The following is a 72089-nucleotide window of genomic DNA, read 5'->3' as shown; positions in this document are numbered from 1 at the left end:
CTACTTCTATATTTTTTTGTAGCATTCTTTAGTGTCTCCTAAAATTTTCTTCCATGTTGCATCACTATCAATAGGCGATGAAACATTAAACACCTTGATCATGTCTCTAGTTGGAGTAAACCAACCTTCAACTCTTTGTTATTATCTTCTATGCTCAATCTCATCTTAAATGTTGTCATTCTTCTCAAGTAATATATAATCGACAACAAACATTGATTAATACAATCATTCTATAATCCAGCATCCAAACAAAAGCTGAAAAGTTTCACTCCAAAATCAAGAAAAAGTTAGGCTGGACTGCATGATGTGTGTATATTGGAAACAATCATGCAAGCACTTAAAACTCAAGAATCCTTAGAGTGAAAAAAAAAGGAGTGAAATGACAAGCAATTCCCACATAAAAGGGAGAAAGGAAAGACTAATAAGAAGAAGCACCATGGGAAATAAGATTCAAAGCAAAGTTGGACAGCACTAAGTTGATTGAACCTCACCTTCCCAAATTTGCAGGGAATAGGTGGGCATCTCATTCAAATACATGTCGAAATCTCGGTTAAAAATAGTCAAAAGAATGATGTAGTACATATTAAGAGTGGCATAGCGTCTATTGAGAAGAAATGATCAACAATAATAGAAATGTGTATAAGATTCATGTTACTCATTACCATCCATTATATTTTAGATATTACAAGATAAATTCATTCATCTATCAAGATAAGTTTCATACCAAGAAGGCCCAAAGGAAATGAGATCATAAAATATGTTCAAGAAAAACAAATCTCCATTACTATTACAACATATCAAAGTAGAGACACCAATATATCATCTTTAAAGATTTCATAGAAAATGAAAAAAAAAAAACAGTCAAATGGACAACCTCCAACTTCTATCATAAAAAAAATGTTCATGCAATTTTGGTTTCAAAAGGTTGGAGCAATCAAAGTCCCATTCATGAATAACCTTCTGGATTAATCTATTAGCATTGCGAAAAATAGATAGGTAGAGGAAATATTTTTTTAAGTTGATGTAATATGATATAAATTATAGTCGTTTATGGCCTAACGATAAAAACAATATAAAAATACGAGTGTTTACCTTGTCACCAAACACACTTGAAATACAATGAAATTAACTATTTGAGAGCAACAATAAAAACATAAGTCAAAAGTTATCATCAACGAACAAGCATAACATAAAAATTTTAACGTTAACGAGCTCGGAGATCCTCAAGAAGATCAATAAATTCACCGACCGTCTCCACCAATTTTTCAGAAGAGATCTCCCATATCGTCATAATAATAACATTGTGGAGTAAATGCATTGGTCGATTACGATCACTAAACGTCTTACGTTTCCTTTCGAGTCAAATAGTACACAAAAAAATAATCGGGATAAAGACATATTGACTCAAAAAATAATGAGTATTCACATATTTTTGAATAAACTTAAATTAATAATTTTTTGTTTTTGATGTTTAGTATTCTAAGAGTGATAATAATGGTTTTTAGGAGTGAGTATGATAACCAAGAGATTTGGCTGGGAGACTTATTTAATATGCATCATAACTTATTTTGGTTTTGAAGAGTCAAGCATTTGAAGAGTCAATGTTTTCATATGAAGATTTATAAGAATCCATTGTAGATGAATAAGAAGAAATATTTTAAACTCTTGTTAACAACAAAATGGTATCAGAGCCATTGTGTGTGAGGTGACCTGTCAGCCTCAAAAGAGAACGTCGCAGTGTGCGCTGCCCGAGAGAGATAGAGGAGCGATTGAGAAATTTGTGATTTGTGTGTATGTTGAGTGTAAACACTTTAGATTAATGGAAGTTCTAACAAATGGCATCCCACAACCCAATTTAACAAAAGGCGTCAACTATGACAACTGAAATGTACAGATGAAGGCCCTTTTTGTCTCCCAAGATAACTGGGATGTGGTCGAGACAGGGTATGAGGAACCGACGAGCACAGATGGGTATTCAAATGCCCAGTTGAATGTGTTGAAGGTCATTCGAGCTAAAGACAGGGCGACTATATATCTACTTTATCGATCTGACGACAATCTAGCTTTGAGAAGATAACTAACGCAAAATCTTCCAAAGTAGCATGGGACACACTCAAAATAGAAAACAAAGGAGACGAACGGGTGAATCAAGTCCACCTTCAAACTTTAAGGAGCGATCTGGAAAACATGAGGATGAAAGAATTTGAAAGCGTTTTTGAGTTCATTACTCGGGTGGAGACCGTGGTGAACAAACTAAATCGGAATGGTAAGACTCTTTCATCAAACTGAGTTTTTGAAAATATTATGAGGTCATTGACAAATAGTTTCGAAAATATTGTGTGCGCAATAGAGGAATCCAATGATCTATTAACGCTCACCATTGAAGAGCTTGTTAGGTCCCTAGAAGCGCATGGGTAGAGAAGGAAAAATAAGAAGGGGAAGTCCCTTGAACAGACTCTCCAGACGAATGTGATAATAAAAGAGGAAAATGTGCTCTATGCTCAATGTACTAGAAGTAGAGGCCTAGGTGGTAGATGAAGAGGAGGACGAGGAAATGAGCAAGTCGACCAACAGAACTAGCATGGCCGAGGTCAAGACCGGGCTGGCCGGACAAACACAAATAACAATATTGAGTGTTATAACTGTGGAAAGTATGGGCATATTTCCAATGATTGTTACTCGATAACTTCTACAACTGCGAAAAATTGGGTCATATTTTCAAAGATTGTAGATCCGAGAAGAAAAATGACGAACCAACAAACTTCTTTGATGAGAAACGAGATGAAGAATTGTTGTTGGTGACAAAAGTTTAAAAAACCGAGATCAAACTGAGATGTTCTGATAACTACTTTGGTACTTGGACACTAGAACAAGTAACCAAATGTGTGGTGACGAGAGGTTATTTAAAATACTCTAAAAGGTGGAATCCAGATCTATTTCTTTCGGTGATGCTTCAAAATTAGTTGTCAAAGGTCGAGGAATGATCAAGTATCAATAGAGAAATGGGGGAATCGGAGAGTTCAAAGATGTTTACTACGTACATGATCTCAAAAGCAACATACTGAGCATGTGATAGTTGATAGAGAAAGGGTACTCGACTCTAATGAAGGACCAAAAACTAAAACGAAAGGATAAACTCGGGAGACTCATTTTCATGTAGAAATGAAGAAAAATAGCATGTACAAACTTGAGCTTAATATAGTTCAAGATAATTGTATGCAACTTGATCTAGAGGATGAGGCCATGAAGTGGCATTATCGGTTTGGTCATCTTCACTTCGGGAGGTTGAACGAGCCAATGAAAAAGGAGATGGTGTTTGGACTGTCTACTAATATATTCGAAAAGAGGTTCTGTGAAAATGTGTGATCGGGAAGCAAGCGAGGAATTCTTTCCCAATAAAGAACATTTTATACTCAGTTATGTATCTAGCTGATGTGGCAGGGAAACCTGTAACGACACCATCAATTTGACCACCCAAGACGTATGAGTTGATCTCGATTGTCGCATCGGACATAAAATCTCAGGCTTGAGATTAGAACTCATTCCTGAAGGTTTGTACATAGACCTTCAAGTTAAATGCATGCATCTTTTCGACAACATTCGTTATGGAACTAATGTACAGAGACCTTGAACGGAAAACAGATAATTTGGATATGGTGACAGCATTTGCAAAGTCCTTAATATCCTCTATAGAGGAATTATCAGCAGTACTAATAGTCAATTTTAATCCTTAGACTCTTAAAAAATTTCCTTTTCAACAAATATTATTGTTCTTCCTAGTTTTTCTTAAATTTCATTTTTCATCCTTGTGCTTAGAAGATCCGATAATCGAAACCAAATATGAGGGGTTTGGCTAGAAGTTTGTGGTTATGTTGGTGCTTGGCCAGATCGATTTAACATCGGTTGGCTTGGACAGCAATGGTGATTCAACATTGTACAAGTGTCCGTTGCTCAACAGGGCCATGTATGTCGTTTCTTGGACCTTGTCCATCGACATGGCATCATTTAAAGATCCGGAAATTCGTAACCTGATCACATTTACAATTTTCGTCCTCAATTTAGATATGTAGCCGTTTATAACATATTCCCTAGGCATGTTATTTTGTTTTTGGGAAATTGTCATGTATCAAAGATTATATTCTTGGACAGAACTCACAATTTTGGTGATTCAATTGTCTCAGGTGGGTATCATGTATGGAAGGACCGAACTGCAACAAGAGGTCTTTCTTGAACACGTTTCACGTCATGGCTTTTTTATTAATTACAACGGCTCATTAGAGAATTGAGATTTTAACATAAATTTATTTTGTGAATAACAAAAGAATAGATAAATAGAAAAATCCAACAATCAAATATCCAACTTATGTTCAATTTTGATATCAGTACCATCCTTAATGGGTTTATCATATGCCAAGTCAGTCGAAGGAGGATAGTCTGATACACACTTTTTTTCATTACAATCAACTAAAAATTCAATTAATTAAAAAAAATTATTAAGAAATAAAAATAGATATTAAATTATTAATTGGTTAAAAGAAATTAAACAGAATAAAAAGAATTTAAAAAAAAATAATTAGGTTTTTATTTTTAAAAACGGTCCGGATCAGGTCAGGTACTGGATCAAAACTAGTCAGATTCGGGTCAATCGTGAACTCGGTTTTTCGAGGCAGAATCGGGAGGTTCAAACACTCGAAACTCCCGACTCTTTGCTATGCCTAATGACCGGAGAATATTAGAATGTTAAAGATGGAAAAGAAGATAAAAAAAAAGGTTAATATAGATATGAAAAGAAAGAAAAATGAAAAAATAAAATAAATATAATTAATAATAATTTATATATTTAAAAATTGTCCGGTCATTCTCAGACCATTCACATAACTGCCAAGAAGTATAAGACAGCCCAAGAAATTAGAAAATTTTCTGGCACCATTTTGGTTTTGCCCATTTGAAATTGAACAGTTTCCCAAACTAACCTTGTTTGACGTTCACTTTCCCAAACTAACCTAGTTTGTTCATTTATTCCCAAACTAACCTAGTTTACTATTCAAACTCAGTTTTTTTATTTATATTTATTTTTTTTTATTTTTTTTACATTTCAAATTTATTATATATATATTTAAATTATTATTTATATAAACTAAATTATTTATATTTTAATATATATTTTAAATTATTATTTTTATAAATTTGATTATTTATATTTTAATATATATATATATATATATATATATATTTATATATATATATATATGGCAGCATGATTTTCATCCCTATAAATTTATTTTTTTTACTATTCAAATTATTATTTATATTTATTGGGTTGTCTTCTATTAAAATAATTTTGACAACTTTTCATTCAAATTATTATTTATATTTATTAGATTGTCTTTTATTAAAATAATTTTGACAACTTTTCATTTAAATTATTATTTATATTTATTAGGTTGTCTTTTATTAAAATAATTTTGACAACTTTTTATTGTGATATAATTTCACAATAAAAAATTTATCAATTTTTAAATTTTTAATGTGTTGTCTTCCTAACTTAAGGGTTGTAAAAAAATATGTTTTAAGTTAATGAACCATTAAAAATTTATATTAAAATATAAATAATTAAATTTATAAAAAAATAATTTAAATTATATATCAAAATATAAATAATTAAATTTATAAAAATAATAATTTAAAATATATATCAAAATATAAATAATTTAGTTTATATAAATAATAGTTAAAATATATATATAATAAATTTGAAATAAATAAAAAAAAACAAAAAAAACTGAGTTTAAATAGTAAACTAGGTTAGTTTGGGAATAAATGAACAAACTAGGTTAGTTTGGGAAAGTGAACGGCAAACAAGGTTAGTTTGGGAAACTGTTCTTTGAAATGTAGGTCCAGTTGTGACGGGTAGAAATAAATTGTGTCACGAGTAATAATTTTTATTCGAATTTTAATCTTTGTAAATTCGTATTATTTAACTTATAAAATTTTATTTAGTTTATTTATTTTTTTAATATTATTTGTAAATTAATGTTATATAGGTAACTTCTTATTTCATTTAATGATATAAAAAAATTATAAAAAAACTTTTCTTTTAAAGTTTATTGAAGATCAGTGATCATGCTTCTATGTACAAACATTACATTTGCCTATTCTTTTTTACTCATTTTAAGTGGACAAAAATAAAGTGGAGTAGAGTATATTTATTTATTTTATTTTGTAAACGATCGGTTCAAATTAAATAAAAAATCATTTAAATATGAAAATTTATAAACCAAAATAAAAAAAAATACAAAAATTATTTGACTAAAATAAAATCTTCGAAAATAACAATAAAGTGCCCAACCAATTAATTCAATTTCAATGGACTCTGAGGCCTGAGCCCATTCTAATTATAAGTTCAACTTCATCTAATGTCTTTGTTTTCTATGCCATATAAAATCCAGGGTCTTAATTAAATTTTGAACATATATATATATTTTCTTTATAACTTTTTTATTAATATTTTTAATCGGTTGTGACTAATCACGAGGGGCGATTCTTCTGCTAATCAAACTGGGTTAAGCACACATATAGCTTACAAACAAACTTAACCAACTAATATACGGTAAGTAACATGTTGTTAATGGGCTCGAACTCATGATCTAAGGGAGGTTTGGATAAATTGCTCTCTCTTGTTGCGCCAAGAACATTTTATTTTAATAAAAAACTTACTAAAAGTTCTCTAATAAACAAAATCAAACAAGTTGGAGAAGAAAGGAGTGCGAAAATGAAACCGCCAATTGGCGCGGTAATATATGGAGGTGTTGATTCTATTTGTGGCGAATTCAACCTCTAGGAGAGGATTCGTGCGATCAACTTTCCAATGGCGATGGCTGCGGAGGTGCCAAAGGTAGGTGTAGCGGTGTTCCTGTTGAAAGACACAAAGGTACTGCTGGGGCGGCGACTCTCCTCCATCGGCTATAACACTTACGTACTCCTCGGTGGTCATCTCAAGCACGGTCCGTCTCTCTTCATTTCTTCCTGGCTCTTTATCATATCTATATATGTCCTGACTGGGTGAATCTGAATCTAGTTAGTTGATTTTGATCAAAAACTGCCACAAACTCAAACGAATGTTATCTCTAAACTATTAATATTGTAATTTAGATATAGCATTGTGAGTATGAATTGTTGTTGTTGTTGTTCAGGGGAGACCTTTAAGGATTGTGCAATTAGAGAGGTAAAAGATGAAACAGGTCTAGACATTGAGAATTTAGAATTCATTACTGCGACCAACATCGAGTACTGTTCATCTGGTGTGCATTTTCATGCGTGCGTTCTTGGCAGATCCCAATCAAGTGCCTCAATACGGTTGGGATTGGTACGAGTGGAACAGTCTTCCAACTCCACTGTTTGAACCCTTGTTGGCTATGGTATGGCTTCAACCCTTTCATCAACTGATCACAAACAAGTATGTTCAAGTTATTTTGTTTGTGAATTTGAAATCTTGATTTAGACCCCCCTTTTAAACTTCATTTTCATGTATATTTTGGTGGCATGTATGATGTATCTTTCTTTCCATTCCATGTGAAGAAGGTGATGGGCTCTATAATGTTCTACATTAATGTAATGAACAATTGATGATATGAAAATAGATCCTTTTCTTCTATGTTTTATCAACTTCATTCAATAAAGACTTGTTCAGTCATTATTGTAGAGTTATTTGAATGAATAATAATACTTGATTCTATGGAACCCTTGATTCACACAAACATAATAATAATTTACACTTTGATCACTCTCCCCGAGCAAGAACATGGGAGCAGATGAGATTTGGGAGCAGATAACCGTGTATGCTATTATAGTCATAACTCATAATATTTTTGGATTTATCCGAGTATGGGGTATATTAGGAACTTTAAGAATTATAATTATGGTGAGTTTGAAAATAAAATTATGATAAACTTAAAAAATAAACGAAAAATTATAAATAAATAAATTCTACTATTATTTTTAGAATTAGAGAAGCAATAGTTAATTAAAAATTTAAAAATTTACTAAGAATTATTTGTTTTTTGTTTTTTTAAAGTTAGCTAAATCCTAACATAGATATTTCTATTATAACAAGTCATAATTTTATAAAATAATAAATTATCATAATATTTTTAATAAATTTCAACTTTATAGACAAAGTTACCAAGTCTCCAAAATCTGAGTCCAAACCTAACATGTCATGTCCAAAATCAAATCTACTAAATGTTGAGATCTAAATGACTATTACAAAATTCTTAATAAATGTCTCCAAAAAATCTTTATTTTTTAAATATATTAACAACCTATAAACTAAAACAAATAATTAATTAAGCAACTTTTCAATATATATAAAAACTAAAGACAACCAACAAAATAATTTATCATCATCCATTTAAGTGTGACAAAGCTCAATTCTTAATTTCAATCATTATTAAAAACAAATTTTACATTATGGTGGGACCCATATGACTTGCAGACCAAGAGAAAAACTTTGACAATGGCGGGAAAGAAACCGCCAAAAATATGGAATCGTTGCTTCTGATTTAAAGGTGCCAGGATTCGTGCGAGCAAATAACAATGGCGACGGCTTCTCAGGTTCCAAAGGTAGGCGTAGCGGTTTTCCTTTTGAAAGACACCAAGGTATTGCTGGGGCGACGACTCTCTTCCATCGGCTACAACACTTACGCACTCCCCGGTGGTCATCTCGAGTACGGTGCGTATCTAGATCATCCTTCTCTTTTTCTCCTGTTATAATCATAGTGTTTTCCCTGTATTAGGGTTTTGATTTGAAAAAAAAAGAAATTGGGTATTATGAACATGTTCAGGGGAGACATTTAAGGAATGTGCAATTAGAGAGGTGAAAGAAGAAACAGGTCTAGACATTGAAAATGTAGAATTCCTGACTGCAACAAACAACATCTTTGAATTGGAGGCAAAACAGAGTAGTGTTGTTCATCTTGTGTGCATTTTCATGCGTGGGTTCTTGACAGATCCTAATCAAGTGCCACAAACTATGGAGCCTGACAAATGTGTTGGATGGGATTGGTATGAGTGGAATGATCTTCCAAGTCCAATGTTTGAACCCTTGTTGAATATGGTGAACGATGGCTTCAATCCCTTTAGTAAATGATCAAACTTGTTTCACTTTGTCGGTTGTTTGAAGATTTCATTTCCCTTTTGTTTTGTTTGTAGAAGAAGAACTTGTGGTAAATTGGATGAAACTAAGAAATGTGTATTTAATGTTGAATTCTAAATTTTAAGTGTTCAATTAGTTTTAGTAAATTAATTTTGATAAATCAAATTAAAACTATTTGATATGGAAGTTGGTTTATAAAGTGTTAATTTAAATTAATTTAAATAAGAAATTAATATGGAATTTTAATTTGTAAATAATATTTAAAACAATTAAATAAGAATCTATATATTAAATAGTATTATAAATTTTAATAAATAGTAGGATAAATTGAAAAAAATAAAAAAAAATTAAAGTCGAAAATTTAACTATTTTAAAATTTGGGTTTACTCAAAATACAAAGTTTGGTTTCGTGAGTAAGTGGAAAAAAAAACTAATTATATGGTGTTAGGATAATTTTTTATAACTTATTTGAACAAAAATAAGATTTTAATTAAATTTATTAATTTTTTAAATAATAATAATTAATTATATTTTAAATTTTACAAAATAAAAACATGTTTTTAACTGAAATTAGGCCAGTCAAAAAATAATTTCATTCTTTTTTACGTGGGTTAGGTTAGTCCAAATGGGTTGCCTTGGGGATGTGCACATATTCTATAAAACATTTTTAAAACAATAATGATGACAAATGCTCCACTAAAAGTTTGGAGTATTATTCGAATTAAAATATTTGGACAAAAAATTTAATAGGAAGAATGTCAATTTTACCCACTAAGTTGTAAGAAGGTATCAAATTTACTTATTAAGTATCAAAATTCTATTTATATATATTAACTTGTCAAAAAGTGTCAAATTTATTTAAACTAACAAAAAAATTTAACGGAGTTAAAATTTTTGCCACATGTAATATCCACCTATTTTTTATTTGTTTTTAATTTACATTACTTTAATTCTTTTTTCATTTAAACAAAACATTTAAATTTTTTCTTATCCATTTTTTCTCTCTCTTTACCCAATTCTTTATTTTCTTCTCACTGTTTCTCTCCATCTCTAATATAAGTAATCTATTTTTTCTGAAATCTCTATTAATGAACTAGCTATGTCGACGTCAAATAATAATATTGTGATGGAAAAATAATCAGGTGGCCAAAAAACTGTGACGACGGTGAAGGTGGCGGAACAGCCGATGAAGTGTTCGAGATGCAATTCTCTAAACACGAAATTATGTTACTACAACAACTACAGTCTCGAGTAGCCGAGGTATTTCTGCAAGATATGTAGAAGGTACTGGACAAAAGGTGGGGCCCTCCGTAGTGTATCGATCGGCAGCGACTATCGGAAAAACAGGAAAATGAAATCCTGATCTAGGATTTCAAACGGAGTTGATTCCAAATATTTCGGCGGTTCTTCATCAGATATGATTAATGGTGGGGATAGAAGATGAACAATTAAAAGAAATGAATAGTTGGGGATAGAGAGAGAGAAAAAATGGATAAGAAAAAATTTAGATGTTTTGTTTGAATGAAAAAAATATTAAAGTAATTAATGTAAATTAAAAATAAATAAAAAATAGGTGGATATTAAATGTGGCAAAACTTTTAACTCCGTTTAACTTTTTTGTTATTTTAAATAAATTTGACATTTTTTGACAAGTTAGTATATATAAATAGAATTTTGATACTTAATGAGTAAATTTGACACCTTCTTACAACTTGGTGTTTAAAATTGGCATTTTTCTTAAAATTCAATTCAAATATGTGTTGTGAAAATAAGAATTAGATAACTATAATATTAACTAAACTTGGAATGATTTTGGTATGCTTAAACTATTAAATATCACAATTATCATTTGCGACATTCATCCCAAAATCTTCTCTGTATTGACTTTTTACCGTCTCACTTTGGGTAACCAATATATTCATTGTTATACATAACCGAACTATATCATATTATAGACCTTATTTCGGTCAATCAATATATCCTTACCCCAATCGAACTATTGTTTTGAACATTTTGCACTTACAACCAATTTCTTATTCCACAACATCGCAACTAGACTATTATTTCCAACATTTTGCACCACAACAATTTTACATCAACCCACGATCTGATCCAAATAGTTATTTATTCTTATTTACATATTTAAATTAATCATTTTCTCACTTCGACAATACAAACATTTGAAATTAAGCATTATTATATATAATATCTCTCATCGAAATTCAAAATGCCCTTCTCCACTCCAACCCAAAATCTATTTCTCATCATTTTCTCTATATTGAGAAAGTTGTTCAGAATTATTTTTTAATTTATAAATTGTTAATTTATATATTTAGTTTTTTTATATAATTTTTTATATGTATAATTTTTTATTAATAAACATATCATAATTTTTTAATAATGAACAAGATTGATAAAAAAAAGTATTAATATAACAATAAAAAAAACTTGTATTAAAATAAACACATAGGTAGAAATAATAATAATAATAATAGTCGTTACAAGTTAAGAACTACTTTTTTGTATGTAATTTATTTTGGTATAATATAATTTGTGTTTATTTAATGATGTTTAATTTGTTTTTTATATGTATAAATTATTAATCTATAATTAATTTTATCATAATTTTCTGTAATGAAATGAAAACAAATATTGGTTTCAATTTATAATGTTGATAATATATAAATAGTATCGAAAAAGTCACAAAATTAGTTGTGAAAAGAAATAATACAAAAATATTGTTTTGAGTTTAAAACGAATTTTTAAGGTTAAAATGAATTATCGATGTATTTTGAATTTAAGAATAAGTTTTTGAATTGGTATTAACTAATACCCAAAATTTCACTCTAATATAAGTTTGAGACTGAGAAAAGTTTGAGACAGAAAATAGTTTGTTTGTTTTTTTAATTCTGGATCCTATTTGTCTCTCTTAGGCTTGTTCCATTGGTTTTTCTAAGATTAATTTGTGTGATTTTATTATAAAAAAAATTACTACTGAAAAAATAAGTTATTTAAGTTTTTTATTTGTTAAATTATTATAATATCATTTTATATTTAACTTTTTTTTAATAATAAAGTAAATGTATTTTAGTTGATGAAAAGAGTATTTTAATTGTCCATTACAACCCATGAGTCAAGGATCTACCATCACGCCTAGTTTCCTTAGTTCCGAGCCTGCCGGTAGGAGAACTGATTTCAAGGCGGCGCTATTAGATTTAATAGTTCTGATCCAAGCAAACAAGATATCAATAGGTAGGGTTAACTAGGTACGACTGTGTTTTGTCAAGGTGTTATTTCTGTCTTTTTGATCTTTTAGACTCTGTTCTCTTTGTTATTTAAAAAATTCAAACCAAATTATTTTTTCAATCAATCACTTCTAAACAAATCACATCACTCATTTCATTAATCAAAATACTAAAATGCCTTCTATTTTAAATTATTATTATTTATATATATCAATACTCTTTAAGTTTTTTTATTAAAAATAATCACCACCTCTTCAAAATCATTATCAATCATTATTTTTTTATTTTTTTATTTCTCTAGATTTTTTATAAAATTCAATCCGAACAATACTTAAGTGTTTACTGTCTAAGGATCCTAGCTAGTTTTACTATTGGTGGTAGGTCACTCTTTTTTTGTGTGGATTTTCTCATGTTACAAAATTTGTTCCAATTGGTCCATACAAAATGGATCGGTCTGGACTCTTTGTGGGGAGACAGGAGGTCAATGAGTTATTTGGGCATTCATATTTACCTTTAACGAATAAGATTTAAAGAATTAAGATGGAGAGATTAAATAAATAATGAATTAAATTAGTACAAATACTTGAAAATCATTGAGAAAGAGCGGGCAGCTGAGAGTGGCCCCATGGATTGTATTATTTTATACTTTTAAAAACTTATAATAATAATAATTGGTGAGAAGTTGGCAAAGTCAAGCTCCATTGAATATTTGTACATGAAGATGGTGGCAACGAAAAGACAACAATAATAAACCTTCAATTATAATAATTCACTCGTGATCAATATCAAATAAATATGTGGACTTCTAAAAATCAAGAGTTGATTACTTACACAACACACAATTCAAAAACATCATTTATTAATTATATATATAGAGAGGTAATTTTAATTATATTATTTTAACAACTTAACATATTTTATTTTTATACGCACTTGTCTTTATTTTTAATGCAGATCGTTATGTCAATAATATTTATTGAAATTTTAATGTAATTTTTTTTTTTTATATATTTCTTAACATTAATTATTTTATATTACCATCAATAAATATATATATATATATATATTAAATAATTTGTTTTGTCAAATAAATATATATTTGTTTATTGAGAGTTGGATACGTATTTCTTTAAATATTTTATCAAAGTTTTTTATTTTTATTTTCTATAATATTATTATTACTTTCATTATTTATAAATTAAAATATTAAAAAAATTATTTTTATTTTTATTCAATTTAAAATTTTAAATATTATTTAAAACATTAGTTATTGAGCCAACTAAAAACTAAAAAAAAAATTATCAAATAATTATTTTATATTTTTACAAAATCCCAAAATAAATATGATCAAACAAACTCTGAGAGATATTAAATGTTGTCGGCTGAAGTGATGTTGATGAGACCGTGTAGCTTAATTAAATTATAAATGACATGCAAGTAGCTAGTACCACTGCTTCTAATTATTATTATTATTATTAAAGGTACACATATGATTTGTTAAGGGTTATTTAAAGAAAAAAATAAAAATATTTATTATGAAAAATAAATTATTTGAATTATTTGGATCAAATATATTTTTTATTCAATACATTACAATATTAAGAAAATTGTGAAAAAATAATTATATATATTTATATAATAATATCAAGACAAACAAATATAATTTAAATAATACTTATTTTTAAAAATAAATTCTTAAAATTAAGGCATTGTTCTGTTTTAATTTTAAAATAAAAAAAAAAATTAATTTTTCAATTAATCATCTCTTAACAATAATCTAACTCATTTTATTAATCAAAATATTAAAATATTCTATATTTTAAATTATTATTTTGTATTTTATTTGTATATATTGATATCATTTAACTTTTGTTACCAAAAATAATTATCAAAATTATTAAAATCATCAAAATCATCAATAATCATTATTTTTTATAAAATCCGAATTCGAACAGAAAAATAAGAGATTATTAAAATCAAATAAGCTTACTTAAAAGGAAGTTGTTTATATAAATCATTAGTAAATATATAAATTAATTTCTTAAAATTAAAATAAATCAACTCAAACTGAGTAAAAATATTGTATAAAAAATAATAAATAATTATAATATTTAACAAATTTATCATTATCTATATAAGTTAAAAATATCATTTTTAGTATTATTATTTTATCTAAATAATTATATAACATATTTAAAAAATATTATTTATTCAATTATATAAGTCATTTATTTTGAATTTATAAATAGTACTTTGTTTCTCTATAAATTTGAAAAATACAAACTCATGCAATTTTAAAATCTTAAAAAATTAGTTAATTTAAGAATTGACTTAAATTTCACTCGTTAATCTTTCTAAGATGATAATTTTTTTTAAAATTATGATTATTTTCAGATGAGTTATTAAATTCAATCCCATAATCTGAATCAAAATAAACCTAAAACATTTGGACATTTGGAGATTGGCTTCCTCCTATTATACAATATAATTTTTCTAACATTCAGCTATAATATTATATATTTATAATATTTTAAAATACCAATAGTTCAAGATCAAACAACCTCAATAAATAATATATTTGAAGATATTTGACTATACAGCAGCTTTGATGCAAGTGACATGAAACCACTTATATTTAATTAGGTGAGTTTAGGTGATTATTAGTTCATCTGTAAACTTGATTGGCCTGCCCCAATATAATATTAAGCTTTTTTTTGTGTGTTAATTAGTTAATAATTGTATTTTTTTTATTTGTTCATTGATCATACATCAACTATCTTCTTTTTCATTTTTTTCATTTTTTTATATAAAATATTGTTTCGCAATAATAAGAGTTGGGGTGCTCACTCAAGTCTTCTTCGCAAACGGAACATATATAGGTAGGGGAAGAACAATAAGGTAAATGTGTAAAAAAAAAATCAACACAATCACTATAGGCAATAAACTTAACTTGTATTAATTAGAGACTTAAACTAAAATTATATGACCAATTATTCAACATACTAGAATGTGTTTGGGTAACCTATTAATAAAAACATGTTAATATACTAACTAAAATCTAGTATATTGTTCACCATTTGATATGAAGAGTTCTCTTTTCACTATTTCATCCATGCTTTCAAATGAGAGTTTGGTTGTGGAATAACTCTTAATAAAATGTTAATTCAAGTATATATATATATATATATATATATAGATTTTCGAGACTAACTAGTTATTTGGTAAGTACACCTCTCCTAATCATAGTCATAATTTTACATGTTTTATTAAAACGAACCAAATAGAAAACTTAGTTGAATTTGTTTCATGAGAAAATGGGTTGGACGTTGATCTCGTCATCGGTTCAATAGGTTGATGTACAACTCGATATCACTATCAATTTTGTTAATTCGTTTATCGAACTAATGTGGAGACATAGGGATCTATGGAGTTTAATTTTCAACTAAGAATAGTCAATAACAATGACATCCAAGAAAGGTTCAACCAACTAGGATCACACCAAGGGGAATCCCTATATTTCCCAGACCTATTTGAAATATGTTGAAATTTTTTAGTCAATTAATAGTGTATGACTTTTGGTGGGTTTTAGATAGAAAATCTTTTCTACGACAATTCCATCACATTTAACGTAGATAGTAAATATATATACGTAGAATTTTTTTAATGATAATAAAGATCAAGTTAATAAATACGCACATTATATAGATAAAAAAAAATTGCAATAAAAAACGTTTGTAATCAATCTATAACAAAGATAACTTATACGATAGAGAGATAGAGATGTTGTATAAAATATTATCCAATAAATATATAAAAAAATATGAAAGACCATGTGAAAATGTCTCCCAAAATAAAATATATATGGTGGGTATAGTAGGAGTTCATTGCAACACTTCTTTTCCAAATCTTTTCAAAAATCTCAGTGAGTTGAAATTTAATCAATGCATGTAAATGCTCATAAAAATAAGCTGGACCTTCCATTGCTTTTTTATTATACATATTTCTATTGAATTTTTAATAAATTTTATAACTTTTTGAAAATACCCATTTTCTTTATTTTTATAATAGATGTTAAGTTTATATTATTATTTAATTACCCATTTAACTCTCAATATGCATGGTTAAGGATATTCATACAAAAATTTAAAATAAATAAATAAATAAAAGTGGTAGAAGACTTTGAATTAAGAACATCATGGTTTCTGACATTCTTCCACAATGGAGTTGGAATGATTAATGTCTGTGTTATGCTAGGCAAACATGGATGGATGAATAAGAACCACAAACAATTAATTCAAATTTCATTCATTTCAATGGATACAACTGTTACATTCAAAAACACTTTTCTACTGTTTCACTTTATTCATTTTATTATATTTATTTAAAGAAGAGTAGAGTGATATAAGAGGGAATTTGAGAAAAAAAATAATATGTTATTATATCACTAGTTGAAAAAATGATAATCGATGAGATGAGAGGAGTGATAAATTTTGTTATTTTTTCAACTAATCAAATTGCGATATTTCCTCTCCCATTTTTTTTCTTTTCAAATTTCCTCTATCAAACATTTCTCTTATTTAATTTATTTACTAAAATTATTGTAGTATATTCAGTCTTAATTATGAAATCAAACATACCTAACATAAAAATGTCAAAATTGAATACAGTATCACTTAATTTGAGAGACACAAAACACAAGGGTGGCTTATAGGCAGCGGCTGTTGGGGACTATTACGGCTGGGAACTGTTTGGATACAACTTTATTGGTTAACAACAGACTATTTCTAGCTACTGTTTTTTCTTTCTTTTTCAGACTTTTCTTTTATGTAAGTTTGTTTTCCTTTCTAACAAAAGTGAATTTTTGGGATTGTATAAGTAAAAAATTATTTATATTTAATATTATAAAATATAAAAATACTTTAATATTTACTATTAATAATAATTTATTTGGATGATTCGGGTTAGATTGATTCATCTTAATTATTCGCTAAGATACATTTGATAATATTCAACTTGATACATAATCGTCGTTATTACTTGATCTAAATTATTCAATTTATTTGCTAACATTACTTTAACAATTTATACATTTTCATGATTTATTCACACTTAAACCAAATCAAACTAGGTTTGTAAGCTAGTCCAAACCTAGTATCATTCAAATAATCAATTAATTATATTATTGTACACTCTACAAATACAGGAGCTAATTAGATTTTTTTTTTTACTTAATTTTTTTTTGTATAAATTAATTTTTTAAAATAAAGATGAGAAAAAATATTAAATAAAAAGTATTTTTGATATTTTGATAGATTAAATGACTAATGAAAAGATTAAATGAGTTTAGAGAAAATATTAAACTTTAGATAATAACTAAAAATAAAAATAATATCAAAACAGCTCAAGGTTAAATAAGCATGTACATGGGTTTATTCTACTCATCTAAAACCCTACCCCAAATTAAAATTAAAAGAAATTATTACTTGAATATTGATTTGCCAAAGTTTCGTTTCTTTTCCAAGTAAACACTAACACCGTATCTCTTTAACTTAAAACATTTTCAGATTGAATCACATACGTATTATTATTTCAGCTTTATGACAATAACTCTAATTTATAGATTCCTTTGTACAAATTGAACCAACCCTTTAAATAATTTAATTTTCATTGTAAATCAAATAATTAAAAAAAACACACACAATGGATAATAGGGGTTATAAAAAATGTAGTGTTTTTTCTACTAAGGTAGGTGGGGATGGTTCACCTTCCTGCTTCCCCTGTCAGTATCTTCTTTAATTCTCAGTCACCAGTCACAAGAGAAAGCTCATATAATCATACTACAAATACCCAATCAACCCTAACTCAAAATCTCCAATCTTTGAACACTTCCCCCCATGTTAGATTCAACCATCATGTCTAAATCCATCCACGACACTTCTTTCTCATTCTCCAGAAGATTCCATTGGAAAATCAAGAAACTCGAAGATGAAATAACATCATCTGCACAAGAAGAACAAGAAGAACAAGATCATGATCAACAAATCCTCACTTTCAACATCCCAATCCAACCACTCGATCCATCTCCTTCAATTCCAACTCCAACCCACAACAAAAAGAATTTCAAACATCTCCGATCAGCCCTCGCCGTATTCACCGGCAAGAACCGCTCTCACCACCACAACCATCATCCCAACAACAACATTATCGGCACTTTATTCGGCTCCCGGCGTGGACATGTCCACTTGTCGTTCCAAATAGATTCAAAGGCAAATCCTCTATTCCTCGTTGAACTTCCTATGCCGACGAGCTATCTTGTGAAGGAAATGGCATCTGGGCTTGTCAGGATTGCGCTTGAATGCGATAAGAAGGCGCAGAAGAAGTCTTATTTCAAGCTATTAGATGAACCGATTTGGAGGACTTATTGTAATGGGAAGAAATGTGGGTATGCTATGAGGAAAGATTGTGGGGAGAATGAATGGAAGGTTTTGGAGGCGGTGGGACCGGTGACTATGGGTGCCGGAGTTTTGCCGGCGATTGGGGAATCGGAAATTGGTGAGGCTATGTATATGAGAGCTAGTTTTGAAAGGGTTGGTGGGTTAAAGGATTCGGAATCATTCTATATGATGAACCCAGATGGACATGGCGGACCTGAACTTAGTATTTACTTACTCAGGGTTTGATGAGTTTTTCAAACGGGTCATAGTTTTCCTTCTTTTACATTTCTGACCCACCCACCCACCCGCCCGTATCCATCTGTATTATTATGTTAAACTTGGTCAATTTTTAAGTTTCTTTTGTTGTTAATGACCACTCATACAAAACTTTTATTACATGGTCTTATCTTTAAGTTTGTGTTGTGATTTTTTTTGTATGTAGATGTTTATACATATTATCTATTATTTATGGTGATTAATTTGATTAGAGAGAAATTATAAAATTTTTAACAATTTCAATCGGCCAATGAAGATAACGACGGATTTAGAATTTTAAATTTATTGGGTTATTTTTTTTTACAAAATTAATTTACCCAAGTTAAAATAATACCAATAATGTCAAATAAACAAATAAATTTACAGTTTATCGTGATTATTTCTTTTTTTCCATGATCCACATCTCAGGTCAAACGCGATGAACAATCAATAAGGACGATTTATCATTGATATTGTATTTTTTGGCCCACCCGGGCTTTTAAGGTGGATCTGCATTAATTGTAAATCTTTCGCAGTTATCATCTTCACATTATTTGATTAAAGAGAAATCATAGAACCTTTAACAATTTCAATAGACCATTAAAGATAATGGAGCTAGAATTTTAAATTTATCGGGTTAATTTTTTTTTACAAAATTAATTTACCCAAGTTAAAATAATAACAATAATGTCAAATAAACAAATAAATCTACAATTTATAGTGATTATTTCTTTTTTTTCCTTGGATGATCCACATCTCAGGCACGATGAACAATCAATAAGGACGATTTATCATTCCGCATTAATTGTAGATCTTTCGCAGTTATCATCTTGACATTATATGAGCTTCAATTAAAGAAGCCTACAGATTCGTTCAGAGTCAAATTCGTTCGAAGAAGCCGACAAATTCATTAGGAGAACTCGTTACTTTTTTGAAAGATACCCGCACACATTAGTTTTTTTATTGATTTTTCTTTTACATAAATGTTATGTTTTTGTAATAAATCAGTTTCATAATTTCATTTCATTGATCAATTTCAAAAAAATAAACTAAAACCAAACAAAACCAATCCCCTAACCATCTAACTACCTACCTAAACAAACAATGAAATTAAAATAGAGAAACTGCAATAATAAAGCTAAGAACAGATAAACCAAACGCAAATCCAACGTTTGCAGCGCCACCATTTGACGGCGGTGGAGGGTGAGTAGAATCAGACGTGCGTTCTTCCAAGACTCTAACGATCATTTTCTGACCTCTTTGACAGTGACCAGATACACCACTCATAAAATAGAAACTTCTAGATTCATTTAGTTTAAACAAAGTATTTCCACTGTTGGAAAAGAAGATAGGACTTCCGGTTTCACACTTATTGTAATCTCCATCTTTAACCAGCATTACCGAATCATCTTTATATTGAAACCCTTTTGTTGAAATCATAATAATAATCATTAAATAATAATAATATGAGGATTGAGATCATTAATGAAATTAATTAAACTTACGGAGAGTATCATTGATTTTAAATCTGTGTTGAGATGCCCAGTGATTGTAGGACCAGTCCTCATTTGGGGGTATAGCCCATCCATTTTGATCTCCAACTTGATAATCAAATGATTCTGCTAATGGGATGATTAGTATCACAAAAAGCAATATAGCAATTACACTTTTCATTGTTAATTGATTATTATTATTAATCTATTCTTGAATATGTTGATTGGGTTGATAACAATATTTATAATGAGAATTAATGGGTGTTGGCATGATGACCGAATATTTGGGTGATTTAGTCTAATTCCTTAAATCATTGGTTTGAAAAATGTAAAAATAATCTTATTATACTATGCTATTTATAAATAATCTTATTTTATTAAAATTTATTAAAATATATTTTTTAATTTTTTATTTATTTAATATTTGTGTTGATTCAGTCTATTTTATAAAAAAAAATAGTTTGTTTAAATGATTTTATTCAAAATATAATTATTTTTATAAAAGTTAAATTATTAAAAAAATATATTAATTTTTTATATTAAATATATAAAGAAATAATAATATTTTTTTAAAATTAGAGTTATAAAAGTTAAATTATTTGGTAAGAATATTTAAAATTATTAAAATATAATAAAAAAAATATATATTTCTTTTTTATAGTAATAAGTTTCATAAAATACTTATTAAAATATTTATTAAATAAAATATTTTATTTATTTATTTAATATTTAGATTGATTAAATCTATTTCCTAAACTAAACTAATTAGTGATTAATTTTTTTTTTTATTAAATTTACATTTATAAATTATATTTAAATTTTAAATTTATTAAGTTAAATTATTTATATTTATTTTTTTAAAATTTTATAAGTTACAAATTTTTTTTACATATTTATTATAATTTTTAAAATTTTTATATATTTTTAATAATTTTATTCCTTAAACTAATTTTACAAATTTTTTTTACATATTTATTATAATTTTTAAAATTTTTATATATAATCTTTTTATATATTTTTAATAATTTTATTCTTTAAACTAATTGTCAAATTTAGAAACTCTTTGTCTATCAAATTTAAAAATTATAAAAAATTAAAATATTATAAAATAAATGTATGAAATTTAAATTATTAAAAAAAATATAAAGAAGAAATAATAATGTGTTTTTTTTTATAAAAGTTAAATTATTTTGTATGAGTATTAAAAAAATAAAAAAATTATTATTTGTATTTTGTATATTTAATATTAGCAATAAGTTTGATAAAATATTTATTAAAATAAAATATATTTTATTTATTTATTTACTATTTCAATCTATTTAATTTTCCTTTAAAAAATATAAATTATTAAATTTACATTTATATTTAATTATATTTAAATTTTAAATTTATTAAGTTAAATTATTTTTATTTAATTTAAAAAAATATATAATTTACATAATCTTTTTACATATTTTTATAATTTAACTATAATTTAATATTTAACCAAAACCAACCATATTATATTTAATATATATATATATATATATATATATATATTTTATTTAACTTATTTAATATAAAAACACTTAATGAGAGTTGGCATGACACAATATTTAGGTCTAGTTTTAAAAAATGTAATAATTATCTAATTTATTTTTATTCAATCTATATATTAAATTAAAGGCTATATAAAAATGGAAATTATTAAATATATAAAAGAAATAAATTTTAAAATGTTTTAATTTTTTTTATATATAATCTTTTTTAATTATTGAGATTTGTTTGAAAAAAATAGTTTATTTGAATAATTTTATTCAAAATATTATTTTTTTTTTATAAAAGTGAAATTAATAAAAAACATATAATAAATTTTTTATATTAAATATATAATAGGAATAATAATAATTTTTTTTTTTGAAATTAGAGTTATAAAAGTGAAATTATTTGATAGGAGTATTTAAAATTATTAAAATCTAATAAAACAAATTTAAAAAAAAAAATCATTTTTATATATAATATCATAAACCAACTATTAATTTAATTTTAGGGTTTACTAAAATATTTATTAAAATAAAATATTTAAAATATTTATTTATTTAATATTTGTATTGATTTAATTCAAAATATAAAAAGATATATATTATTGTAAGATTATTTAAATAATTATGTAATTGTATTAGCTTATTATTCATAAAATTATTATTATGATAGTCTAAAATTCATTCTGAAAGTTCTTAAAAGTATTTCATCTATTCTTTATGTTTAAATATTTCTCAATTTTATAATATTTATGAAGAGAATTTATAAATTAAATTTTTTAAAAAAATTATTGAAATAATTCAAATATATATATATATTAAAGTCAACAAGTTATCACAGTAATTCATATCATCAATTTTTTTCTAATTCTTACTCTTTTTTAATTGATTTTTTTTCTTTTACCATATATATATTTATTATCGAATAATATATATATAAATATAAAACAAACAAATATTTAATAATTTAAAAAAAATATAGAAAAAAATAATATAAATAAACATTATATAATTATTATATATTAAAAAATAAATTAGGTGAAAATTTTTTTTAATTAGAATAAGATATATATATAAGAGAAAAAAATAAAATAAAATTATTTTTATTAATATATTTATATAATATATTGAGAAAATTTTGGTTAATAAATTTAATAATTTTTATTGTATATAATGTTATATCATTATTAATAAAAATATTTATATTTAATATTAGTATAAAATATATAATTATTTTTATTATATTTTTTTATGTGTATAATTTTTTTTATATAATTTAAATAATATATATATTAGTATAAAATATATATATAATATTATATATATATATATATATATATAATTATAATTATAAAATTATTTCAACAATCATAAATGGTTTAGCGGTTAAAAAGTGTTAACATTTTTAATTTAAGACTTAAAATCATGCCAAAAAAATGTTTAAGAATGCACTCTCAAATTTGATTATTAAATAATTAAAATCATTATAAATATAAAAACTTAAATTAATTGGTTAATTATTTTTTTTAATATTTTTATTTTTTTCAAATAAATATATAACAATAAGTAATATTAAACTCAATAAATAATTATTTATATAATTAATCAAAATTTAACCTACAAAATATATATGCATACACAAAATTATAAAATTTATAAAAGTGTTAATATTTCGTAATAAAGTATAAGATTTGAAACCCTCTAAAAAATAATTATTATATGCGAATACGAACATGGATAGATAAAGCGAAGTAAAAAACCTAAAAGCATTAGCAGTTCATAAGACAGTCAAATCAATATTCCACCTCAACAGAAAGCGGGCACATATTTTACTGGGCAAAACACTCTAGTGCTTCTTCCCGCACTCTTATCTAAATAACTTAAATGTCAATTTTATTTATACTATTTTAAATAAATAACTAATTTATACTATTATAACTAATATTCCTATATTATAAGAAAATTTGAGAATTTAAATCCTTAAAACGTATTAATATAATTAATAAATATATATATTAATTTATTTAAAATATATATTTATTAATTAAATATATAAGTAATATTTCTATATTATATATATTATAAGAAAATTTGAGAATTTCACCCTTAAAACATGTTAATGTAATTATAACTTAAAATATTTTTATAATTTAAAATATATTATAATATTTTTATAATTAAATATATAATTAATATTCCGTAAAATCTGAGAATATATATTTATTTAATGTTACTTAAAAGTAATAGGAAAAAATAGTATAATTAAATATATAACTAATGTTACTATTATATTATAAATAATGAAAATGTAAGAGATGGGCATGACCGACATAACCCTCCTTTCACTTTTACCTACAATGCAAAAAATGAAAAAGAAACAATGACCTACATTTTTCCAAGTTGTCCGATGCGAGCACATGTCATACACTAGAGATGCTCTAAGGGTTTGTCCATGTAGGAAATGTCGGCTTGAGTAACGCAAATATTGGTGAGGAAACCTAAAAGTTCGTCAATAGAGGGAATGTCGACCTGAGTAACACAAACATTGGTGATAAAAACCTAAGGGTTTATTCCTAAAGGTGTAATCAAATGTTTAATAATTTAAATGATTTTTTTAATATTCTTATTTTTAAATAAGTATATAATTATAAGTAATATTAGACCCTAGTAGCACTTTATATTTGATTGATAATTTAATCCAAAATTTAATGTTTGAAGATTTGTTTTATCGAAATTACTTTTATTTTATTTCTACCTAACGAAATGAATGAATGTTTTCAATTTATATAATTTTAGGTAGACTTACAAAATAACAAAACAATTTTAAATAGAATGAATGAATAAAGGTAAGTGTTGTCTTACTTTTTTTTCCTTACAAATGCACCGACTACATACTTGACTACATACTATTGTAACTAATAAGGTAACATTATACCTTCTTTGAAGATTAGTTGAACAAGATGTTAAATTTAGGGTTAATAAATAATTTGATATTTATTTTAAAAAGATTTTATTTTTATTTGAATTATTTGGTTCAAAATATTATTAGTATTTAGTATTTAGTATTTTATAATATATTTAATATGAAATGACATAATTACATATTAATTCTTAATTAAAACCAAATTATATAATTTATTTTTTTAATTATAAGCATTATTAATAGGTAGACATTCTTAAAACGAAAAGAACTTATATTAGCAAAAGAAATGAAAATATAGTCACGATCATTTACTTCATTTAGTTATAAAAAAAAACTTTAGTTAATTAAAATGGTCTAAGGATTTTTATATACATAACATTTAATTACAAATTGTCGGAAATTTGCACCATAACACACGACCAGTTACGTGAGTGTAAACAGAGGTGACAACCAACATAATTTTTGGTGTTTGAAGCATGGCGATCGAGCTCTGAGTCCAATTCGCTGTCCAATTATTATGTGGGAAAAATAGTTAGCTTGATTATGAATAACGAATGTAGATATGATGGCCAAGTTTCCAATTCTAATAATATATATCTTAGCTTTATAGGTCTTAGGAAATTTCTGTCTCATCTTTTGGAACTTGTTCTACCGATGGATTATATATAGTTTGATACTCTGTCTTTAGTTTTTTTTTATTTATATGGGTTATTTAAATATTTATTCAGAATTTGTTGTTGGAGATGAAAAAGTAGGTTATTTGGTCTTTAATTTGTTAAATTATTATCCTGTTCTTTTATATTTGATTTTTAAAAAAATAAAATAAGTAAAGTTTAATATTTTAGTTAGTAAAATAAGTGACTTATAGTTAAAATGAAAGTGATATAATAAAGAAAAAAATGATAAAAAAACAGGATTTAGAGAAAAAAATTCAAATAACAACATAAACGAACTCAAAGAGACAATATTCTCAATAGAATTGAAAGGAGGATATGAAACCTAACCTCAATCAATCTCATGAAAATTGATTGCATGACCAAACATAAAGTATGCTTTATTAGTAAAATGCAAACTTTTTTTTTATCAGAAAATGTTTAATCAATTTTTAATCGAAATTAAATTGAGAAACAAAATATTTAACGGTTTTTTAAAACGCTTAACCGAATTAGCGCTTTGATTGATCGATTAGTTAGTGAAGGTTAAAATGTAAACCAACTATTGTACAATAATGGTTAAAATTTAAAAATATTTGCATAATACTTATGTGTGGAAAATATAAATATTAAAGTAAAAACTTTATTCTAGTTATTCAAACAAAATTAGTAAACTAAATGATTTATACATAGTTTATTATTATATATTTTTAAAACAAATTTAGATAAATTTTGTATTATTTAGTAATTATTTTTTACAAACAGATAAAATTGATTGACGATCTACTAACCTATTAATAAATAGAAATCAAAATGGACGTTTTATAATTTTTATTAAGCGGATATCAACGGTTTAAATTTTGTATTAATCGATATAACAGTTTGATTTTACATATAAAATATAAACAAATTTTAAAAAATAGTAGAATTTTGTTAAAAGACAGTATAAATTTGAAAAGAAGATGTACAAATATAAAGTTTCATCAGAACGAACAACCAACCTCGTAGATTCGGCATATGACCTAATATTCAATACTGAATATTAAAAATTATATATAAATGTCTTCTAATTTACAATATAAATATCAATTAATATCTTTTATTAATTTTGAGGGTGAAAATTATATGTAACATGATAAATAAATAATTAATATGTTCTTTTTTAATTAATTTAAATGAATATAACACAAATTTATAAAATTGTATATCTACCTCGTATTTCTAATTGAAAATAAATTTGATATTTAATCTTTTATTTATTTGACCTATAAACTATGGGTGATAAAAAAAAAATAGGTGGTAGTATCGATACCAAATTTATCAATTAGGTAAAAATACAAAATTTTCAATAATATTTATAAATTAAAAATATATATAATACCTGTAAATACTTCCGTTTTAATTTTCATTTCAATAATTAATTAGATTCAAAAAGTGATTATAACTTTTTTGTTTTTTTTGAGTAAAATAATAAATCAACCCATCTTAATAATATTACTTTCTTTTTTAATAGATGTGAAGTTTAACAATAAATATATATTTTTTCTTTCTCTTTAATAAATTTATTTCATTCTTTAAGAGATTTAATGTTATTTCATTTTTTTTTAAATCACAATATAATTAAACTTTAATGTTATTTGATAGGAATAACGTAATACTAGAAATGTTTAATATTTGTTCGGAACTCAATATCCGACTGATTTTTAATAAATTAAATTCAAATTTCATTTTCAATTTTTGAATCGAATTGAAAATAAATCAAAAATTGAATTCATTTTTTATTATTTATTTTAATTATATATTTTATTAGATATAATCGTACTTACTATAGATAGAGAGGTGCGAAAGAAGTAAATTGTTATCTTTTCTCAATATATAAGACTATAATTCATAAAAATTGTTGACAGTGAAAGTAAAAAAAATGTAAGTATAATTATTATAATAAAGAATACAACTGTGTAGGTGTGTTCAATATTTCGACTGAATTTGAATTTATCGAATTCAAAATAAACCAAATTCGAATTTTAAGTTTTTGAATTTACTAAAATATTAAATTTAAATAACCCGACCGATGAATCCCTACATTATACCTACATTGTATAAAAATAATGGTATACTGGGATTTCGGTATAAAAAAAAAAACAAAAAACTAGATCAACAATATAATTTTTTTTTCTTTCAATCCAATATATGATATGAATAGTAACTGTTGGGATACAGTATTCACCCTCAACTATTCTAAATATAATAAGTTATTGGTAACATGGCCTTCCCATTGTAATTTAAACCGTGAGGACAACATCTGTCGGCTGCAACGTTCTTTTTTATTATCTAATGGGGACTTATAACAGTAGTATTCTCAGTCTCCACTACTAGCTCAGTGAAGAAGAAGAAGAAGAAAGAAGACGAGAATGGCTGAAATCTCTCTTCCATTCTTCTCTCTTCTCTTATTCGCCAGATTCTCCGGTCTAGTGGTAGCATCTCTTGTTCTAATTTGGGCACTTGGTTTCAGATCAAGCTTCCTCCCTCGCTCTCCTTCCCAAGAAGACCTCATTTATGCTGTACCTACTAAATCCATCTCTCTCAAAATTAATGCATTGATTCTGTTTACATTTGATCTAAAGAGCCTGCCTTTTTACTCTCTGTTGTAACAGGTTCTTCATCCAATACTCATGGTGATTGGCTTCATCCTAATCAGCGGAGAAGGTAGGTACCCATGGATGGATCTTGGAAATTAATAGCTAGAGTTTGTTAAGTTCTTGTATTATGGGAAATGGGTATTTCTTGATTTCAGTAAATTGTATTGTTGGTTGTTGATTTTGCAGCAATATTGGTTCACAGATGGCTGCCTGGATCAACAAATTTGAAGAAATCAGTGCATTTGAGTCTGCAAGGACTGGCATTAGCTTGTGGTGTGTTTGGTATTTGGACAAAGTTTCATGGACAAGATGGGGTTGTGGCTAATTTTTATAGCTTGCATTCTTGGATGGGTTTGATTTGTGTGTCCTTGTTTGGTGCTCAGGTTTGTTCTAAATCCCCTTTCCTTTCTTCAAATTACTGTGATTGCTTTAACTTGATTTTTGGTTATTCAAGAAACATATTTAAAATTTTACATTCAGTACAATGATAGAAGTTCATTTTGCTTCCTGTAACTTGTTTAAAGATGCTGGTTTTGCCTCCTTTTACTTCATCTGCTTTTAAAATTGTCTCAAACACTGCATGAAGTAATTTTAGCAATTTTTAAAGTTCAGGAAGCAAAATGAGCCTAGATCAATTGGAAAGAGTTTGAATCTGAAAGGTTAATGTCTCAAGTTCTATTTCTATTAAAAACACCTTGATTGGGATGACAGTAAGATGTTGTGTTAGCCTCCTCCACGGAAAATAAACCTTGATGTCAAATGATGAAATATTAAGTTCGATTTTCATTGAAAGCATCTTGAATAAACCCTGATGTCAATAGAAAAATTGAGAAAACAAAACAAGCTTCATTAAACTAAAAATTACTAACTAGGGCTTAATCAATTCTTGTGTTATTGTACTCTATCATTGAGTTATGAGTCTCCACTCTCCACTATATTTACCTATTTTTTGTTGTTAATTTTTGTGCAAAAAATATTCTTTGTCATATAAGTGGATGTGGGTTAATCTGTCTTTATATGAAAATTTGATTGATCCTTATGTGACTTTGCCTATAATGTCATGATTTTCAATAATACATACCCCTTTGCCCCTTTATTCTTGATTAGATTGGGTGGATGGATAATCATGAGTGCTGACAAAGCAAGCAAAATAATTGAACTTTGAACTGGTAAAATAAACCATTTTTCATTGATTGGGCAGTGGCTGATGGGTTTCCTGAGCTTTTGGCACAAAGGAGAGGTGAGGATGGTAAGGTTAAGAGTGTTGCCATGGCATATTTTTCTGGGACTTTACACTTATGGAATGGCTGTGGTGACTGCTGAAATGGGGCTGCTTGAGAAGCTGACTTTGTTGCAGATGAAAGATAATGTGGCTAAGCGATCCACTGAGTCTATGATTGTAAACGGGATGGGTTTGGGTTTGGCTCTTTTAAGTGGGTTTGTTATACTTGCTGCTGCCTCACCAAAACACCAACATTCTAAGATTATCATGTCTTCAAATCAAAAGTCTTTGTCTAAGTTTTCTTTTTAGGGTTTGTTTTCTTTGATACTTCTTCTCCATGTATTCTTTGACATTTGTTTTCTTCTGTAAATATTGAGTTTTACTTCAATTAATTATATGCTGAACCCATAGATATAGTGGTAAGATTCTTCAACTAAGTGCCTAATTTATTATCAAAATTAATAATGGTTATATTAGTTGTTTAGTGACTAGTATAACAAAAAATTTTAAACATACTCTGGGTTGTATCTCCATTATAACTCTGAAAATGAAAATTCATTACTACCCACTATGATAAAGTATTGATGTGATTCTTTCTCCCTTCTTAAAATCCCAATGAACAACATGATCTATCATTTCTTCAATTTGGTCAATCTGATATTTATTTAAGTATTTTATTTTTATGTTCCCACTTATACTTAATTAATAAAGAATTTGAAAGACTTTTTAAATCAAATTCCATCCATTTTGTTGAAACAATTCTTATTTGTTTATTGCCAACTAATCTAGCTCCTAAAATATATGACATTCTTGATTCTTCCTTTTAGGCCAAAAAAGTGGAGCAAGAGATTACCTATGAACAAAGAACGGGTAACTAACCTCTTGACTAATGGCTTGCCCTCGTTAGAACGAAAGAAGACTTATCCGTGCAATAAACGTGTATCGTTTACTTTGCTTTAATGAATGCTTAAATCCCTACTTACACAACTTTCCTAGGTGATTCTTGTGTAATTTTAAACCAATTTTATTAATTAAATGAAAATGAGAATTTAGATAAATAAATTAAATGTAATTTAATTCAAATAAATATAAATTTATACCAAATTTAAATATGAATTTTTGGTGAAATTTAATATAAATGATAAGATCGATTGTCAATGGATAAGATCGAATTCAAGATTCTAGGAATGACAGCCGTTGGATGAATATCAGTTATTGAATTGATAAATAAATTTATTGTGATGATTTAATTTTCAGCTATAAATATCCCTTTATATTAGAACTCTTAATATCTCATATCTATTCTTTACTCATTTCATAATCTCTTTATAATTCGAAAAGTTATTTCTTTGTTTTTTTAGTGTTCTTCGAGTTTTTCACTCAATGCACTATTCTTTGAGTCTTGACTCGTCATATTTTTGTTGAAACCCGGTGATTGATTCAAGTATTTTGTTAAGTTCGCTGCATAGTGATTCCGATACTGAATCACTACTAGTTTCGTTGTACCCTAAGAGACAGTCATCTGTGATAAACTCTAGTACAATGGGAGACGGTGAAACTGTTTTAAGAAAAATGTGCTAAGCACATTCTTCGAATCAATATTGTCTTCTGATGATTTTGTTCTTTGTATATATATTCTAGTTTATTTAATTTATTTGTAACATCATTTATATATATTTCTGTCAAGTGATAAGTTATTATGATGAGATGAAAATTCTTTAATACTAGATCAATTCTTCGTGTAAAATACTTTACAACAAGATGGAAATTCTTTAATACCCGTAATGTTAAAGTATGTACGTGTTACTATTTTTTTTTTTTAAATTCGATTATTTGATCTAAAAAAATCCTCAACAAATTATGTTAAAAAAGAGATTGAGCAATCCAACAAATTATTTCTTGAACACCATTATTGTCAAAAATGTGCCTCCAACTATTAAGCTTTTTTAATGGACTTGAGTCAACTCTATAAAAAAAAATTCTGAACTTTTTCCCTTAAATCAAACGCCCCTTCATCTTTTACTGCTGATAGAGAGAGATTCGGAGCAGGGTTTAAAAGGGTTCTTCTCCCGCTCAAGACTTGGCTCGCCAGTCGCCACCCAAATCGAAACGCTAATGCTAGAAGATGAAGAAGCAATGGTAAGCTTTTCCGCTCTCTCCATGTTTGAGAATCAAATGATTTCTTACAACGAGCTCTTTTGAATGCAATGAATGAATCACTATGCTTCTGTTTGCAGCGGAAACGAACTTTGATTTCTGTACAATTTACACAGCTGTTATGATTAAGCTTTCTGGTATCTTTTGCTGCGTAGAGAATGCAGATGTTTGTAATATTTCATGAGGAAATGACCTGATTCCATGAATGGAAAGAAAATCAGTGGCCTTTCACAAGTTTTGCCCTAATATTCCTCTGTTTTCTTCTAGGACTTTAAGTTTATCTATTTTTACCATAGAAAACAAAAGCTATGGTTCTGGGTTATTTGCTTTGATACACTAAATATGGATAACTGTTGAAAGTAGGAATCAATTGCAGAAAAAAGCAAAAAGAAGAAGACCCACAGTTAGGTCAAAATGGTCCAATAATATTATGCTTCCATAAAAGCCTTTAGCTATCATTCTTCTCTTGGATAACATCTTCCACACACTTCCTTCCATTTAACTAAACTTCAGGAATTTAATTCCAGGCCTACCTTTTCTACAGTGAATCCACCACCTTCACATCACTAACCCTCATTACTCAAATCATAGATATATGTTTTTGCCTAATTTGTTGGGTCTTGTCTACTGGACCTACTTAACCTCCTTCTGGTCTTTTTGTTTTCATTCATCATTAGACCATCATAATTAAGCATTTTCCAAGAAGAACACAAAACTGAAAGACTTTTCTCTGAGAGGATAGGATCTTGTTCATTCTCGTTATGATTGGAGGATGTTTTATACTTTCTTGGCCTTGGGGAACTCAACCTTTTATCAATCCAAGATAGGATTCCCTTCATCTGTTGGAAAATGGGAAAATGAGTGGTCAAGAAAAAAAACAAAAAATATTGGATAACAGACAAATAGAGACAAGAAAATTATATTTTTCTACAACCTAGGTAAAAGATTTTACATCATTTCAATTTGTGGATTTTCATGTAGATATTGGCATATTGCTAATTTATTTGACCCACTTAAATTGAAGATGGTTTCAATCCTTTTCGGAGAAAGAGTGGCCACTAGTTATCTGGTGGTTGCTGTAGTATTTAGCAGGGCAATTTGGACTTGTAATCCTATCTGTCAAGTTTAACTTATGAAGGGTCGTCAAGAACCTGATAAATGATAACATTGATAATATCGTCCATCAAATAGCTATATATTTATATTGAATATCCACAGTATTTTATACTTTCGTATCTGGTTTTTTCCAGAAGATTGGAATCACGTTGGAGAAGAAAGGAAGAAGTCTGATGGTTTGAATAATGGATTGGGGAAGAGATGATGGAAAGGGAAGTTTTTGAGAAGTGGGTTTCTCTCGTGGATGAGAGAACGTTCAATCATATTGTCTCGAGATTCTCTAAGTCTACTACATGATAGTCAGGTTAGGATTTCTGGTTGCTGCTTCTGTTGCAGCTTATGCAGTTAAGCATAATGCCAACAGTTCGCGGTCAACTTCTGGCTCCTTAGCAAATCCACCAGGTGCTTACTCTTTTCTGGCTTCATTTTATTTGACTTCAATTTTGGTCTTCAATTTTGAATTGTTGTTTTCCAGACAATGAAGAAACATCAAATGAACACCAGATTGAAGGTAAACATGATGACATCAGAGAGGTGGATAATGTAAGTAAACGATGTTTCCTTTAATGTGCTTATTGAATTTCCCAAGTGTAACAAATAAAGAGACGTTTCTTATGTTGTAGCCGGAAGAAGAAGAAGAAGAGGAGGAAAAAGAAGAAGTCAAGCTAATTAACAGTATAATAAATTCAACACGAAGTACTGCATTCGACATTGACGACGATGATGAAATTCTACCAGAATTTGAAAGCCTTTTATCTGGTGAGATTAATTTTCCATTCCCAGATGAGAAGTATGACCCAGAGAAACAAAGAGTATACGAAATCGAGATGGAAAATAATGCTAGCGAACTGGAACGGTTGCGAAATCTAGTAAGGGAACTGGAAGAGCGAGAAGTGAAGCTAGAAGGTGAATTACTGGAATATTATGGCCTGAAAGAACAGGAATCTGACGTTGCTGAGCTCCAAAAGCAACTCAAGATTAAGGCAGTAGAAATCGAAATGCTGAACATAACAATAAATTCCCTGCAAGCCGAGAGGATAAAACTTCAGGAAGAGGTCTCACATGGAGCTTCAGCTAGGAAAGAGCTGGAGACGGCTAGAAACAAGATAAAAGAGTTGCAGAGGCAGATTCAGCTCGAGGCTAATCAAACGAAAGGGCAGCTATTGCTTTTAAAACAGCATGTTAGCGGCCTCCAAGCAAAGGAGGAGGAAGCTTTCAAGAGGGATACTGATGTTGACAAAAAGCTTAAAGCTTTAAAGGAATTAGAGGTTGAAGTTGTCGAGCTTAAAAGGAAAAGCAGAGAGCTTCAACACGAAAAGAGAGAATTGGCTATCAAGCTGGATGCTGCCGAGGCTAGAATTGCAACCCTCTCTAATATAACCGAGGTAAACATTAGAGAATCCTTGTCTCGCGAATTTAGCATTGTTTTGAATCTTAATATTGCTTGTTCTGATATTTGCTATAGACTGAGATGGTTGCAAAGGTAAGAGAAGATGTTAACAATTTGAGGCATGAAAAGGAAGATCTTTTAAAACAAGTTGAAGGGCTTCAAATGAACAGATTCAGTGAGGTAGAGGAGCTAGTCTACCTTAGATGGGTCAATGCATGTTTAAGATTTGAACTGCGTAACTACCAGACACCATCTGGGAAAATATCTGCTCGTGATCTAAACAAGAGTTTGAGCCCGAAATCTCAAGAAAGAGCTAAACGCCTCATGTTAGAGTATGCAGGATCGGAGCGTGGACAAGGTGACACAGATTTGGAGAGCAATTTCTCTCACCCGTCTTCTCCAGGAAGTGAGGATTTCGATAACGTCTCGATAGACAGTTCCACAAGTAAATATAGTACTTTAAGCAAAAAGACAAGCTTGATTCAGAAGTTCAAGAAGTGGGGCAAAAGCAAAGACGATACAAGCCTTCTTTCTTCGCCTGCTAGATCGTTCGGAGGAAGCTCCCCAAGCAGGGGTAGCATGAGCATGAAACCGAGGGGGGCATTAGAATCGTTGATGTTAAGAAACGCCAGCGAAAGCATGGGAATCACTTCGTTTGGAATGGGTGATCAGGATCTTCAATCACCCGACACCCCAAAAAATCCTCCTGGTGAATCGCTAAACGGAGTGGCGTCGTCTTTTCACCTGATGTCGAAGTCGGTTGAAGGCGTTCTAGAAGAGAAATATCCAGCGTTCAAAGACCGCCATAAGTTAGCCGTTGAAAGGGAGAAGAATATCAAGGAAAAAGCTGACATGGCTAGAGCGGTTCGTTTTGGCGACAGTTCGAGACTGAATCCTGGATTCGAGCCGAGAGACAAACCCATCAGTCTACCGCCTAAGCTTTCTTCAATAAAGGAGAAACCGCTCATATCGAGTGTATCGGGTGTTGGTGACCCGACAAACGATGGCAAGGCGGGTGGGCTACCCTCCTCTCAAGCAGTGAGCAAGATGCAATTTGCTCACATCGAGAAGAGAGCTCCTCGAGTGGCCCGCCCACCTCCTAAACAATCAGGAGGCGGTTCAGTCAGTGCAACCATTGCTCCTCCATTTGGTGGGATACCGCCTCCTCCAGGGGGCCCCCCTCCACCTCCTCCACCGCCTGGTGGCGCGCGTGGACCTCCCAGGCCACCTCCGCCACCTGGAAGCTTACCTAGAGGAGGTGGAGATAAAGTTCACCGAGCTCCCGAGCTCGTTGAATTTTACCAGTCGTTGATGAAACGTGAAGCAAAGAAGGACACAACGTCGGTAGCATCGTCTACTGTGAGCGCGTCAGATGCCAGGAGCAATATGATTGGGGAAATTGAAAACCGATCCACTTTCCTCCTTGCTGTAAGAAAAATAGCTCATCTTGTGTCTTGTACATTGCATGCATTTTTGAATTGTGGAATTTTTACGCTATTTTTATTTTTCAGGTGAAAGCGGACGTGGAGACTCAAGGTGACTTCGTGCAGTCTCTGGCTACTGAAGTCCGAGCAGCTTCTTTTACAGGGATTGGTGATCTGGTTGCGTTTGTGAACTGGCTGGATGAAGAACTTTCTTTCTTGGTATGCATGGCGTGCTTGTTGTTTGGATAGATGCTTGCACTCGAATTCAGCTAGCCATCTTATGTTCACACTGTCTATTGTTATGTCAGGTTGACGAGAGAGCGGTTCTGAAACACTTCGATTGGCCAGAAGGCAAAGCAGATGCATTGAGAGAGGCAGCTTTTGAATACCAGGACTTGATGAAGCTAGAGAAACAAGTATCCTCTTTTGATGATGATCCTAAACTCTCTTGTGATGCTGCTCTCAAGAAGATGTACAAATTATTGGAGAAGTAAGTATGCCATTGCAGTTAAATGGTTAGTTTAAATAGATTTATCTTTCCTGTGGCTAAATAGTTTTCTTTCCAGAGTGGAACAAAGCGTGTATGCACTCCTGCGTACACGTGATATGGCTGTTTCGCGTTACAGAGAATTCGGAATCCCAACCGATTGGCTATTGGATTCTGGAGTTGTAGGAAAGGTAGGATCTTGATCATTATTATTGTTTTCTGCAATTATACAGTGATGGTTCCTTGACTTATAAAATAAACATTGTGTGCAGATCAAGCTATCGTCTGTGCAATTGGCAAAGAAGTACATGAAACGAGTGGCTGGAGAGCTGGATTCGGCGAGTGGACCTGAGAAAGAACCCAACAGAGAGTTTTTGGTTCTTCAAGGAGTTCGTTTTGCTTTCCGTGTTCATCAGGCAAATCTTCCATTTTGGCTTTATAATAATGAGTTGGTTGAAATGGAAATGCATCAGACAGTCATATTGAAAATTGTGTGTATTTTGTTTTTGGGTATTTTCAGTTTGCAGGAGGCTTTGATGCTGAAAGCATGAAGGCTTTCGAAGAGCTTAGGAGTCGAGTCCACTCCTCACAAACAGAAACAGCTGAAGAAGATGACGACGATGATGGTAAATTGGAGGATTAAGTTATATTTATTTTTTCTCCTTTCATCCCCCTTTCTCTTGTTTGCTTATAATTGTATGTATTTTTTTTTTTTATATCATAGTTTATTATTTAGATGGGAATTATTGTTGTATTGAATCTCTTACAAACATACAATACAATTACTATTTTTCACTCCCACTGTTTCCTTATATTCATTTTATACATCAGAGCAGATATTAGGATAATAATCATTTAAATGATAATATACTGACATATTTGATGTTACAAGGACCCACCTTGATATTTGTGTAAATTTTAAACGGTTTGCAGTTTAGATTGGGGAAATTGATCAATTTTAATAGTGTTTTAAGCTGGAAAGTCGTTACATAGATCATAGAAAAATGACAACAATGGTGTATTGTTCAATCTGTGGATTCGTTGACATTGCGTGAGACAAACTGAAGTTAGTAAGATGAATGACGTGTTGTAAACACCACCCAATCTACGAGTTTGTTGGCGATATCTAATTGAAGAGGTCGATGATAAATGAAATGACCCCTTTGACATCTAATTCAAAAATCACATTTTACCATTAGTTGTCAATGACAGAGCACATCCCATATCGATGGTCATTGCCTCCGTAGTCACAAGACATAGACTTTTGAAATTGTATGCAAGGACGTGAACTGGACTGCCTAAATGATCTCGAATAATGATTCTAGTTTAGGTTTTTGATAAATCGATTATTTAAGTGTTGTAAAAAGTAGTATCAAATTTTCTAATAAAAATCACATAAATATGAGTACCAAAGAAGGACCATATAAGATTTTTTTGACATAAGTGTATTCCACTATCTCAATAAAAGTAGAACACCTATGATTATGATAGAGATATGTTTTTTTAAAAATAATTTTATGTAGTGGAAAGGGCATTGTGACATGATTTTCAAATATTTTTTTTTATATTTTTTGATATTAAATCTTTCAAATTAAATTCCAAAACTTAGGATTAACATGTGGTTGTGGAGATGAAAATAGAAAGTTAAATCTATCGGTTAAAAAACTATAACACGAATTTAGTTGTGTGTATATTACTTGAGGTTACTTAGGTGTCATTCCAAAAAAAAATCATCACCTTGGGACTACAAATTAATAAAAAATTTCATTATTATAAAATTTGAGAATTGGTCTCAAGTAGTTTAGCGACCAATTCAACAAATTGGTTTGTTAGACTAATAATTTGATTATACTCAAGAATTACACTTAATCTTTTCTCTGATTAAGTTCTAATATAATATTAATAAAAGCCTTTTTAATTTAAATATGTAGTTATATTTCTTAATTATTATTACTATTAATTTTAAAATTCAGAAACCTATCCCAATTAGTTTTAAAGGTTGGTGACATTTGATTTTGAAAGGTCTAAGTCAGTAACTTTTTTTTAAATAGTTTTATTATAATTAAACATTATTTCCTTTTAATTGTAAGAATTTCATTCAAAACAAAAAAAAGAAGAAAAGAACAATAAACTTTTTAACATAAACTACAATTCATTTGACTAGAAAATTGTCTTTCAATTTCTAAACACAACTTGCTTCTTCTCACTATCAATCACATAAAGTAAGTATATAAATAATTAAATTCTGAAAAACATCCAATTTAATTAATTACTATCTTGTCTAACGATTGGAAACGAAAACGCAGTCGTCTTCGGCGACGGCGGCGACGGCGGCGATGACAATCCACCGTTATTGATAAAACTAGCCCTAGGCGATTTAGGCATCTCAGCAATCCTTTTCCCATCATAATCATAATATATAACACCAGAAAAATCCGGCGGCGAACATTTCTCTCCCATCAAAATCGCCTTCTGCCACACTCCTTCGTTCTCATCCGCCGCCATCGCCTTCTCCACATCATCGTCTTCTTCGTTTCTCCGGTGGGTTTTAAAAGGCAACGCCTTTTCACTGATGCTTGAAATCAACTGCTTCGCCGATCGGAGCGGCGACCTTGGAGGAATGATCAGATCATCGCTATCGCTTTTGAAGGTGAACGCCGACCGCGATGGCGATGGCGACGGCTTGGTGGAGAGTTTGATTGATTTCCTTGAATGTTTTGCGCAGAGAGATATTAGAATAGAGATTGATACGAATAAACCGATTGTTAGAGGAAATGAACCAAAGATTTGAACTTTTTCGACTGGTAAGAAAGATAAATGAACCATCTTTAATCAAGAACAAGAACTAGAGAGAGAGAGAGAGTCAATGGTATTAAGTAAAACATGGCTGCCTTCATGTCTCTATATAGATATAGGAGCTAATATTTTTAATATCTTTTTCCCCTTTATTTTATTGTTGTAATATCTATTTTTAGTATATTTTTTTGAAATTTAAATTTTGAATTAATTCTAATTTTGTATTGTAGAATACAAAATTGTGTTTCAACACAAATAAACAAGAATCCTTATCATTAAACTAATTAAATAATGTCCAAATATGATTGATTGTTATTTTTTTAAAACTAATAGAATTTCAGGTAAATAATAATTTTTTTTACTTTAGTTTGTTTTTAAAATGTTGATGAGGTTATTTTTGAAAAGATGTATTTTATTTAATAAAAGTATTTAAAAAGGTAAGAAGTATTTTAATTAATAAATGGAGTAATATATATTTTGTTTGACTTTTTTTTAATAAATTCAAACAAATTAAGTAAAACAAAAATAGGAATAACATATATATTAAATTAAAATAAATTTAAATAGTGTATGAAGTAAAGTAAGCAACATGGTACAAAAATGAGTTACTATAAAAGAAAATTATAGATACTTACAAAAATAATTAGTGACTAAATGTTTTGACAAAGAAATCATGTTTAAATTGATAATGTAACTTATTTTCATTTTTAATGTATTAGAAATTGGTCAAATTATATCTTTTAATAAAAGAATTCATCATTATTCTCAAAAAAGAAATAAAAAATCATTAAATTGTAATAGATATATATGAAAATAAAAATAAAAAACATAACATGATTAGTTTAAGAAATCAACTGAAAAAAAATAAAAAATAAATTCAATTCATCCAAAATATTAAAGGGAATGGAAGGGGGCATAAATTCAATCCATAGTTAGTTTTTATTTAATTTAATTAATTCCAAAATAAATGTATTGTTTTTTTTTTTTAATTTCAATTATTAAGACTAAAAATACATAAACATGATAATTCAACACAAAGTCTTTATTTCAAAGAGACATGGACATTAACTTAAAAAAAATTCAACATGTATACTTAGAAATAATTTAAACTATAAATATATAGATAACAAGATTAATATCTCGAAATAATAATATAATTTAAAACCGTGTTCACATATAAAATCAATAATAAAAGTAGTCGTTTTAAAATACAATTTAATTAATATTTTTCTTTGTATAATGATGACTTTTGAATGTGGTGAGGGGCAGGTGTAGTAGCGGTTGGAGGATAGAAAGAGACTATTTGAAAAGCTTCCAATGTTAATTTTATGTAGATTATTAGAATTCTTGCATCATCATTAATCATTTATTAAAATTAAAATATAAAAAATATCTTTATTTTTGAATTATTTAATCAAAATAAGTCAAATAGATCATAACCATTTCATCAAACATATTGTTTGTTTCAAAATTAAGAATCCCGAATCAAATAAGAAATGTCTTGAATGTGGAGAATGGATTATATAGACATCTAATATTATTCTTTGACTTTCATAAAAATTGGATTCTAATTTGGTCAGAGGGAATTGACTAACTTATTTAAAAGGATAGGTAGGGTGAGCATGGTGTGGATTAATCCGAACTTCAATTCGATTTGAATTCAAAATACTAATTTGGATGGTGTGGATTAATCCGAACTTCAATTCGATTTGAATTCAAAATACTAATTTGAATCCGATATTTCGGATTGAATTAAGATCGGATTGGATTGAATTAAATTCGGATTGGATTAAGATTATCCATTATATCTAAACAAAATATATTTTTCAATTTAATTTTCTGGAAATTTCAATTTAATATAATATATTTTTTACATATTTTCACATTATTTAGTCTAAAATTTTAATAAAAATAATAAAATAAATCAAAATTAAGTAATTAAATAAGAAAATATTAAATGAGATTATCTTAGAGGTGAGCATTTGACGGATTAATCCGAACCGAATTCGAATTACAAAATTTGATTAACTATTTCGGAATCCGAATTACAAAATTTGATTAACTATTTCGGTTTGTATTAAATTCGGATTGAATTAAATTTAGATTTAGTTTAATTAGGATTGAATTTAAATAATTCAATTAATCCAAAATAATTTGAATTAAAATATATAATATATTTAATTCAATTTTTCATTTTTTAAATTAAATACAAATAAATTAAATTTATTAATTTTAAAAAAAAATTATTAAGTAATTTAAAGTTCACGTTTAAAAAAATTATATATATATATATATATATATATATATATATATATATATATATATATATATATATATATATATATATATATATATATTAGTTTGAATGGTACTCCAAACCATATCTGATCCGTATTAACCGTATTAATTAGTAAAATGGTTTAGATTGCATTATGGATTAATTTAGTTTAAATTTAATTCGGATTGGACAAAACGGATCGATTTTACCGTTTGCTTACCCATAAAAGCGTAAATTTAAATGAGAGTGAAAATCTTAACTAAATTTATAGCGAATCAATTTGAATAAAATAAAATGAACCTTTAATTTGTTCAAAAATAACTTCTTTTTTTTTTTTTTTCACTTATCAAATTTTGAAATAATAGTTATTTTTACTATGATTGATGGTTGAGAAAAATATAATAAATGTAAGAACACAATAATGACAACATATTTTAAGAAGTGCTAATCAAACTCAAATATAAACACAAAATATAAAATACATTTCAATTCAAAAAATTACTAAAAAAAAATAAAACAAAATGAGAATAAAGTCATTCTAGATTTATGTCCAACTAAACTCTTTAAATAATCTTGATTTTTTTTATTAGTGTTTTATTATCTACACCTAAAATGTTTTCTTCATTGTTTCACGACGTTATCGTATTTCAATTAAACATGAGACACTTAATGTTGCAAGTTAGTTTAATTATTTTATTTATTTTATTTAAAAATTATGATTTACATGTATATGTGAACAAAAAAAGTTTTTCACTTTTTCAAATTATATAATTTTATAACTTTACCAATACAATTGTAAATTGTTTAATAAATAATGACGAGAACAAGTGTACAAAACATGATATCGAATAAGTCGTTTGTATTATAAATATGGTTCAAGATCATGCATATAAATCCGAATTCATAAAGAGTGTGTTGGTGAAATTGCATTCAAAACTTCAAATAAAGAATGTTTTGAAAGATCATCTTTTTGTTCAAATCACTTTTTAGTCCTGAAATAAAAGAAATGAGACCCTCTTCAAGGTCTGTTTAAGGAGTCTAATTAATTAGGGATCTCTTCTACTCTTTATTTTGTAAAAATAATATACTCTTTTATTGTATTTTCCCAATTAATATATTCTTTTGGTTTTTCCTAGGTCATCTAGACTTTCACATCTAGTTTGAATGTAAGAACTTTTCAAAATATATTTTTCTGAGAAAAAGAAACCTAACAAATCAATGAAAGATTATAATTAATTCATAATATTATAGTTTGAAAAGAAAATCAGCCAATGAAAGTAAATCATTTGGACTGACGACCAAGATTGATCACTTTGAGTGGGCAATAGGAAGATGTACTAGTTTGACCATTGACTTGATAAGTCAACTCCCAATGTGAAAACAATACATCATGAACCATGTGTAGGAGTAGAGCTATTTTTTTTAATCTCACATACTTAACATGGTTAATTCGATTATCTTTTTATCAGTGTCGACGCTGTCTGATTGGAAAGATATGATCGAACTAACCCCTTCAAATAACGCGAAAAGAAAAACGTTATATTCAGTTTATTATAGCGACTTAACAAGAGACATAGTTTGCTATTTTTTATTATTGAAGTAAGAGTAAAATATTTATTCATAGCAATGAATAAAATAATTTAGCTATGCAAAATATTCACCAGCTACTAAAAAAAACATTAAAACATTGACAATCATTTTAATGATTATTTTATTTTATAAGGAGTTTTGTATAGGCAGAAGCTGACCCATTCTTTCCATTTTCTTTGACAAGTTGTACAGTTTGGTCTAGGTCACTTTAATTATGGGGTCCAGTCGAATGTTAACCAATCACATTTGTTAAATTAAAGCATTGGTATAACTTGAAATTTTTATAAATATATAAAAAAAATTATACTTGAATTTAAGCTGCCTATTATCATAAAAACTTTAGCCTAAGACTCATGGTTAAGCTGCCTACTTGCTACCTTTTTCTTTTGTATTTCACTCTTATTGTTTTAAATATATTTATATAAGCCCTCTTATTTGACCTTCAAAGTTACTAAATTTTGGATAGTCTAAATATCAACTGCTAATATTTAAGAATTTCTATGGGAAGATCAATATCAATTCTAATGTTGTGATTATATAAAATAAAGAGTTGGTCACAAGAACATAAAAATGATCAAACTTAAGATTTTTTTTTTAAATGGTTTGAATGCGAAGATTTTTAGTTTTTATTTTTAAATGTTGAGTTCCGTTTCTCTTTTAGAGTGTAACTAATTCTCGTGAGTTAAGTAAACGATTTAATCAGACGCGCAGAACTCGAGAATATCCGGCTCTCGTTGTTGTCACTAGGTTAGAATAGGGGATGTGTAGATTTATTGCTCTCTTTAATAATTAGGCATCTTTTGCCGTCAAATATTAAATGGAGATACTATTTAGGATTGAATCGAGAAATCAATTTCAAATCAATCACATTCTAGAGTAGCCCTAAAGCTCACTCACATAAGCAAAGTAAAGAAGGATATGAAGCAATGATTCCTTAATCTAGAGGTAAGGAGGGCATTTGTTTAGGTTAATGATTTAATTCAACTTTGAGAACATCATGAGTGAGTATAATGCTCCACTCATTTATAAAAGACATTTTGGAAGGAGTCCTACAATTTTACTTGGTCTCCCAAAATGACTCCACAAGCACACAATAGTGACTTCAATTCTCAAAATGACTCCTCAATTCCCAAAACTAGTCCTACAATGTCACATGGTCTCCCAAAATGACTCGAATTTCAACAAGCACATAATAGTGCTTCTTAAATAATATAAATATATTCTGCCCTATTCCAAGACAATTTTTACCCATCATTTCTCTAGTGATATAAGCTCTATAAACAAATATGAAGCAATTAGCATATTAGATTTATGTAGGACAAAATTTCAGATCCCAGGTACCCGAACCGATTTATGTATTAGTCCCGAAAAATCAGGTATTCAAGTAACCCGAATTTATTAATTCCAAACCGGATATTGCATTTATTATAAGGAACTGATTTTTGTAAGAACCTATTTATTTTACTTAATGTTAAGAGAACCCGTTTATTTTATAAATTAATTTATTGTTTTATTCTTAAAAAGGTCCATGAATATTTAATTTTTTTTAAATGAAATCGTGACTATTAACTAAATAAATATGTACTATATATCACGAGTCGGTTAATTTATGGAAGTCAATTGGAGAAAAACAAAACATGTTCATAAAAAGTAGGATAATAATATTAAAAATAATGTATTTTTTAAAAAGTTATAAAATAGTATATTAATTTTTTTTCTTATAAAAACAAATTAGAATTGTTTATTGATTATAAAATGAATTGATCACTATTTTTTCGATTTCCGACAAGGGCGGATCTACCTATCGGTTGTATCCCGGGTGACCCAAACTATTCCGTATATATGTATATTTTGCTTGATCATTATTCTGTAAAAAAATTAGTCGAGTAAATTTCAAATTCTAGTTCCGTCATTAATTTTGGGTAATCATAAAACTAAGATTCGATCTTCCCCATTAATTACATTAATTAGAGACTTGCTCCTTAAATATTAGTCTTTCTTGCACGTTGGGACTTTCAAATGTGTTGGAGATAACTTACTAATTATACAAAGTTATAAACAATGTTTTATTGTAAATATGGAATTGGATTCAAGATAATGCAAGTTAATGTCTCAAATTGACATAAATATAAGTGAAACTACTGATTTGAATATCTCCCACAAGTTGAACTCCTAATGCATGATAATCATATCCAATTATTTTTTTGCAAACATTATGAAGTAACTTGCCCCATTTACTAAGTCATAATATAAAGATGACGACCATCTGCATGAGTCAATGAAAGTGAAAGGGTTTACCTTTGATATATATGTATAAACTCATTTATTATATATATATTTCATAACACTATTGTTGTCAACGCTTATTCACACTTGACAATATTAATATGAACACTAACACCCTATTGCATAGGGTTTCTTGTTGAAAGAGCTCATGTATTGATATTTGGCTTAATAAGATATTATAAATTAAAGATAGACAACAAATGAAAGTAAAAAGAAAACAACAATTAATTCAATATGTATATTTTGAAGGGTTTATTTCTTATCTAAATCACAAGTTGTATATCATAAGTGTCAGCATCGACCTGTCTTGTATCAAATGAAAATGTTTTTTTAATCAATCGGGACGACATGTATAAAATAACGAGTTAAAGAACTATATATATGATAAACTTTTTTTGATTGATGTTTATGGCGTTGTTACAAATTAATTAATCTTAGTCCTTGCTCACCACCATTGAGGTCTTGGAAGATATAACAAATAAATAAACTCGTCCATCTACTTATAATCCCTTCTTGTAAAACTTACACTTAGAAAAACTAATATGATTCAATTGAATTAATATATAAGAAATTGATTTTTTTAAGAGAAAGATTCAACTAATATGATTTATTGAATTAATAATATTTAAAATTATTTATTTATAATAATAGTATAAAGGTTTAACATTTAAAATTAAAATAATAATCTTCTAATTAATAAGAGATAATAAAATAAATTTAAACTAAATAATTAATATGTCACTATTTTATTTGGATTATGATGACTACTCCATTCAAAAATTTCAAAATAAGTTCTAAAGCTATATATATGTTTTAATGGGTACAATTGTAAATTTTATACATATTGTTCTCGTTTTTTCTCTCTAGACAAATAAACTATAGAGGAGTTGAAGGTCATTTTTCTTGTATTTTTGATGATTATTTTTGATATGGGAGAATATATTTTTTTCAATCACTCAGATTTTAATTGATGTTGTGTTTTGTTCAGCCCGTCATCCTATATAACAGTCGGATCTGATTTTTTGTTTGAATTTTTATAATCTGATTAATACTTATAGTCGTTAGTGTGTTGTTTTGTTGCTTATACCTCCAATTTTGTTGATGATCATTTCTCGAATCCGTGTTCTAAATTTGATCTTTCATATGGAGAACTCTCTCATGATGTATATGACGACAATGAAAAATCAAAAAAGGTTTTTCAAAAAAGTGAACCTGACGTGAATCGAACACGCAACCTTCTGATCTGGAGTCAGACGCGCTACCATTGCGCCACAGATCCTTTGTTTGATTCTCACTATTTTTGCATATGTAGATTACTCTTTTTCACTTGACATGATATTCTATTCAACTTATTCTATTTCAATATTCCTCGTTCAAGAAATCAAAACTCAAATAAGTTTGTTCTTTAAAGAAATTTTTAACAAATTGCATAATCGTTAATTTTTTTTCATTGAGAATTTTATTGTTATAAATTGTTTATACAATTTGATATCAAATATTTATTTTGATTATATAAATATTATTTTATATTAATTACTAATTAATGTAACTCTTGTTTAAATTTAATGAGAATTATTTTTTTATTAAAAAAAAATTGTATCAGGGAGCATTTACATTTCAATTATATAGAATTAATGAATTATGATGCGGTGTTCTACTTGTCATGGGATTAATGGATGAGAAAAATAAATTATAAAGAAAGAAAGAAAGGTTTTTCCAATTAATATATATTTTTTAAATTATATAAGCAAATATTATTTTATTTATTCTTTACTTATCTATATTCTTTTATCAAAAATATTTTATTATTATAAAAAAAATAATAAATCTAATATCAACTATTAATTTTTAAAATAATACAATATTTATTTAAAGAATCAAATAAATCATAATATGAATTCTAGAATGATAAACTCTTGATATATACATTTTATTTTATTTTTACAAGTTTTCTCTTAATATTCTTGATTATATATATATATATATATATATATATATATATATATATATATATATATATATATATATATATATATATATATATATATATATATATATATATATATATATATATATATATATATATATATATATATATATATATATATATATATATATATATATATATATCAGAAAATTAACAAAATTCTCTAATTTTTCTATTTAAAGCTTATTTAAATATTAATAAGAAAATTAATAAAATACTCTTATTATTCTTTATATATTTGTAATTTTTTCTTTCTACTCTCTTCTTATTCTTTTTTATTTATTAATACCACGTCATTTCCTTCCTATACCTCCTCTTTTATTTAATATTAATATATCATAATTAACTAATTGTTTTTTCAACAAAATCATCATATCCTTAGTGACCCATTCATCCATAGTTTTAAAATGGATTGTTTGATTTCATTACAAATAAAAAAAAAGGTGTAGGATTTGAAAAAAACAGTACTTTCAACTTAAGAGATTTTCTTAAAGTAAAAATAAAATTTGAAAAATGTAATATCTTATTTTTATATATTTCAACTGTATAAATTTAAATAATTTCCTAAATCAGACTGGTGAGTTATTTTGAAATGTATGAGCGATACTGATTTTGAATCCAATAAGTGACCCAAAGAATTTAACTAGGCTCAATCATATTCAAAATAAATAGGCCCAATGTATATCCTATGGGCCGAGGCCTTGATAGAATGTACAAACATAAGAAAAATGATGCCATTACAGGATCCATTACATGGCCTTGAGTAGATGTAAATCATGAAATGAAAAGTTTACTTTTCTATTTTATCTTTATGATTATAAATTTTTAAAATCAAAATTTCGTTTAAAAAAAAATTAATTATATTACATACCTATATAATTAAATATAAAATTAATTAAAATATAATAATAATTAAATGACACTTATATTTAGAGAAATGATTTGGAAAGACTTCTGACACTACACCATATGGTATCCCAAAAACTGATCGAAGAGTCATCACCAACCGAAAATCTATAATTTCCATGAAAAACTTCCATATTATTGATATTTCACTCAAAATACCGCATCCCACTTCCCGATTAATAGGTTTGGTGATCCAGCTAGACCAATCTTTCCCATACTTAAATCTGATTATAGTAGCCCATAAAGAGGTAGGCTTTGAGGAATTTCTGCTACGCCATTTTGATAAAAATTATTTGTTAAATAAAGTCAAATCTTGTATACTCAAGCCTCCTTAGTCATTAAACTTTTTCAGTTTATCCCATCTGACCAAATGACAGAAGGATGTCTTAGAGGACCTCCAAAGAAACTTACAAAAAATTCATTACATATTTACAGCCACACTTTTAGGTATAAGAAACAAAGACATCATGTAAGTGGACATAAATGCCATAAATTTTTTGATGAGAACAAACCCCCACCTTTTGAAATCATCTTGCTCTTCCAGTCGGTAACTTTGTTTCTATTTTGACGATGATTGGAACCCAAGAAGCTTTGGAACAGGTTTTAGCACCTAAAGACATCCCAAGATATGTAAACGAACACTGAAGCCCAATATGCTCACAAATATCATATTCTTTTTATTGGATACAAAATTTGAGAAAAAGATCTCAGATTTACGGAGGTTAACTCGCAACCAGAACATACTATTAATAAGCATATAATATCTCGAAGATGCTTAAAGTTTCTATGAGTGACCTGAATCACGCATAAGGTATAATATGCGCAAAATAAATGAGAGATGACAAATGGAGACCTCCTCACCTCACAATCCACTCCTCTAATGATGCTAGCATGTTCGGTGAAAGCCAACATTCTTAAAAAAGCTTTCATGACCATGACGAATACGAATGAGAATAAAGAATCACCCTACATGATTCCCCTCGAGCTTTCAAAAAAATATTTTGGACTTCCATTCACAATTACAGAGAATTTGGCCGTCGAAACGCATACTCTAATATAATCTATCAACTTTTCCCATATATCCATTCTACCCATTACATCGAATAAAATTCACAATTCACATGATCATAGACTTTTCAACATTTAGCTTCACAAATGCACACTTATCTCCCCTGAAATTTGCCAAATCAATGCATTCATTTTCAATAAGAGACGCATAAAAATTTTGGCGACGTTTAATAAAATCCATCTGATTTGCCAAGATCTCTAACTCAAGATTAATTCCACGTAGTTTGGTCGTCAAATATTTAGACCCAATCTTGTAGAAGGATGAAACAAGACTAATAGGTCTAAATGTTTTCACATTAATAGTCCAAAGAGCTTTGCAAATCAGGAAAATTAGCGAAGAGTTCCAACTCTTGTCAAATGATGAGAATTGGTAAAAATACTCGATCGCCTCTACAATATCATTTTTTAGGAAAATCCACATTTTTTTGAAGAATGCTAAAGTAAATCCATCACTTCCCGTGGCCTTATCACTCTAACAACCTATTAACGCCGCCTCCACTTCTTATTTCTTTGAAGCGAGCTTCTAATGCATACTCTTGCTCCACACTAATAGAAAAAAATTTACATCATCCAACTTCGGTCTAACCATAAGTGGTTCCTTGAATAAATCTTTATAAAATTGTTCAATAATATAATAAATCGTAGGCTCACAATCATGGACAACACCATACACCAAAATTGAGTTAAAGACATTGAGCTAACCTCTTTCGCCAAAAGATCACAAACATCTTTCACCTCATCGATAACATTAATCTTATTACATAAATCATCGACATTTGCACACAAAATTACACGTTCACCCACATACCAACTTTTTAGTAGTTTGCATATGTTCTACAAATTCATAAAATATTTTGATGATGTCGAACCCACCATTCTTGCACACGCAACACAAAGTCGTCCATAATCATTCACTTATTCTAGAACTTAAAAGGCCGACACAACTTATCCATTACCCTACGCTATAGTACAATAGGTTGATGATCCGAACAACTACACAGAGGGATCTTTTGAAAAATATTAACCACCCCCTAAAATATTGACCCACTAACCAAAAACTTGTCCATGCGAGACTGGGACAACTTACCATTATCATTGCCTCTTCTGAACGTGTATCATCCTCTTTTAAGTGACAGATCCATAAGCTCAAGGTTCTCGATAGTATTAGAGAACTCTCTCATTTGACTAGTAAATCTTATAACACCCTTTCTCTCTGAAGGATCCTCACCTTGTTTATATCACCAACAAAGATGATTGACAAATCTCATAGACTAATCACTCTTTGTCAACTCGTTAAAGAACTCTAGTTTTTAGTTGTGAAGAACCGGTTTGTAAGCCACCGACATCACCCAACACAATCTATTTTCCCGAAAATCTTCCAACATCATAACACTTATCAAATATGTCCTCATTCTAAGAAATTAGAATCTCACATGATGCCCAACCGATAGAATCAAGTGTTACCCATCCACACAATCGTCAATTACATAGCTCCCTAGTAATCCATAGATCCATCCGACGAATCTCCGTCTCACAAAAATATATTCCACTTCCAATAGATCCCGCAAGAGATTTAAGAATATAACGCTTCTCGTTATCATTAATCCCACATACATTGAAAACTACTATTTTAGTAATCATCAAAAGAGGCTTGCACAGAGTATATCCGATTTGGCTTGGGTACACGTTTTCCTGTTGATAGGAATTCAGGGGTAAATCATCAATCTTTTTGAGCTGACACATTTTATTATGTGTCAATGTGAGGATTTCATGAATTTTGAGCCACACTTCTTACTCTTCAGCAAGAATCTCTTTGACAGAAGCTTTGTTTTCGTCCATGTTATGTTATGATTAAAAAATGCCTCATATATCTCCTCATTAGCGTCATATTTTTCATCTGACTCAATTGACTCTTCCTCCAATACCTCATGTATCATGACAGGTCATGAATCACTCATATTCTCATGATACAAAGATTTGATGGGATTTATTTGAACCACATTTTTCATGGGTGACCATATTTCACCTTTCACTGTATCAATCGGCTCATAATCAACCACCAAACCTAAGATAGGATGGACGAGAATTTCCACTAGGGCTTGATAAAAAACTACCGATCTCGCAATCTCAACCCTTCTTCTCCATTGCACTACCCAATTCATTTGTAACCGACGCCTCTAATGGTTCATCACCTTGGTGAATATCTGCTAAAGTCTCGACGAAATAAATTCCCTAATTTACACAATTATCCATGTCAATTGATTGCGACGTTGAACCCAATATATATATTTCTCCTTTAAATACAGATTAATTTTATATTTAAAATGCATTTGGTAAACTATTCAAAATATTATAAAAAAGTTAAATAACTAAAGAAAAATATACTAAATATATAATAAGAATAATCTGTAAAAATTGAAAATCTAATGAAAAATATTTAACAATTATGCAATTACTACATATTAATTAGAAAGCCAAGTGTTTTTATTATAACTTGTAAGTAAAACTTTTGAACACTTTGAGAAACAACACCTCTAGTCTTCAAATTATCCTCACATTAGTTGAACCTTCTTCATGACTCCCTCAATTTTAATCTATAGTTCAGCCAATTATAAAATGTCATTTTGAAGTTTCGCCAACATGTAACAAATATTGTCATAATTTGTAATACAACTTATTTATTTGATTGTTTTTACTATAAGTTTACAAAGTTCATAGAAACAAAACAAAACATAGTATATATATATATATATATATATATATATATATATATATATATATATATATATATATATATATATATATATATATATATATATGTATATAAGTATATATAAAGGTTAAAGATGAAAAGTAGGACCATACAAATGATAAATCTTGAATGTTTGTAGATACGTTATCTATGATAATAGAGGTAAAATAATCATTTTACTATACTATTACTCCACAAAAAAGAGTAAACCCCAAAAAAAGAAATACTATTTTTGTAAAGACAGGGACAATAAAATTAGACTAATTACAATTCTTTTTCTTCTAAACCTAAAAGAGGCAATAACTCAAAAACTTCCACATCCTGTAATTTTCTTTTTAGTACAATCATAATTGATCATAAGAGTTACTTAAACCCTAAGAACTCCATATTTAATTATTATGTTTTTGTTTTTGGGTGGTGGGAATTGGAAGCTGAAACCTAGCTCATAACTAACTCAAAAATAATGCTTATGAAAACTGAAAACAATTTTATTTATTTAATTATTTAAATCATGATACTATTTTTTTATTGATTCATGGTGCTACAAAAAAAATGCAAAATATCAAATATTCTATGACATGCAAATAAAAGAAAACGAAGTAAAAGACTAATATTTACAATCATGCATAAACCTTATATATATATATATATATATATATATAAATTAAATTAAAACAAAACTAAATCCCATTTTAAGGAAGTGTCAAATAAAAAAAAAGACTGTATGTTTCAAATATAGATGTTCTAATTAATATGAAGCATTGGCCTAACCTTAACTAGGGTCACAAAGCATTGGCCTAATTTTATTATTAACATTTGTATAATTCCATTTTAATAAGATAATTCACTTGAGTAAGCCAATCAAAATTAAAATTTTACTTAAAATCATTGATAAATTGAAAACTTATCAGATCTAGAATTTACTTTAAAATCCGACAAAAAAAAGCTTACTTTAAAAACTTTTTAGTCATATATTATTATTATTATTATTTATATATATAATTAAGTATAAAATTAATTAATAAATAAAAGACACTAAAAAAAATCATTAAATAATATTTTTTTTAATTTATAGATATAAATTCATATTTTCTGTAAAATTTATAAATTTATAAATTTACAAAATCAAAAATACTTATAAACTCATCAAATTTTAGATCAAAAGTTTAAAATTTTAAAAGTTTAACTAATAAAAAAATTACTTAAATCTTATTAATATAATTTACAACCATAAAACTCAATTCAAAAGTTTAACTAACATACATCCATAAAATATTAAAATATTTTTTTTGAAGTCAATGGACACATAAATATGAATAACCAATTATTTTAATGAGAACACATGGGCTTTGAATGATGCATTTAATTTGGTTTCATTTTATTATAATAAATTTTTAAATATAAATTAAAATCACAATGAGGTGGACTTCAAAATTAGAACATATAAATCTTAATGAAACAAATAATTTAACAAACAAATAGTTACAAAGGTACTTAATGACATTATAAATCTACTCAACAATATACATAATTTTTTTCTAATATAAATAAAAAACAAATCTTACTCATCAATTATATAATTTATATTCCTTATACATAATAAGTAATAACTCAAAAATGACAGATAGATCAAATAATGCATGGATTCAATATTAATGCATCACGTGCCACAAACCCATCACGTCCTATTTCTACGTCAAAAAGTAGATCAAATTTTAAACCATAAATAAAATAAAATACATTTAATTAATTATATTACCCAACAACAACCTACATTAATTAATACCATCATGGTGCATGTCATATTATAATTACTATTTTTATACTTCTAAGTCTTCATTGCGTGCCGTCACGGCTACTCTTACTTTTAAATTCTAACTATAACCTTGATAACTTATTATTTTTTCAAAAAAAATAAAACACAAAATACATTATAATTTAGAAAAAAAAACACATATACATACAATCCAAAAAAATAAACCAATTTGATAATAATATATTTATAAGATATTTTTTTTCCTTAATACAAGAAATAAATGAAGAGAAACAAAAATCTTACATGACGAATAATTGATTAATTTCGTCTCCTATATGAATCAATATGTATCCATCAATGATGCAATGGGTTGGGACCAGACGGCACCAACCGCTTATCGTCGCCGTAAATGAGATCGGTTGATCGCCGGTTTGCGTTCATGAACGGGGAGAAATCAAATTCACTTGCAAGAGTCTTTCTGTTCTTGACCTTCGCCGGCGGCGGCGAGGAGTGGGTTGACGCCGGCGGCGGTGTAACGACGACGAGATAACGGAGCTCAAGAAACAATAGAAGGAAAAGACAGATCCAGAGAATTGGACGGCGAGGAGAGTCTAGAACGGGCATGGCAGGGGAGAGAGAAGAGGAAACATGGATCTATGAAGTTGATAAATTCTCACTTTTTGATTCCATGTGAGATCGAGATTTGAGGAAGGTTTTCAAAGATCAATGGTGGAATAGGTATAAGTATGTGGTTTATATATGTGTGTTAGTGAGAGAGAAGAAACCCTATTATTGTCTTCCCAATAAAAAAGTTGCTTAGAAAATAAGGGAATGTATATAAAGGGAAGAGGGTATTATGCAGGTTGTCAAACCTTGAATTATATCGAAGCAAAAATTCAATTAATTTATTGATTTATTAGACTTTCAATTGCTTGACTTTAGCACCTTAACTTGCTTGCAATTTGCATTGCATATTTTAGGGAAACAATCTAGCGTGTGATTCAAATAATGGTTTGCTTTGCTTTGTTTAATTTAGGATTATGTTATATATAACTACTTAATTATGCAATGTTAGACTATATTTAATATTTTTAATTTTTATTTTAAGAATATTGTTATCCATAAAGAGTTAATTCATTTATTATTAGCTTGGTCGGATTTTGTTTGGTTCATGGATATTGATAGTGGGAGTGGTTATGGACTCTATGGATTCTACAACTTTCGTTTAACATATATCTTTATTTGATAATGATAAATTTATCGTTTATTCATTCGTTTTATACATCATTTTTTTTCTCTTAAGTTCATCCTAAATATTTTTCAAACCAATCAAAACTCTAATTTTTGAATCCGTCCATACTTACCCAAATACAGACCTAAAAAAACGATCTTTACAATTTTTTAAAGAAATTTTATATTGTCATAAGTTTACAATATAAAAAAGAATAAACTCTATAGTAACAATATTGACATAATAAAAATAAAAATGAAATACTCATAAAAACTTACCCAAATACAGACCTAAAAAAACGATCTTTACAATTTTTTAAAGAAATTTTATATTGTCACAAGTTTACAATATATAAAAAAAGAATAAACTCTAAAGTAACAATATTGACATAATAAAAATAAAAATGAAATACTCATAAAAACTTACCCAAATACAGACCTAAAAAAACGATCTTTACAATTTTTTAAAGAAATTTTATATTATCATAAGTTTACAATATATAAAAAAAGAATAAACTCTAAAGTAACAATATTGATATAATAAAAATAAAAATGAAACACTCATAAAAACTCATGATTTAATGATATAGTACAATATAACTGATCGTTTATCTGCAATGTGAAATAATTAATGATCGAGAAATTGAAATGGTTTCTATATATAAATTCTTTTTTTATGAAATAATATATTAAAGAGCCTTTTAAATAAGAATCATCCCAAACAAGTCATCAACATTGAATGAGATATCAGTATATATATCCTTAATGGGTATTTCATTTGAGGTCTTTGTCTAGTCTTCTTTGAGAAATCTTTGAACATGGAAACCCATCTGTATAACAATTGGTTAGTACCATCTATTAAATCCACTTTTAATTCATTTTCTCAAAGAAAAAGGTGTTAGAATAATAATTCTCATTATATATATGTGATTATTTTTAAATAAATCAATGTATAGATATCATTAATCACCACTTCCTCAATCTCATTTAGTGATTGATAGATCAATCCACCTTCAAGCCGATTAAAAATCAAACTAGGCAAAAATAAAATAAAATAAAATAAATAAAAATCCTCAAATAGTTGACTAAGAATAAAGTGGGCCATTAAATACATGCACACATATCTTGAGATTTGTTACAAAAATAAATAAATAAAATCTCATTTGACTCTTTTTTTTTTTTAAAAAAAAAGAAACAATATCACTAATAGATGTATATATATATATTTCACATTTTATATATTGGAATAATGATATTATAATCACAAATATTTTATTTATTGATCATTTTAGTAAAATAAAAATAAAGATTCACATAAATTTCCACTCCTCAATAATTTGACATATACTGTTAGAGTATAATATATTATATTTGTAAGATGTTATCACAACATTATAAATTGTGATAATATCAATATTAATATATTATTTAGTTTCCTTATATGTCAATTATAATGTCTATATAATAGACATAATTTATGTAACCATGAATAACAATTCAAATACAATATTTCTCTCTTTAGTTTAACATGGTATCAAAACTTTGTTATTGTTTTAAAGTCAATCAAGTGATAGTCTTCCGCTGCCTCCATCAATGGTTACCTTAGCCATTGATGGAGGACTTTAATCATTTGTTATAAATATTTGTTATGTCGGTGTTCTTAAGTAACTTATCAGGGGTCTTGGATTTTGTTTGAGTGAATTTGTTGTTGTCTAGTTGGATTGAGGATTTTAGTAGTTTGATTGGTCTTTGTTTGATTGGTTTGGGTTATTTTGTTGAGTAAAGGAGTTGAATTTGGTTTGAGTTTTCCCTAAGTTTGTAATGTTTGGTTTGATTGGTTTTGGTTTGGTTTGGTTTGGTTTGGTTTAGTTTAGTTTGGTTTGGTTTGGTTTGGGTTGTTGATTTCAGTTTGGTTTTGGTTTGTTTGTTAATTTTGGTTGGTCTGAATCGAAGAAGAACTGTTTTTTTGGTGGATGGTCAATGGAGAAAAAAGAAGAGAAGGAATGCTACGTAACAATTCTTATTGTTCGTGCTTTCGTTTTCTGATTGTCAAACTCTCAATGTTTATTGTTGTTGCATTGTGAGTTTAAGTGGAGATGTTAGAGTATAATATATTATATTTGTAAGATATTATTACAACATTATAAATTATGATAATATTAATATTATATTATTTAGTTTCTTTATATGTCAATTATAATGTCTATATAATAAACATAATTTATGTAACCATGAATAACAATTCAATACCATCTTTCTTCATTCTAATAAGTACACATTTTGATGTTGTGTACTTTAGTAAAGTTTGACACAAAATTAGTTTTGTTGTGATGAATTTTGGTGTTCTATTTTTTTTAAGTAGATTGAGATTTGAAAGGCTTTTCGGTGAAGAACTCATCTTTTGAGTAGAATATGTGTTTTTATTTATTTTCATAATGGTGTATAGATGAGTATAACCCTTGTTTGGCATGAGACTACGAAGTATTGATTGAGTTGAGTATATTGCGTCTTTCAATTGAGTGATGTAATTGTTTTCGCAAATGAGGTTTGTTTCTTGATTTGTATACTATAGTTTAATTTTAAATATATGTTGAAGATTTAATTGATTCCTATATATAATGCATTAAGCATTTCATTCTTTCAAAAAAAAATAAGTATTAAATATTCTAGATAAATACTTTTAAAAAAAATTAGATTATACACAGTTTGAAAATTAAACATGAACTTTAGTTTGAAATCAATAATGCATACATGGACTCATAACTTTAAGGATCTTTATGCTAATAGTTGAGGTGTTTTTTTTTTCTTTCTCTATTTTCATTAATCAGAAGCTCTAGAGTCTACCTTAATCATCTTTTTATATTGAAGTGTTTTTTTTTTCTTTCTCTATTTTCATTAATCAGAAGCTCTAGAGTCTACCTTAATCATCTTTTTATACTTGAGAGGAGATAATCTATTATCGTAGAGAAAGGGTCAACCTTTTTTAAATACTTAAACAAACACCGTCCAACAAAGTATTTGCGGTCGAACTTTAAGCCCAAACAATATAGATGATTTATCTTATTATATTAAACTTAAATGGGCGTTTAGGCTTATAACACTTCTAAAATTATTAACATTTTGACAATTAGATGAGTGTTGAGAAAAATGTATGTAAAGTTTTTTTTTTTCTTTTTTCTAAACAACATATATGCAATCTATAAAGACTCAAGTTTATTAGAAATAAATATAAAACAAAAAACAATGAAAAAAAAAGACATTGTTAGGTTGATATTAATCACACTTCATTTATATCAGTTTCAAATGTAGGTTATTTTGAGAGGAAATAGACAAATAGGTGTCCCACCATGTTTTCAAATTCTGTTTTTTTAATTAAAACTTGATTAAGACAATAAAATAGATCGAAGCCAAAATCAAAATAAAACTTTTTTTTATAATTAAGAAGAACTAGCATGACACCCACAATCATAGCTCCGCTTCAACTCAAAGCGTTTTGAGATGAAATCGAACTCGTGACATTTTGGTCTCTTAAACCGACTTTTACCACTTAACTACATTAATAAGTTAATATCAAAATAAAACTATTTTATGAAGAGAACCAACAAATACTATAATTCAACTAGATTCTAATTAACTTAAAAAAAAAATATCATAACCAAAATTATTAGTTTCATAATAGTTTGGAGATTATTTTCCCATCTAATGTTCTTGGTGTTTCAAACTTTGGATGTCTTTATACCCATGTACAAGTTATATAAAATATAAATTGTATAGGGTGTAAAAAATACAGAGACATAAACACTAGTGGAAAAGAATTATTAAAGACGGTAAAACCGTCGTTAAAAGCCATAGTGCCAACGTTAATAATTATTAACATCGACGACGCTACAAAAGTCTACATTAAATTTTTTTATTATTAATCACGGCTTTAGGGGGAGGAAACCGTGGTTAATAATGATACATTATTAACCACGGATTTAGGAGAACGCTGTGGTTAATAATGTATCATTATTAACCACGACTTTAGGAGAACGTCATTCATTATTAACCACGGGTTTAAGAGAACGTCATGGTTAATAATGATACATTATTAACTGTGAAGTTCTTTTATAGACGACGTTGATAATTGTTACTCTCTAGTTTTTTACGGTTCACTTATTTACGTCGGTCTTCTTTAACGCCGATGTTAATAATTATCACTCTCTGGTTTTTTGTTATTTTTTGAATTTCACAAAACCTGTTTCAAATGTTTTTACGCGAAGAAATAAACAATTCATAAATCAAATTCAATTCTAAATTCGACAAAAACCTAAAATCATAATACAAAAATCTCAAATCAAATCGTATGTTAATCACTGATATTGTTCATCCTCTGTTGTGCGGAGGAGAGGGAATCCTAGACATGAGCGCCTCTAAAGCCTCTTGTTGTGCGCGCACCTGCACCTGGATATTGTTCATCCTCTACTCTTGTGCCTCCTTTTGTGCTTTCTGATTTGTGCGCAACATCTCCACCTCTTCTCGCGGAATCTTGTTCTCCTCCATCAACGTTTGTTATGACACACATGAGTTGATGCTAGAAGAAGAAATTCCCCTTTAATCGAGTCTGAAATGAGTGAGACGTATTCCTGATCCCATCCCGATCACCCTCCCGTGTCCCTGTCATCCCAAATAAGACTCAAACACCTCGAGCAACAACAAATTATGGATTGCTTTGAGTCACTCGCGCATCCCAGTCTACAATAATTTACAACATTAATGTTAGTAATTTTGAACATAGACATCCAAACTAAAACGATAGAAATGATAACAATTTATGACGTCCTACTGAACTAGTGGAGAAGGCGCGAGAGTCGGATCATCGGTAGTCGCTCTCCTAATGTGTGTTTGTAGGAAGAACTCTGCTTGACTAAGGGGTGTCCCATCTCCCTCTCCTGTACAAATAACATACATATATCATATGTTAAATATTATGTGAATTTAATACTTTTACTAAAAATTATCATATCTCGTTCCTTTTATGAAAATTGTTTGCTACCGGTGTGATGGGGGTACATCAATTTCTTTCTATTGTCAGTGTTGGTCTTACTTTTTTTCTGCAATTATAAAATATTATTTGTTAGTTAATAGTCGAAAAACACATATAAAGAAATATAAATGACTATGCACTATACCTTAAATGCAGGCGTGAAGTGGTGATTGTCAAACAAATAATTCTAACTTTCGTAATAAAACCCACGAGAAGGGTTTATTCTAATTCTATCATCGTCATCAATATATGGGTCGATGTAAGTCCTCTTGTTCGCATATCTCCGCCTATCCCATGCCTTCTTTGCTTATGGCATCGTCTTATCTCTATAGGCTTCAATGAGAATGTATGTTGAACTCTCGAAATAATCCTGAAAAATAACAACATATTTTAGGATTGTGAAAGTTTCAAATTATAAGATAACACATTAAAAAATATAAAACTCACGGAGATAGACTGCCATATATGGTTCAATTAGGATTGTGAGAGATCATACTAGTTTTTGAGACGATGTGACACCAACTCGCCTTTCCGGACAACGCTGCCAATATGGAGAGACCGATAACAGACGTTATCGCATATAGGCCTTCCATTCAAGTCCCTAAACTCGAACATTATCTTCTCTCCGGTTCCCATTCTCACAAGAACTGTGTTTTTGTTCATCCCCCATCCCCTCCTCAATGAAGACACTACTACAAAATAACATTAAAACGAAATTTGTTAAAATTTATATAATGATTTAAATATCATGTATAAGTTAGTATTCATATCTGCAGTCTCGGGAACGGGAGAATTATCCTTTAGGGTGCCAGACTTCTTGGGAATGGTATAATTTGGATCATCTAGTCTCTCAATATCATGAAGCTCGGATCCCATAAACTTCATAGGATCATCGGACTCTACATCATCTGTACGAGCTCTATCATTTGTACGAGCTCAAAGGTCGTCCAAATATCTCGATAGTCTTCGCTCTCGGAGCGCGTCCAATTCTCTCAATAGTGCTCGTCTAGTATCTCGTTTAGGTGCCATAATATCTGCAAAAAAGTAAAGTTAAAATGTGACCCAAAAATATGGTTCATTTTGAGGAAAGATGGTTCATTTTGTGGATATTATCAGGCTAGATTGAAGTAAGAAATTTATCAAGAAGATGTGAACCAAAAACATTCTGGCTAGATAATAATTAAGAAATAGTTTGATAGCATATTGAAATGATACATAAACATCTGGCTAACTCTTGATTTCTGTCAAAATATTGGATACAAAGGGTAAAGCCTTGACAAAAGTCATATATTTAGCCAATAAGTTAATTTCATACATTATATAAGGCTATAACAAAAGGATGAGTTAACATTTCAGTGAAAAATAAACGGAATTGAGCAAATAGATTAATATGGATGTTCTTCTTCTACTTCAACAAACAATGATGCTAACCTATTCTATGATTAAGCTCAACTATCATCAATTATATATCACTTTTCTATCAACATACACCTTAAGGTTACCAATTGTGTTTCAACTTTATCTAATAAAGCATTATGAATCAAACTCGCCTAATTCCTCTTAAATCCTAATCCATTAAAGCATTGTGAATCAAACTTTATCTATTAAATCATTCTGTTAACTCGTTTAATGATTTAATAGAATCACCAAACAAACTAGATGACTGATGAACTTTTTGATTTGTATTATAATGTATTCTCAAACTTACATATGTTTTACAAAGCTTTGGAACACAAAAGCAAACGACCGGTTGAAGAAGACGGCGAGAGAGAGAGGCAATGGCGTCTTCTCTTGTGACAATGGAATCTTCTTTCCGATCAATTGAAGAACGACGACGAGAGCTAGAGTGGGTGAGGGAGAATCGCGAGAGAGCGATGGGAGGAAGAAAGAAGGAAGAAGAGAAAGAAAAGAAGTTCACTTTAGTTTAAAAATATAATTATCGTCGGCATTGTCGTACGCCAACGTTACTAAATTAATAACCACAGTTTTAGGGTAAAACTGTGGTTAATAAATAAATAACATAAACAACGGTTTTATCTAAAGCCGTGGTTAATAATCATTAAATGAATATTAACCACTTTGACTAATCCCGAAGAGAGAGAGAAAGATCTCCCTAATAACCGCTCTCGATTTAGCATAAACCGTTCCCACCAGAGTGATTCTCTTCATCATTGGCTTCACGTGCTTCGGCTACTCTCTTATCTTCATTCTAAGAATCTTCGAGGTGTTCGTAAGCCACCTAAGTATCATGAATTTAATTTCTTCAATAAAATGTAATTCGTGGATCAATTCTAGTTTAACTTTGATATTGTTTGGTACTCATTGAATGGATTGAGTATGGATTGTGTGTTGGTTTATTTGTGCATTGGTTAACCCTAATTACTATACTTAAATAAAACTTATCAATCTAACTTTCAGATTGAAACTTGAAAGGAGCTATAGAGCCATAGGCCTTTCTCTAGAGCTTCAACTCAAGAACAATATAACAATAGCCAGAGAACATCTCTAATTAATCATTTAATGCACTTATAGCCAATTAGCAATCGAATCAAGCTTATATTCTAACGAATTGAACTCATCGTCATTTTGTCTCTTCGACACCAAAATTCTAAACTTGTCCGAGTGAATCATAAGATACGTCCATCTTTTGGCCACAAAAGTATGCGAAGTCATCCTCTAGACGAGAATGAGAAGTATATTCAATTTTCAAATAACAAAGAAAATGAAATTAGTAGATAATCTTCCGAATCGAAAGGAAGATGTCTGAATTTGACTCTATTGCGTTTACTGGAAACGTGAAAATGGAGAACTCACAATGCATCAAAAGTGTGAACCGGAGAAACTCAACTAGAGTTTTAGTCATTACGAAACTGCTAAACTGCTGTTAGATATCTTGTATTGAAATAACATAAATATATATTATGCTATAAAGAAATTAATTAAATACTGTATTACAAAAAACGAAATCACAAGAATATAATGTTAATTCGAGACATGTGCTTAGAACATTTACCTTAAAACAATTTTAATGTCTCCCTTTGTGCTGGAGCTTATCTCAGATAGCTGTCTCCTAAAGTACAACGAATCTAGTAATGATTCAACACTGGAATCACTACACAATGAACTTGACAAAGTACCTAAATCAATCACCGAGTTTCAACGGAAATATAACGAGTCAAGAACTCGAAAAATACTCGATTGAGTAAAAAAACTCGAAGAACATTCAGTTGAGTGAAGAACTCGGAGAACACTCAATAAAACAAAAAAAATCGAATAAATAGAGAGATAATGAAATGAGTGAAGAAGAGATATGAGATTATGATTTATGAAGAGTTGAGAAGATATATATAGCTGGAAATTAAACCATCACGATAAATTCATTTATTAATCCAACAGCTGATTAATTCATCCAACGATTGTCATTCTTAGACTCTTGTCATTTCTAAACTCTTGAAATTCAATCTCATCCATTGACATTCGATTTATCCATCAATTCATATTCCCTGTTACCCTGATTTGATCTTATCAATTTGCATTAAATTTCAATAAAAATAAATTTAGTATGAATTTATATTTATTTGGATTAAATTACATTTAATTTATTTATCGGAATTCTCATTTCCATTTAGTTAATGAAATTAGTTTAAAATCTATATATATATATATAATGATGCTTAATTTTTAAAGTGTCCGGATTGCCGGGTCGAGAGTTGTGGTTAATTTGGATATTTAGATCGGATTGTGGGTTGACACGTTTTTAAATTTAAAACGGTTAAAAATAAAATTAAAAATGCTAGAGTTATGTTTCGAACTTGCAACCTAACAAAACAAGTACAATTTTTTAACCAACTAGGCTATAAAGACTTTATATTTTAAATTCAACACCAAATTTGATAAACATGGGACGTTTTAATATTAATATAAGTTCAACTTTTTAACTAAGTAATTTATATATATATATATGTATATATATATATATATATATATATATAATGATGCTTAATTTTTAAAGTGTCCGGATTGTAGGGTCGAGAGCTGTGGATAATTTAGATACTTGGGTCGGATTGTGGGTTGACCCGCCTTTAAATTTAAAACGGTTAAAAATAAAATTAAAAATGCTAGAGGTATGTTTCGAACTTGTAACCTAACAAAATAAATACAATTCTTTAACCAACTAAGCTACAAAGACTTTATATTTTAAATTCAACACCAAATTTGATAAACGCGGGACGTTTTAATATTAATATAAGTCAACTTTTTAACTAAGTAATATATATATATATATATATATATATAATGATGCTTAATTTTTAAAGTGTTCGGATTGTCGGGTCGAGAGCTGTGGTTAATTTGGATATTTGGGTCGGATTGTGGGTTGACCCGTCTTTAAATTTAAAACGGTTAAAAATAATATTAAAAATGCTAGAGGTATGTTTCGAACTTGCAACCTAACAAAACAAGTACAACTCTTTAACCAACTAGGTTACTAAGACTTTATATTTTAAATTCAACACAAAATTTGATAAATGCGGGACGTTTTAATATTAATATAAGTTCAACTTTTTAACTAACTAATATATATATATATATAATGATGCTTAATTTTTAAAGTTTCCGGATTGCCGGGTCGAGAGCTGTAGTTAATTTGGATACTTGGATCAGATTGTGGGTTGACCCGTTTTTAAATTTAAAACGGTTAAAAATAAAATTAAAAATGCCAGAGATATGTTTTGAACTTGCAAAATTAACAAAACAAGTACAACTCTTTAACCAACTAGGTTAATAACACTTTATATTTTAAATTCAACTCAAAATTTGATAAACGCGTGACATATTAATAATATAAGTTCAACTTTTTAACTAACTAATCTATATATATATATATAATGATACTTAATTTTTAAAGTGTTCGGATTGCCGGGTTGAGAGCTGTGGTTAATTTTGATATATGTGAGAGTAAATGGATACTTTGGTCGGATTTTGGGTTGACCCGCCCATAAAAATTTTACCGTAATATTTTTTTCACAATTTTTTTTTATTATTACTCGTGCAAATGCACGTGATACAAACGAGGATTATAAGTCAAGCGATAACCATAACTGCACACGTCCAAACAGCCTCGAAGTCTAGGCGCGCCCTATGCCTTCCATGCACGTTCAAATTGGCCATGAACTACATCTTTATCATTTCAACCTCAAACTTATAAAATCAGTTTAAAGTCATGTTTGGTCTATCCTTTCATCAAAACAAATTCTCTAATTAATTTAAATATCAAAATTATTTCATAAAAATCCCATAAAAATATAAAATGCTCAAGAATATTATTCTTGACTAAAATAATTTTTTTTCACAATTATTAGGACATGTTAGAAATATTCTCTAACTTTGTGATACTATAACATGAGTTTTATAACTTTAAAGGTCGCAAAGAAAACTCCTACATGCTTCTAAAATTATTCTTAATCAACATTAGAGCATGTTTAGAAAAAAAATTAACTTAACAATATCATAACTGAAGTTCAAGAACTCTAAAATCATAAAAAAAATTGTACATGCTCCTAAAATTATCCTCAATAATCTCATGCAAGAAAATTTATATTTGAGTATATACCCTTCTTAAAACAGCTTTTATAACCGGAATAAGCATATTCTCTTGTATATAAATATGTTTGAAACCTTAGACAAATAACACCAAATTCTGAACGCCAAACAAGGTGCAATTATGCTTCACATCTCAATAAACAACCATTTTGAAGTAGAGGCCGTCTTACGGGACGGGCATGTGACTGTGTGAGCCACATCGTCAAAGCATTTTTTCATACATAACCAACACCGAACCTTAATAAGAATACTCTGAATTTCTTTCTTAGTTTTTTAAGACCTAAACTAAGGTGGCGAATCTAAAATCAAAATGTTTAGAGTTAAGCCATGTCCACAAGAACAAAATGCATCAAATGATGTGAACAATTTCGAAGGATCCGCACGAGAAAGAACGAAGAGAGATTTTAGGCAAATGGGATCTTTTAGGACCAAATGTGTGCCCTCACATTTCAATCTCCTCATTAAGCATTTGATCATAGAGGATCTCATCAGTCATCTGGATTATAAGTGCGTACACAAGGCTTTAAGCATTAATATTGCAAATTTATGACAATTCTATGTACAATTAAACTTTACTGGTATTTATATTGATTACATATTAATATGAAAGTTTAAGTGGAAACTATATGAACTTGAGAGGTTGATTTCTTGATATTTCAAGGTGTAATTTAAAAGTATTAGTTAATATAGAGGAGGATGTGATGACTGAAGACGAGATATTTTCTTCTTGATTTAAATTAAAACTTAAACCTGGTTAAAAAGTAAATGACACATATTCAATAATTAAGTTTTTAAATGGTTTGAACGAGCTCGAACTCATAACCCGTGTGATGACGTGAATATACAGACTAATTCGATTAAGTCATAATTTTGAATAAAATCACATAGAAGGAATGCCTCATTCTCATAAATTAGATCAATAATTGTCACTTTAAAAGAAACTATAAATAATAAATAAAATATATTAATTCAAACTCCACCTTCTCCAAATAAACATCTAAGCTGTACTAAAACAAATAGTCGGCATTATTGAAAATAAGGAAGCAACTATTCCTGTTTTATGGATCGAGGTCAATAATTAATGGCGGTACGAAACCAATCTAAAGTCAGCTTAACACGTGTAATAAAAAACTTTAAGATTTTATTTTTTCTGTATCTAAATTTGACTAGATTTAGGTTTGAATTAGTACTTTTACCCATTTTCAGCTCTCTCTTAGTCTTTTGTTATTGGAAAGTAACTAATAGTTCATTTTATAAAACTTGTTTAGATCTTTATGAAAGATTTTATGGAAAGTTAGGAGTTTTTGATATTTAAGAATATAGATCCAATTCATTGCACTTTATCTTTGTTGAGTTTGGATGTGCATTATTTACAAGAGAAAATTAAAGTCTCGGGTGTGATAACTATTTAGTTCGATCTTTTGAGTAATTTAGAACAATCATTCTAGTTAACTTGGTGTTTTGAGGTTTAATCACGTCTTATGATTTAAGGTAGACAACTATTTTATTGATTTATTTGGGCATGATAGTTTCATTAATTACCTGTCTTTGTAGAGTGTAATTGATCGATTAAATCATCTGAACACTTGATGTTCATGAAAGCGATAAGTGAATACTTTGAGTGATATTGATGTATTTTATATGAAAATTTACAAACGTAAAACCAACTTGACTTTTTCGGGTATAGAGGTTTCACATGTTGGTTTAAAAATAAATGACACAATAAGTTTTTTTTTCTCTTTTCCTCGTCTTCTTGAGTGTCTACCAAGGATGTTTGGTTGTAGTTTTCCTCCAAGGGACTCATGTGCATGTGCTAATGTTGATTTGTATTGTAAGGGACCGTTCACCCTAAACCTTGTTTTGTTTTTTTACCACAAAGTCGTTATTTTGGAGATTAAACGTGTACAATGAAAAGTTTTACATTTAAAAAAATAAAAATAGTTGATGTTATAAAAGTAAAGTTTTGATATCACTCTATATAGATTAACTATGTAAGTATAATAAATAAAGTATATAAATAATACAAAGGAAAAATTATAAGGAAATAATAAAATTTTCACTATATTGTTCAAAGTATATTATAATATACTATGAAAACTTATGTATTTTAAAAACTATAACTAAGATTATATATTTAAACGTCACATTATTCATTTATTTTTTAAAATACATATTATGATCTTGCCGTCATGACTTTCACTTCCTAAATAAATTTTAAAATATTTAGATTTTTTTTACTGCACTGTGTGAACCTGTCTGTCGGTCAAGCCAAATACACATTTGGAGTAACTTTATACTAATAATCACACATTGAAATCTTTCAAATGCATTAATAATTTTATTCTTATGTTAAAGAAATTAATCGTTATGTTAATTCACTAATTTATTTTGATATAACTTCTCAATTGATAAAAGACAATAGCAGTTATAGAATTATATAATTTTTATTTTTCAATCATATTAAATAAACTTCCTTTGTTTTTCACTTTCAACATCACAACAAACTAGTTACTTTTTTGTTTTAAAAAAAAAAAGTTTCATTGATATTTTAGTTGTGCTCTTACACAAATTTGCTTTTATCCCGAAGATAGTTGGTCAAGTTAGCTGCGTAATAATATAAAAAAAGAATATGATGATTTATTTATTTTGAAAAACTCTAGATAAGATCGTATATTTAAAAATTTCATCATTGGCCTAGCTAGTGGTCCAATCCTTTTTTATTATAAATATGACAATATCTCTATTTTCAAAAGACTTACTCTATTTTTTTATTTATTTAATTTATTCAACTCAATCATTATACTACAAAACTTACCTCATTTGTTTTGCTGGAGTGTAAAATCAAAATATTTGTCATGTTCGGCCAGGTTTCCATATGGGAGATTGACATTGATTTTTCATCAAAATGTTGACTGCAGTGATTTTATTTTATTTCTATTTTCTGGATTGACGTGATTCTTTCATCAGATCCTTTGAGTTTTGAATGATAATGGTTCCAGGCTTTCTTTAGTTGCTTAAATAACTAAAATCACTCAATTGTCGTTTCACGTATTTTATCTATAGATTACATCACTTAATCCAATAATCAAAATACTAAAATACATTATTATTATTTTTATATATATCAATACGTACCTTTAAATTTTTTTATTAAAAAAAAATTAATTATCACTTTCTCAAAATCATTGTTAATCATTTTTTTTCTCTCCAAATTATTCAAATTTCAAATAACCCCGAAAAAGCCCTAAGAGTCTCAATACTAATTAGTATGTTTCTTGTTTCTAATTTTGAATTCTTTCTTTGTTTCTGCAGTCGTGTTAATTACTGCTAAAGAAGACAACGATTATGAATAATGAATCCAAAACAAGTATATGTTTTTTATATCACATTAAATAAATATTTTTTTGTCACTTGTTCTTAATTAATCTTAAAAATAACCTCCTCTAGTGTTTTTCAACAAGTTAAACTAACAACATGCTTTGATATATCGAGAGTGCAAGAAAAATAGACCAGGGAATTTTGATTAATAAGGTATGAATTTCATGTCATTATCTTTTCTTAGTATAATGTAATGCCCATACAACTGTAATTAATTAAGGCTAAGGAACTCAATGATGAAGTATCTTTCAAAGTCTTTTACAACTAGTGTAATTTAAGATTGTGAGAATGATATTTTTAGATCATGAGAAGCACAATTGTTTTTTGAAATAAAAGTTTTTAGATAACTAAGGGCTTGTTTGAGGAAGAGTTTTTTAAGTTTTATCTGAGTTTTATCTTAAAAACCCTTGTTTGGTAAAAATTAGGAAAAAATTAATTTTTAAAATTTAAAGATTAATTTACCCTTTGACTTTAGAGAATATGGTGTAAGTGAGAGAACGATAGTTGAGAGAGGGGATAAAATTAGAAGATAATTTTGATATTTAAATAATAAAATTATTTGATTTATTATTTGATAAGATATTTGAGTTTTGAGATAAAAACCGAGTTAAGTTCCTACTGTGTTGTATCTCAACTCATGACAACTTTATTATACAACCTTCAATTTTTTTAAATAATAATTAATAAAGTTCCTCTCATATTGGTTCATATGCCAATTTTCAAACTGACCATTTGTATTTTCACAAGGTTCCAGATGAAGGTCACTTTATTGGTGTGGTGGCTGCAAATTCATGGATCTATGTAGGAAGCCCACCTGAAAAAATAATATATATATATATATATATATATATATATATTTTACAGTTCAAATTTGATATACTACAATGTTTACTTTATCTTAAAAAAAAATAATAAAACTTATATTTATCTATTAGTTTTATTCAGAATTTTATCATTATTTTTTTAAGTTCACTTTAATATTTTTAAGTCTACACAACCCTATTTTCTGGGTTTCGCTGTAATTTTATATTTTGGGTCCATTCCTAGCTGCAATTTTATGATTGCCTCATTGCCAAAGAGTGTAAGATTCAATGCAGAGAAAAAAAACATGTAAGAAGTTATTAATCTACAAATGTAATTAGACTTTCTCTAATCACACTAAATTAACCCATTTTGGGTTTTCCACCATCTCCTTTATCTGCCAAAGCAAATATGCGATTTTGCAGTATTCACAAATCCAATTTTTTATATTATAATTTGGTCCTCTTACAATTAATATATATCAATTTTATATATTTAGTTTTATATATAATTATTTTTATTTTTATTCTATATTTTTTTATTAATAATTTTTTACATATCATAAATTTATAATAATGAACAAAATTAATATAAAAAAAAGCTAAAAATAACAAAAACTATTTTATTAAAATAAAACACATAGAAAAAAAAAATCCGTTTAAAATACAAAATTGAAAAAAGACATTTAAATTAATAATTTAATACTTAAAAATAAAAATTACATTTCCACAATAATTAAAAATACAAGATAAATAATAAAAATATGATTAATATAGTAAATTAGAACAACTTCCTACAAAATTAATGAAATATTGCAAGATTGTACTAATTGTGAATGAATATGGTTGACTTTGATCTTGAGCTCCTTTTTTTAAATGCGTGCCTATTTAGTTTCAATAAATGCTCGAATATTTGGATATTTTATGAAACTCGAATCTTGCAATAAATTTTGCTTTGGTGTAGTTTCTTGTTCGTGTAGTGTACAAAGTACTTTTTAATAAAGTTTGTTTTGATGTAATTTTCTTGTTCGTATAGTGTAATTTGTGTTTATTTAATGATGTTTAAATTTTTGTATGTGTTTAAATTATTGATGTATAATTAATTTATCATAATTTTCTCTAATTGAATGAGAAAAAATATTGGGATTTAATTTGTAAAATTGATAAATATGTATTATTTTGAATTTGAAAATGAGTTTTTAGGTTAAAAATGAATTAATAATTTATTTGAGGTGATGTTACTACGTAACTTTTGAGTTTGAGAATGTGTTTGTACGTATGAGATCAAAGCATTATGTTTGTTAGAAGATAATTAATGTTGCCTTTTATCTTATCAGATATAGAACTTCTCCATGAAATCAAAATGCTGCAAGCAAGCCTGAGATTGTCATCAAGACAGATCCAAAAAACTGTCAATATCTGATCATCAATGGTGCACAGCAAAAGATTGAAAACCTATGAAAATTATGATGTTGAAGATGCAGAAACCTTGGAGCTTCCCATGGATGAAGATGAAGGTAGTTATTAGAACTTTCCAAGTTTCCAAAATTAAAGCTTAATGGCTAGATTGATCTAGTTTATTCATGTTTTATCAACTTATTCTAATCAGCAACTTATTCGTACTTTTAAACTCAATCAAACTAACCATAAATCTATCAGTGTTGAGCTCCAGCTCGACTAAAAGAGGTTAGAATTTCTTCAATAAGAAAGCATAGCTTGTCCTCATGAATGGACTCTAATGCGTGAAGGCACAACAAAGATCAAATTTCCGGAAGTCCTAACTGGGAGAAAGTTTCAAGGATTGACCCGGGGTTGGGCCACTCTATATAAGAACCCCTTTGGACGACTACACTGTGCTTGCCAGTATATTTCGTTCTTCCGACTAGGACACATCTTTTGCGATCAACTACTACTAGCTTCTGATCTTCTTGTCCTAATTAATGTTGTTTGAAAACTAACAGATGCACTCTTTAACACTTTCTGAATCTAAATATGGTAAATTATCAATAAATTTATTAATGCATGACTGATTAAGTTTTGTTAACAAACTTGTTCTACTCTTTAATCTAACCGAAGTAAGTGTTTCCAAATTGAACCAATTAATAAAAAATTAAGGGCTTGGTAACAATTATGTTTGCAGCCTCTTGACAACTAAGCAAAAAAAAAATTTGTTACATATTTAACATTAGTTCATCTCTGTTATTTAATTTGATAGAGATAAAAGTATATTTAAATGATATTTATAAATGGGACCTTATTTTTATATGTAATAATAATGTTTATATATATAATGAAAGGGGTAGACAATCAAGAGTTATATAATGCAACAAAATGTCATAGGAAAGAGTGCATGTCGGATGAGTATAGAAAAACAAGGACTTGTGTGTCAATTTTTATAAAAACTTTGACCAAAAACAAATATATAAGATAAAAATAAAAGCTATTTTATTATTTGAACTTATAGTTATTAGCTTAAAGTATATATATATTACTTCATAGAAAAGAAAATTAAAATGATATTAC

General features: G+C 28.1%; 6 protein-coding genes, 1 non-coding gene and 1 pseudogene across 7 annotated transcripts; 5 read left to right on the top strand and 3 right to left on the bottom strand.

Annotated features, from left to right (window-relative positions):
• Window positions 1-6867: 6867 nt before the first annotated feature.
• LOC124909834 lies at window positions 6868-7446 on the top strand (annotated as a pseudogene).
• Window positions 7447-8588: 1142 nt separating this feature from the next.
• LOC124910646 (nudix hydrolase 1-like) lies at window positions 8589-9337 on the top strand. The gene is made up of 2 exons (XM_047451319.1): window positions 8589-8731; window positions 8844-9337. The coding sequence occupies exons 1-2, from the start codon at window positions 8596-8598 to the stop codon at window positions 9146-9148; spliced, it is 441 nt and encodes a 146-aa protein (XP_047307275.1). The 5' UTR covers window positions 8589-8595; the 3' UTR covers window positions 9149-9337.
• An 8748-nt stretch (window positions 9338-18085) lies between these two features.
• LOC124946172 (protein MIZU-KUSSEI 1-like) lies at window positions 18086-19221 on the top strand. The gene has a single exon (XM_047486742.1). The coding sequence runs from the start codon at window positions 18294-18296 to the stop codon at window positions 19077-19079; it is 786 nt and encodes a 261-aa protein (XP_047342698.1). The 5' UTR covers window positions 18086-18293; the 3' UTR covers window positions 19080-19221.
• A 977-nt stretch (window positions 19222-20198) lies between these two features.
• On the bottom strand, window positions 20199-20762 carry LOC124909833 (mavicyanin-like). Its single transcript, XM_047450466.1, has 2 exons — window positions 20594-20762; window positions 20199-20512 (listed from the first exon to the last, which is right to left on the bottom strand). The coding sequence occupies exons 1-2, from the start codon at window positions 20760-20762 to the stop codon at window positions 20199-20201; spliced, it is 483 nt and encodes a 160-aa protein (XP_047306422.1).
• Window positions 20763-28000: 7238 nt separating this feature from the next.
• Window positions 28001-29961, top strand: LOC124945971 (probable transmembrane ascorbate ferrireductase 4). The gene is made up of 4 exons (XM_047486515.1): window positions 28001-28238; window positions 28332-28383; window positions 28503-28699; window positions 29518-29961. The coding sequence occupies exons 1-4, from the start codon at window positions 28089-28091 to the stop codon at window positions 29845-29847; spliced, it is 729 nt and encodes a 242-aa protein (XP_047342471.1). The 5' UTR covers window positions 28001-28088; the 3' UTR covers window positions 29848-29961.
• Window positions 29962-32728: 2767 nt separating this feature from the next.
• Window positions 32729-36909, top strand: LOC124909832 (protein CHUP1, chloroplastic). Its single transcript, XM_047450465.1, has 8 exons — window positions 32729-33284; window positions 33435-34196; window positions 34277-35629; window positions 35713-35844; window positions 35934-36115; window positions 36192-36303; window positions 36385-36528; window positions 36633-36909. Exons 1-8 carry the CDS (start codon window positions 33105-33107, stop codon window positions 36753-36755), a joined length of 2988 nt encoding a protein of 995 aa, XP_047306421.1. The 5' UTR covers window positions 32729-33104; the 3' UTR covers window positions 36756-36909.
• A 9360-nt stretch (window positions 36910-46269) lies between these two features.
• TRNAW-CCA lies at window positions 46270-46341 on the bottom strand. The gene has a single exon. It is a non-coding gene; the product is annotated as a tRNA-Trp (tRNA).
• Window positions 46342-53885: 7544 nt separating this feature from the next.
• On the bottom strand, window positions 53886-54155 carry LOC124909831 (CLAVATA3/ESR (CLE)-related protein 12-like). The gene has a single exon (XM_047450464.1). It carries the CDS (start codon window positions 54153-54155, stop codon window positions 53886-53888), a length of 270 nt encoding a protein of 89 aa, XP_047306420.1.
• Window positions 54156-72089: the final 17934 nt, after the last annotated feature.

The sequence above is a fragment of the Impatiens glandulifera genome, chromosome 7, assembly GCF_907164915.1.
Source record: "Impatiens glandulifera chromosome 7, dImpGla2.1, whole genome shotgun sequence".
In the NCBI taxonomy this organism is placed as follows: domain Eukaryota; kingdom Viridiplantae; phylum Streptophyta; class Magnoliopsida; order Ericales; family Balsaminaceae; genus Impatiens; species Impatiens glandulifera.
Note: the sequence above shows the minus strand (reverse complement) of the source record. Positions and strands in the feature narration are given on the sequence as shown.

Bases quoted from the DNA above. Each gene is read 5' to 3' on its own strand.
- LOC124910646 (XM_047451319.1), top strand. From the start codon at position 8,596: ATGGCGACGGCTTCTCAGGTTCCAAAGGTAGGCGTAGCGGTTTTCCTT. The intron at 8,732-8,843 runs GTGCGTATCTAG...GAACATGTTCAG, and splicing joins CGGTGGTCATCTCGAGTACG to GGGAGACATTTAAGGAATGT.
- LOC124946172 (XM_047486742.1), top strand. From the start codon at position 18,294: ATGTTAGATTCAACCATCATGTCTAAATCCATCCACGACACTTCTTTC.
- LOC124909833 (XM_047450466.1), bottom strand. From the start codon at position 20,762: ATGAAAAGTGTAATTGCTATATTGCTTTTTGTGATACTAATCATCCCA. The intron at 20,513-20,593 runs GTAAGTTTAATT...TTTCAACAAAAG, and splicing joins TAAAATCAATGATACTCTCC to GGTTTCAATATAAAGATGAT.
- LOC124945971 (XM_047486515.1), top strand. From the start codon at position 28,089: ATGGCTGAAATCTCTCTTCCATTCTTCTCTCTTCTCTTATTCGCCAGA. The intron at 28,239-28,331 runs GTACCTACTAAA...CTGTTGTAACAG, and splicing joins AAGAAGACCTCATTTATGCT to GTTCTTCATCCAATACTCAT. The intron at 28,384-28,502 runs GTAGGTACCCAT...TTGATTTTGCAG, and splicing joins CATCCTAATCAGCGGAGAAG to CAATATTGGTTCACAGATGG.
- LOC124909832 (XM_047450465.1), top strand. From the start codon at position 33,105: ATGATAGTCAGGTTAGGATTTCTGGTTGCTGCTTCTGTTGCAGCTTAT. The intron at 34,197-34,276 runs GTAAACATTAGA...TATTTGCTATAG, and splicing joins CCCTCTCTAATATAACCGAG to ACTGAGATGGTTGCAAAGGT. The intron at 36,304-36,384 runs GTAGGATCTTGA...CATTGTGTGCAG, and splicing joins ATTCTGGAGTTGTAGGAAAG to ATCAAGCTATCGTCTGTGCA.
- LOC124909831 (XM_047450464.1), bottom strand. From the start codon at position 54,155: ATGCCCGTTCTAGACTCTCCTCGCCGTCCAATTCTCTGGATCTGTCTT.